At 41.1% G+C, this 72,089-nt stretch overlaps 2 protein-coding genes and 1 pseudogene across 2 annotated transcripts; 2 read left to right on the top strand and 1 right to left on the bottom strand.

The window, feature by feature from the left end:
• Positions 1-12,705: 12,705 nt before the first annotated feature.
• LOC114614443 lies at positions 12,706-13,070 on the top strand (annotated as a pseudogene).
• Positions 13,071-16,593: 3,523 nt separating this feature from the next.
• Rhobtb3 (Rho related BTB domain containing 3) lies at positions 16,594-64,543 on the top strand. Its single transcript, XM_028760085.1, has 12 exons — positions 16,594-16,622; positions 17,805-18,615; positions 22,356-22,542; positions 32,774-32,928; positions 37,075-37,186; positions 39,470-39,835; positions 47,825-47,937; positions 50,855-50,975; positions 58,533-58,706; positions 60,169-60,335; positions 61,040-61,136; positions 64,114-64,543. The coding sequence occupies exons 1-12, from the start codon at positions 16,594-16,596 to the stop codon at positions 64,227-64,229; spliced, it is 2,448 nt and encodes an 815-aa protein (XP_028615918.1). The 3' UTR covers positions 64,230-64,543.
• Positions 64,544-68,534: 3,991 nt separating this feature from the next.
• On the bottom strand, positions 68,535-69,302 carry LOC114614515 (40S ribosomal protein S8-like). The gene is made up of 2 exons (XM_028760136.1): positions 68,836-69,302; positions 68,535-68,694 (listed from the first exon to the last, which is right to left on the bottom strand). The coding sequence occupies exons 1-2, from the start codon at positions 69,300-69,302 to the stop codon at positions 68,535-68,537; spliced, it is 627 nt and encodes a 208-aa protein (XP_028615969.1).
• Positions 69,303-72,089: the final 2,787 nt, after the last annotated feature.

Raw genomic sequence — 72,089 nt, 5'->3', positions numbered from 1 at the left:
GCTTACACCTGTGATGCCGCAGTCTCTGTGAGTTCACATATGCATCAGTCCTGTAGTTTCTAGAGGGAAAATCTCTCCTTAAGATTCCCACCCCCAAGATCCACAGCACCTTCTAATAATCTGTATAGCACTAATATGACCCTGGGGCCAACCTTTTTCATATAGACATTCAGAGGACTTTCACACAACCTCCAGGAGGATTCATATTGAATTGACTGTAGGAGGAAAGGGGTGTAGGTAGCTACATGTAAGTTGGCTCCTTGGTGATCGAGAGGCATAGGGAAATCCTCAGCCGATGCTTCCTTCTTTTCTGCTGCACGGAATATGAAAGTGAATAAACAAATGTCAAAGTTCAAAGTTTGAGATGGGAAAAGGAGAAGTCTGTTGTACGTCTAAGAGCAAACACTTACCTTTGATTACCAGGTCAGTACCACATGCCACTGAAGTTAAGGACCATGCCATCAATGTATACAAATTATGATTTTTTTTTTTGCACTATGGTGCTTGAATGAGAATGGCCCCCATAGGCTCGTATGTTTGAATACATGGCCCCCAGTTTTGGATATGCTTGGGAAGGATTAGGAGGTGTGGCCTTGTTAGAGGAGGTATGTCCTGGAGGTGAGCTTTGAATTTTCAAAAGCTTAGGCCATTTCCTACCCCCTCCACTTATGTTTGTGGATCAGATATCAGCTCTCAGGTACTGTGCCAGTGCCATGCCTGCCTCCCTGCTGTCATGCTCTCTGCCATGATGATCATGGACTCTACCCCTCTGGAACTGTAACCAAACCCCCGGTAAACTTTTCTTTATAGGTTGTTTTGGTCATGGGGCCTTACCATAGCAACAGGAAGGTAACTAAGATACACAGTGATGCTTTATAATCCAGATGTGAAAAGTCAGATACCTGCATGGATCTGGGTTTAGATTAGGATGGGAAGGAGAGAAGGAAATAGAGAGACTGTGAGGAAGTGACAAATGATGCATAGCAAAGGAGATAAGAACAAAGGCTAATGAAGACGGGGAGAAAAGAAGGTCCAGAGTTCAGGCATCTTGTGAGAATGTGAGCCGGTAGTACGTGAATGATAAATGAAGTCTTAAATGTCCATACAGAGACTGGTTCTCCAGACTGTGCTTTTGATTTTGAGCAAGCAAGTTTATTAAGAAGATAGCAAGCAAGAGTCAAAGAATAAAGCAGCAACAGCAGAGCATCTGACCAGACACTGACATCATCCCTCCAAAGCTGTCTGGAGAAACTCTGAAAATAAAGCCATCAGCGGGAGTCTCTATTTGCATAGAGCTTCCTAGGCAGAATGGCTTCTCCTGAGGGAAACTTGCAATCAGCCCTTCCCACCATGTGTATTTTTATGTCATGGGATGGCAGTAGCTAAGTCTTTTGCTTTGGAAAAGAGCCTTCAAATCATTTACTTCCCAGCTGTGTTCAAGAACACGTGATTTTACTGAAATATAATTTAAAATCTCAATTCACTCCCCCCTGTTCTCAAGGAAATGGTATGTTCACTACTGTGCTATTTTTCAGCTCTGCTTTTCCCTTCTCACAGGCTAAAGGATGGAGCTCCTGCAGATGGTGACAATGTCTAAGGTCTGGTCATATATGGATAAAGAAGAGGGGTGGTGAAGGTCTCCAAAGATCAAGGAGCTAAGCTAAGATGTGGGAAGGGAATTGAAGTGGGCATGGAGATCACTGAGACTGTGGACACATTCTAGTTTGAGGAAGAGAGGCAGATGCTGGGCATTTAGGAAACACTGTATGCTGGGGGCGGGGTTGTTGATGACTAGTGTGAGTGACTGCTGAGGCGATGGCCAACTGAGAGCAACAGGAGAGAAGGGGGGAGTGTGTAGTAAATCAGAAGAACAGAAGAAAGGTCTGATTTCTCCATCTGGCCCAAATGAAATTCCAGAAGGTAGCCTGAAAAAGGTTGTCAACAGGCAAAAGCATGGCTGACCTGGATGATCGACATTGCAGAAGGGTAAGTTACATAGTATACTACTAACATGAGAAAATGGGGCATGCTAGGTTCCCTTGTCTACAGTTTTCACAAATTTGCGTTAGGAATACCTTGACAACTAAGTAACTGGTGACAGTTACTGGTGACAGTACAGGTGACCTATCTTCTCAGATTGCTGTAGAGGACGTTAAAATATTCTAAATGTTTATGCTACTCTTCAATACGAGAATCTAACAGCAGAGAAACACCTGGCATGCGATCATCTGTGTAACTATTTGGAGAGGTATGGGTTCCTTGAAAGACCCAGAGAGTGGGTTGTGACCATGACTACTGGAGGCCATCTTGCCTAATGCTGTCAGGCAGAGAGTTCATAGTCTCTGCAAAATGATTTAATCTGACATCAGAAGAGATAACTTCAGAAAATAGGTCAAGGCAAACATTGGCCTAAGGCCTAAGGCTCTGAGTAAAGTTTTTGTACAAGTCAGTGATGCTACAAATATAGTTAAGGTGTTATAATACACAACGTATTCTGAGTATCAAACTAACATATACGCTAGGCACTTAAGTGTGCTGAACTGAAGACAGAAATAAGGGAGGAGAAATGCTGGCTATATAGAACTTGTTAATCTCTCTGACTGTTACAACTGGAATTACAGTTCATACAGTGTCTTCTTCTGTTCTCCCCTCTGTCTCCTACTGTGATTAATCTGGGGCAAAGTCAAATTTAAATCAATTTGACTTTCTGCAATAAAAATCCTGGAGACTATGGAAGGGATCATTAGCAAAATATTGTTGTAATCAGAGATAATATAAAAGAACTGAGTAATCTATTAGAGCATCACAGTGATAAAATACAATGGCCCTGAGATGCCTTCTAAACCCAGAGTCCAGTGTGCAGGCAGTTACTCTAGACTAGTGCGTTCTCAACCTGTGGGTTATGACCTATTGGCCGTCACATATCAAATACTTTGCATATGAGAGTCATAACAGAAGAAAAATTACAGCTATGAAGTAGAAATGAAAATAATTTTACCGTTGGGGGTCACTACAATATGAGAAACTGTATCAAAGGATTGCCAGCAGTAGGAAGGTAGAGAACCACTACTCTAGACAATCTCTAGCTGTTGTGAGGAGAGGGGACAGAGTAAGGTTACAGCTAGTGAAGACTGAAATGCTTACTAACACAGCAGGAAGCAAAGTAAACTCACTTTAAGAAAACCTGCTTTATTTGCAACTTAATTATGCTGTATCACTCTCTCAGGGTTCTGTGTTTCTGCATACCTTATTGCTCAGTATAGACTTTTTTGCAACTCTAAAGTTAGGTAACATCTGTGAAAATATACTTTCTCCCAACATGACAAATAATCTGACAGCAATTACTGATGATTATTTTGATATAGTTCACCCACAAAAAATTAGCCCCTTATTAGCCAGTTCAATAAAAATATCATTTCTTGCTAGATTTCACCTGATGGAAAAGGGTTTCTGGATCCCCAGAATTCAACATATCTCCTTACAATTTGCCAGATTCCATAGTAGCAAACCAAAGTCCATGAAACAAAACACATAGCAAACACACCTTTAAATGCATCTGCCTGTGATCTAATGCTCATTTTATTCAGTTGTTTGAGAGAAGGTCTTAATATTTAACTCTGGTTGTCCTGTAACTACACTCTATGTAAATAAGAACGGCCTTAAACCCATAGAGGTGTACTTACATATGTCTACCTCATAATAAGATTAAAAGTGTTTACCATCTTTCCTGGAAAGATTTATTTGTTTATATTTCATGTGCATGAATGTTTGCCTACGTGTACGTATGTGCACCACTGGTGTGTCTGGTACTCACAGAGGCCAGGAGTTGTCAGATCCCCTGTATCCTTAAGCTTTGTGAACACCGATGCAGGTGCTGGGAACTAAACTTGGTTCCTCGCCAAGAGCAGCGGCGCTCTTGGCACCACTGACTCAGCGCTCCAGCTCCATTTTTATGTTGCGTAAGGATGTTTGTGACTCAAAGGCAAAAAAATTCAAGGAGACACAAAATATGTTTGTGCTTGCAGCATGATGCTTCTGCTGAGGCCTAGATTCAGAGGTGGAGTGTTGGAGAATTTACTCAGGGATCCAGTGTGGGATACTTCTAAGGAAAAGTTTGAAAATCTCTGCTTGCTAGTGGGATCAGAAACACTTTCCTTGGCTGTCCATACTGACCACTTCACAGAAAAAAGTCAGTTATCTTTCAAAAAAGATCAAAACATGGTCCTGAAAACCACAGAATGTCTTGAAAGAGAACCTCTAACAAGCCCTTCCTTAGCAGGAGCAGCAGAGGCCCTGTGGGACCTGTAGTGTTTCCTGTTGAGAAAGGATCTGGATCTAGCTACCTTAGGGAAAGAAAGTAGTTGTATATCTGGGGGAGAAAAAAAACCTATCCAAATACAGATGTTCTAATTTGATGAAAGAATAGCAATACAAGATAATACAAAATTTCAAGCTTAATGCTTAAAATTTGTATTTACTTACTCAGTTTTTTAAACTTTTATTTTTATTTTATGTGTGTGTTGCCTGTATATCCATGTCTATACCTGATGTGGATGCTGTGCCCAAGGAGACCAGAAGAGATAACCAGATCCTCTCACCCACCCCTCAAATTAGAGCCATAGACAGCTGTTGAGCACCATGAGGGTATTGGATATTGAACCTGAGTCATCTGAACAGCAACCAGTGTCCTTAACCATTGGGCCATCTCTCCAGCGTTGGGAACTGGTTTTAATGCTTTGTCTTAATTTGGCTCCCAAAAGCCATGTTTCCAGACCAGAGGGTCCCTGTCCCCAGCTGGCTTCGATTGGTATAAAGAATTGCTGTACAGCCAAAGGTTAGGCAGGGAGACAGATGTGGGACTTTTAGGTTGTGCAGACCTGGGACCCAGGGACAGAGGAAGAAGAGAATCACCAAGACGAGGAAGAAGAGAGCAGACTGAAAGCTGCGCTGTCTTGCAAGAATCAGGAAAAGTGGCCCTAGGGACCACTCCCCTGATCGGCTCTGGGGTAGCAGAGATGAAATACAGATTTTAAAAAATGTCAACTCAGGAATACTGGAGGGAAGTGTGTGCTAGATGTGGGGAGGTTTAGAAGTGCTGAACCATTGAGCTAGTCAAGGTATATCAAAATTAGCTGGCATGTGTGTCTTTCATCCGAGATTCAAGGGCTCTAAAAATTTTAAGGGAGCTTTAAGGAGGACAAAAGGCTAACATCATTAAGAACAAGCCAGAGGGGCCCATCACAGCAGTCACTAAGGCAGAGGGGCTCAACACAGGAGTCACTAAGGCACACTCCTAGCTTTTTGGTTTATTTTGTTTTTCTTTCATTTTCTTTTTCTTTTTGGATGCAGGCTCTCTTACAGCCTAGCTTGGCCTTAGTTCCCCTATGAATCCAGGCTGTCACTGAACCCTTATGGAGCCTAGCTAAAGCTTTGAAATGCCTCTGTCAACTTAATATTTAGTGGAATCAGCTAGGGTCTCAGAAAGAAAGCTGTAAAGAAGTTTCAATTGCTAGTCGCTGTAAAATACAGCTCTTAACGACAGGCAGGATTGTTGGCTCAGAAATAAAAAAATAAAACACAAATTGAGAAAACTAAGTCTCAGAAGTATTATATCAGGGCAGAGGGGTCAGGTGAATGAGAGAAAGAGATCAGCTCAAACCACTCCTGTAAAGTCTCCTAGCTTAGGTAATATCCTGGGGACCACCACTGTGGAGATCAGAGTTCCCTGAACAGCAAGTTTGAGGGAGAGTCCAGAATGGCCAGTGCTTAGAGAACATGTCCTTAAAAATGTCACAGTGGTTATTGTAGTTACTACGACAGCCAGAGGTAGTGAGGATGAAAATATCCATTTGTAGTGCATTCAAGTTCTCAAAGAAGGCTCAACAGCAATGTTTTATATCATTTAAAGATAACATCTCATGTTTCTGCACAGGTTCAAATTAAAAACTTCCCAAAATATTATGAATAAATGAACTGCATCATGGGGGAAGAGTTTTAAGCTTTTCAATGGCTGAATAAAAGAGCAGGCATTATAAAGGCCCCACTGCTATGTTTCTTTGAAGTTCAACACTTTGAAAAATACTGGGAATCCAAATTCAAAGGAACATAAGTTTTGTTATTTATTTAATATTTTTAACTAAAATAGAATAGTCTTTGAAAAACAACTAGCCACTGTGCCAGATGCAGATAGATAACAGATGTTCAGAAAGAAATGTGTAAGTTTGCTAGATTTTTTCTGAAGGAGTTGGGGACTGGATATCATGTGACAACTGTATTCTCTCAGGGCCTCCACAGACAATGCAGTTGAAAGTGTAAATCTTACCATTTGGAAGAAACCCACAATGCAGAAAGAAAGTGCTGCCCTAGGCCATTTCTGTTGACTCATCATGTGATCACTCCTGTAGGCTCACCATGTGATCAATATTGTAGGCTCACCATGTGATCACTCTTGTAGGCTCACCACGTGATCACTGCTGTAGGCTCACCATGTGATCACTCCTGTAGGCTCACCATGTGATCACTTCTGTAAGCTTACCGTGTGATCACTATTGTGGGATCACCATGTGATCACTGCTGTAGGCTCACCATGTGGTCACTGCTGTAGGTTCACCATGTTGTCACTATTATAGGCTTACACGTGATATTGAACATGTCAATGTTCATTATGCCTGACCAAGTGGTTTCAAGGCAGATGTCTGAATTTATTGTTCTAGTGAACTAGTGGCAAACTCTTACTGGATGATTAGGTGACTAATCTCTTGATTTTGTACATAAATTTACAAATGTTATCTCCCATTAGACTAGTTAAAACAATATGAACACATTTCTCCCCCACCAGGTGAAATTCTAGGCCAGACAGTCTGTAGTTTATCTATGTTAGCTTCCCCCTCTCTCTGTTCTTCCAATTTCTCAGCTTTTTTCACCTGAATAGCCAGCTCCAGCCCTCTGTTCAGCTTCTGGGAGGGTGTAGTTTCATTGTGTGTTCCTTTGTGACTGCCTCTAGAACATGAGCTAGCAGGTTCCAAGGGTCTTGACTGAACATTCTACAAGAATGGAATTTTAAACATTCATACATTACTGTCAGGACATTATAAAGATATATATGTCGAAAGAGAAAAGATTAAATAGATGAGATAATTGTAAATGATATTTTGAATAAAGCCTATTAATACAGGGATGTGGCTGTAGCCTAAGTGCTAGTGTGGTTAATTAGCACATATAAAACCCTGGGTTTGATCCCCAGTACCATACAAGCTGGGTATGGTGGTGCATACCTGTAATCTTAGCATTTGGGAGGTGGAGGAGAGTGAGGACTTCAAAGTCATCCTCTGCTATGTAGTGAGTTTGAGGGCAGCCTGGAGTATATGAGACCTTGTCTCAGAAATAGAAGTAGACAAAGGTGTACATACATATATATGCACACACACACACACACACACACACACACACACACACACACACACAAATTCATACAGAACATGTCCCTTTAAAATGTAATTCTTAATAAAGCCTTACAGGACGAACAACTGAATATGTCTGGGTGGTTTTTAGTTCTTGGTTTACACTGTGATACAGTAATGCTGACATCTGACTAGCCTTCAGTTTGCCTGAAGGTGCTCTGAGAACAGCTTTCACAGATGTGTGCTTCCAATGAGAGCTGCTTCTTTAGCTAGCTGTCTGAATATGACGTTTAGTTTTCCTTCTCATCACCTAATCTTGCCTGATGTTACTCATGTGTTCCAGCAGACTAATCAGAAGGGACCAGATACTTTTATTTTTATTATGTTAATGTATTTGCTTCGGGGGACACATGTCGCACGCTCGTGTGGAAGCAGAGGACAGCTTGAAGGGGCTGGTTCCCTTCTACCCTTGATGGGGTCCTTGGAATCAAACATTACGCTTACTGGCAAGCTCATTTATTAGCCTAGCCACCCCTCTGGACTGCATTGTAGTATTTTTCAAACAGGCCTTCCTTCGATGAGTGTCCACTAAAATTCCATTTGGAAATGTTTAAGGGAGTTAGAAAAATGCTATAAGGGATGAGATTTTTATGGAGTACTTATGCTGTTAGCAATCACAAACAATTTTTAAATGAAGGGAAGTTGGTCTGGAGAGATAACTAGTCAGTTAAGAACACTAGCCGCTCTTCTAGAGAAGCCAAGTTCAACTGCCAGCACTGACATGGTGGCTCACAAGTGTCTGTAAATTCATTACAAGAGATTCACATCCCATCCTCTTCTAGTCTCTGTGGACACCAGGCAGGCAAATGGTGCACAAACATACACATGGGCAAAGTGCCCATATATATAAGATAAAAATAAAGTAAAACAAGTTTCGTAGTAAAGGAAAGTGTCCCAGACACTCAGCTAGCATTGCATGTAAGGCCCCAGGCTCTGTGCCCATCACTCAAGTTGGAATTTCAGCTCCTTCATGCACTACCTGGCTGAGCTATTTAACTTCTCCGTGCCCTAATATTTTTTTTCCTGCAAATTAGACAGTAATAGATCCTACTCCGGGGTTTTGAAAATTTAAATAAATCATTATTTGTAAAGTTCACAATGTAGTTCCAGGTGTACAATATATAATTTCAGTATATACTTAAGTATATTTAAAGTATATATTTAGCTATATTTAAGAATCAGGGGAGAATTTTCATGCCTCATGCTCTAGGGGGTGGATAAAAGTCGTGTTTGAAATCAGCTGGGTACTACTTACCCAAGCTGGACTTACACAGCCTGTGTGATTTACCAGACTCACAAATATGTATTTAGAGAAAAAATAGTCCTGACAAGTTTGTTTACAGCAGGTGAAAGTTAGGAGGAACCTACATATCCCCCTGCACCCGCAGAGGTGACTGGTCACAAATATCTCAGTTGCTGCTCCTCAGCAGTGGGAGGGCTAAAGCCCAGCTCAGGCAGCGTGGCCGAGCTCAACGAGCAAAAGAAGAGTGTGTGCACTGTGAGCACACTTACATCACTGAAGAACCAAAAGGAAGGCAGCCAAATATGCAGAAGGATAAGGGAAAGTAAACAATCACTACAGCTTCAAGCTCTTTATTCTCTCAGTCACTGTGAAGGAGGGAGACATTGTGTGTGTGTGTGTGTGTGTGTGTGTGTGTGTGTGTGTGTGTGTGTGTGTGTGTGTGTGTATGTGTGTGTGTATGTGTGTGTTTGAATATGCAGCCCAGGATAAATCCTGATTATGCTCTCCTTTTGACCTAAAAGCTTTTAGATGTTTAATTTTTAAATTATGTGTTAAATTCTAACTGTTCTTGTATCTGTGTAGTGTTTCACAATGAAAAGATTATTTTTTCATTTTTTTCCTTCTATTGAAAACAGATTCTTCTCTCATATAGTATATCCTGGCTACAGCTTCCCCTCCCTCTACTCCTCCCAGTTCCTTCCCTAGCCCTCCTCCCCCACTTCAGAACCACTTCCTTTCTGTCTTTCATTAGAAAAAAACTGGCTTCTAAGAGATAACAAACAAATATGATAAAACAGAATATAACAAGATAAAGCAAGAACGACCACATGGAGGTAAGACAAGGCAACCCAACAGAAAGAAAAGAGCTCTAAAAGCAGGCATGCAAGCAAGAGACCCACTCATCTCAGTCAGGAGTCTCATAAATATACTAAGCTAATAGCTATAAAACACACAGAGGCCTGCTGCAGACTCATGGAGGCCCTGTGCATGCTGCCTCATCCTCTGTGAGTTCATAGGAGCCTTGCTTAGTTGATTCAGAGGGCCTTGTTCTGGTGTCCTCCACCCGCTCTGGCCCTTACACTCTTTCTGCCTTCTCCTCTGCTAGGTCCCTGAGCTCTGAGGGGAAACATTTGATGGAGACATCCCAATTGGAACTGTTGTTCCAAGTACTTTGATCCTCTATCGCCCCCCTCCATATGTGTGTGTGTGTGTGTGACTGGATAAGACACGGATCTAAAAGTATAGCAGAATATCATTAGGAGTCATTTTATTGAGATATATATATATATATATATATATATATATATATATATATATATATAGTGTTTGGTTTTACTCTAGACCTCTGGGCTATCTAGCCTCTGGTTCTTCGATACCCATGTGGTGTTGGGTATGGGCTCTATCTCATGGAGTGGTTCTTAAGTCAAATCAGAGACATTCATTGGTTACTCCCACAGCTTTGTGTCACTGTTGCTCTAGCTTATTTTGAAGAAAGAACAGATTGTAGGTCAAAGGTGTGTGCCTGGGTTGCTGTTTATGTTTCTCCTTTGGTAGACTGCACAGTATCTTCCCACACCAACGAGACTAGAACTTAGGAGTGAGCGAGGGCTCCGTACAGGCACCAGCTCGACTTCTCCATGTCCAGTGACTTGTGCACATATTGTGCTTGGCAATGGGGCTCACTGTCAGTTTGCAGAGAGCAACCCATTGTCTCAGCAACAGCCTGGGTTGTTTGAGGATTTTCATGAGATGCCCATGACCAACAACGGAATTGAATGCAACCCAGTCCTGCTACTGGAAGCCTCATTTGGTGACAAGAGATGGCCAGTTAACACTCAGTATGTCTCAAGGTTAGGAAACCTCATTGTGATCACCTTCATATATTTTAGGAACTTTCCCCTGCACTAGGTTTCCATATCATTCCTCGAACACCTCTCAATTTCAGCTGTCTCTCCCATATTCCTTCCTTCAACCCTATCTCTCCTCCCTCTGTCCCCAATACTCCTGTTCCTGTCTCTATCTGCTTTTTGTCCACTCATACAATGTATTCTATTTACTCCTCCCATGGAGATCCACGTGTCCTCCACCGCCTCAATCCCTTCCTCTAGATTTAACCTCTCTGGTTCTATGGACTATGTGTCCATAATCATTTATTTAATGGCTAATTTTCACATGTAACTCAAGATAATTTTTCCTAGTTCCATCCATTTGTCTGCAAATTTCATGATGTCATTTTTTTATTTAACAATTCAGTAATACTCCATTGTGTAAATGTGCCACATTTTGCTTATCCAGACTTCTGTTTAGGGACATCTATGTTGTCTCCAGTTTCTGACAATTAGAATAGAGCGTATATGAACATGGTTGAGGAAGTGTCCTTTTGGTAGGATGGATCATCCTTTGGGTATATGCTCACAAATGGTATAAATGGATCTTGAGGTAGATTGATTCCCAAATTGTTTGTTTGTTTGTTTGTTTTCACAAAAGTAACCAAACTGGTAACATCCTATCTGTTGCATGTCCTGACTTAAGCTGCTTTGCTAGAATAACTGCCTAAGAGGTCAGGTGTGGTGGCCCAGGATGTGGAGGGAGGAGGACTGTTAGGAGTCTGAGGCCAGACTAGGCTACAGAGTAAGGCCTATTTCATAAAACAAATAAACCAAAGCTCCCATGAATTCATCAATGTTTATACTTACAGAAACATGGAATAAAGCTTAGCTTTTATTTTTGAAAAGCCATTGTTGAAGAACATGAAAGAAAATATACTGTTTTTACTAGAGACTTCTTTTAAGAGAACACACACACACAAACTGTGTCTTGTTGAAATACAATCTAGTAAATACTACAGTGCAACAGAACCTACCAAACAATTCAAAGTAGAAAATATTAAAAACATAAACTTTCAGTTTAGCCTGCAACTTCCTACACTGTGTTCTAATACTTGTGACTCTGTGCTTAGCAAAACTTTCTGTGCATATTCTGAGGATCTTTGCTGACAAAAGAATGCAGGGTTGTTCCCCTCCCCCATCTCTATTCAATGTATTATTTCAGAGCGTTTTATCTTGGCAAGAAGAAGGCTATTTCCGCAGTGGTATGTTGCTTTCTGACATTCATCTTTCAGGAAGCTCGGATGGGCCTTCTGTAGCATGTTTTAACCCAAGACTCTCATCCAAGTTTAGTCTGGCATTTATACATGCTAGAAATAGTCTGGGATCTTGCCTTTTTGTTTGGAAATTAGTTTTTAAACAATTATTTCAATATGAACAATTCAGAATATCATTATTAATTGTAATACATACTTAGAATAAAGTTAATGTCAGCAAAAGTGAATTCTGAGACATCAGGATGGCTCAGTGGGTAAAGATGCTAGCTGCCAAGCCTCATGGACTGAGTTTGACCTCGTAAGACTTGCGTGATGGGGAAAAAGAATTAACTCCTGCAGCTGTTCTCTGACTTCCACGTGTGGGATGTGTGTGGATCCTGCTCCCCTCCCCCCAATAAATAAATGACTATAATTGTTTAAGTGGGTATAAATTCATACTTAAAACTATGTTCTTTAAGAACATTTGCTCTGGTAAGTTTTTTTTTTAGATCTTATTATTTATAAGGCTTTCAAAAATTTTTGTGACATTTGTTCTCTTTCTCTCTTCTTCCCTCCCTCCCTCCCTCCCTCCCTCCCTCCCTCCCCCCCTCTTTTTGTGTGTGGGTGTGTGTGCCTGTCCCTTTGTACATGAGGGGGATACATGACAATCCAATCAGTTACAATTTGTTTAAATTCATCCTTGTAAATGTCATATTTTTAAAAGTTACTAATAAAAAACTAGAAATAGATAAACTAAATGAAGTAAAAGAGAAATTAAGTAAAAGAGAATTAAGTAACAGAGAAATAACAACTAAAATGTGATTTTAATATAATTACAAAGAGTATCTTTAAGATGTCAGGAAACGGAGGCGCAGGGACCCTAGGGCACCTCCCGCACTCCTCTCTGGAGTATTGTACCCATGGCCACCTTCGAGGAGGTGAACAGGCTGGGCTTCGAGTTCGACAAGGCAGTGAAGGAGCATGAGGGCAAGACCATATTGCCTACTTCAGCGGTTCTAAGGATAGCGACGGGAAGGGCTGGTGTCCGGACTGCGTGCAGGCTGAGCCAGCCACTGGAGAGGGGCTGAAGCATGTCACTGAAGACTGTGTGTTCATCTCCTGCCAAGTAGGAGACAAACCTTACTGGAAAGACCCAAATAATGACTTCAGACAAAACCTGAAAATAACCGCAGTGCCTACAGTACTTAAATATGGAACACCTCAAAAACTTGTGGAGTCTGGGTGCCGTCAAGCCAACTTTGTGGAGATGATCTCTGAAGATTAAGATTTGATGACCTTGCTGCACTGTGGTGGCACATGCCTTTAGTCCAGCACTCGGGAGGCAGGGGCAGCTGGATTTCTTTGAGTTTGAGGCCAGCCTATTCCACAAACTGAGTTCCAGGACAGCCGGGGTTAAACAGCAAAACCGTGTCTGGAAAAACCAAACCAAAACAAAAAAGCCTGATGATTGCAACTTTGTATTGATCGCCTGGTTCGTTTAAAAGAAGCCACATAATTGCTTTGAATTGATGAGTAAATGATGTTAAAATCAGTGTATGTCTAAATAATAAAGCATTAAAATAAAAAAAAAATCAGGAAAGAGACCATCTGTGTGATTCTATTAGTCATGACAAGTAACGGTAACTACTGTAACAATTGGCCTCAAAATGTCTGGCTAAACTCAAGAAAGATCCAGTCCTCACTCATATCACAGTGCAATGCATGCTGTGAAGAGGCTCTGCTGCAAGTGCCAAGGTCTTCAAATGTGGCTTCAAGGTTGGCAGATGGAAGGATAAAAGAAAGTGCAGAAGGCATACCTTTTCTTATATATTTTCCTTATTTATGCATATGTGTATATGTGTGTGTGTTTTAAAAGTAAGTTTTCATTGTTTTGTATTTTAAAATATCCTACTTAATGTTCATACATATATAATAATGTTTGCATCAAATCTATTCCCTTTTTGTTTCCATGAATCTCCTCTCCCTTCCCAACTTCATGCTCCTCTCACTGCCCTCTCACTTTTTGTATGTGTGTGTTGCTGGAACGTGGGCAGCCTCTCAGGGCCGACATCCCTGAAGAAAACTGACTCTCCTTTAGCAGTCATCAATTGCCAATAGCTTCTCAGACACGGGTGGTGCTTCATGAGCCCCCTCCCATCCATGTTGGGATTTTCCCTAGCTTGCTCTTGTGTGAGTCTTGTGCATCCAATGCTAGCATATGAGTTCATGAGTGTAACTGTCCTGCTGTCACCTCTAGCAAATACTGTTTGCTACGGACATCTACTTCCTCTGGTTCTTACAATCTTTCTAACTCCTCTTCTATGATGATCCCTGAATTTGGGGTAAAGCAGTGTGATTCTGATGTACCGTTTAAAGACGAGCATTCTAAAGTCTCTTAGTCTCTGCATGGTGACTTGTTTTAAGTCTCTGTGTTATCATCTCTTATTAAAAAAAAAAGACGCTTCTCTGATGAGGGTTGATAGAAATACTGATCTATGGACATAAAGATGAGACGTAAGGGACGTTTTGCTACTATGTCCGTTTAGTAGAGCCACAGGACTATGTCCTCCTTTAGGGCCAAGGATCTAGTTGACCACTGGCTTTTTTAGGGCCAAGGATCTAGTTGACCACTGGCTTTTTTAGGGCCAAGGATCTAGTTACCACTGGCTTTTTTAGGGCCAAGGATCTAGTTAACCACTGGCTTATGGCCTTGTTAGTAGTACTAGGCATGAGTTCCATCTTGTACAGAGGACTTTCAATTAGTCAGAATGTAGTTGGTTATTCTCAAAACATTTCTGTCACTATTTTGGCAGCGAACATACTTTGCCAGGCCAGTTGTATTTGTAGCTCCCTGGGACCACATGAGAGTATGACTGTTGACCTTTTTTTCTCCCAGTAGTGTATACATAATGTTCTAGCAACAAAAAAGTTACCCTGTAGGAATGAAACTTCTGGGTCATGTCCCCTGACTCAAATGTACAGTGTCTTCAGAAATAGGGTCTTATCAAGTGTTGGAGAGTAACTAAGAGTAACGGCAATAGCCTATGATTCCTGTCTATTGGCAAGATCTATGGTACCCCACTGACCAACAACTCAAAAAGAGGTAGCCCATAGCTGACACTGGGGCTTTTATTTGATTGCCCATGGTGTCTAGGGGCGGTATTGCCCTCCCCCGCTTTATAAAGGCATACCTTTTCTTAACTGCTCAACAGGATTACATGACATTGGTGAGAAGGAATCACATGGTCAAACCTATATCTAAACAGTTTAGAAGAGTCAATTTTTCATCTTGGAAATGAAAATGGGTTTGATGAGCATCTAGCAGGCCATGACCCATTGAGAAGGATGTTACCAGAGTTTTTAGGGACAGAGCCTGGTGCTTGGTAGCCCTGACCCTATAGACTCAGAACCAGTCAGGTACTCAGACTCAGAACTAGGTCAGGTAAACAGACAGGAAGCACTGCAAAGCAGAGAATGGAGATTGATTCACTGTGATGACCCTAGGAAAATTAGTAAAGAGTTCCACTGACTCCCTGAGTGGACTTCAGGGTGACGTTTGGGTTTAACAGAAGGCAAAGGGTGTGCATCACTAAACAGTCCTGGTCAAAGTATGGCTTCCAGCCTGTCACCACTGTGTCATCTCAGTGTCTACTGAAAGCCTGACTCCCAGGTTGTCTGAACTTGTGAAATCTCTTCCTGGTGGCAAGTTCCTGTCACTTGGCTTTACCCTTTTCCTCCTCCCAGTGAGATTCCTGGGAGAAATGCTGAGCCAAAGTAAAGGTTCAAGTATCTCTTTAGAATGTTTCAGCCTTGCCAGGACTCGTACTTTGAGATGGGGGCTCAACCAGAGTGTTGCCTCACCTGACCTCACCACTGTTTTCTACCAACCTAGATACAGAAATCTACCTTCGCTTTGTTTTTTGCTTTTCCTAGGAACAGACAAGCAGTATGTTTGTTTCCATACCTTTACATATGAGTGCACGCGTAACCAGTTCTTCCTTACGGTCCAGCTTCTTCTTCCTCCAAGTCTAGCCAAACATTTACTCATCTTTTAGAACCCAAGATATTGTTTACTTCCTCTGGTGAACTTCTCCCTAATGTTATGCAGCACAGAACTAGATATTCACTGAACTTTTAATTCTTGTACTTTCTATGCATCTGTTATGTGGAGAATATGTACTAGTGGGCATTGATACACTTAGCTTCTCAAAAGTACAGTGTATCTTACAATCTTCCATATCGACCTGGCCAGGTTAAAAACACTCAAAACTGGAGGAAGAGAAGGATGCTCTCTCTCTTTCTGCTATGCCAGTTCCGTCTGATGTCTTTTTTGTATGTTCTTATGCTCTTTGCATTGTGGTTCAAGTCACATTAGCTATGTGCACTTTGCTGTACAACTGATTTCTATAGCTTTCTGATCTTCCAAAACTGAAACTCTGTAGCCAAAAATAACATGCCTTCCCTGCTTCAGCACCCGATACTCTGCCCTACTTCCTAGCTGTAAGAGGTTGGCTACTTTAGTAACTCAGAAGTTGAATGATGTAATACTCATCCTTCCATGTTGGCTTATTTCACATAGCACCACATCCTTAAGGATATCCATGGTATAAGATATGATGAATTCACCTTCATTTACAAAAGCCAATTCATAACTTATTAACCATCTATGGTCTCAGCTACTCTGGAAATTTGATATAGGAAGATTGCTTAGTAACTCTTAGGGTTCTAGACCAGCCTGGGCAATACAAGACAAAACATCTCAATAAAAAGTTCATGATATTTATGTAAGCTATGTTCTTTATCTAGCTATGCACTGTAGTGTCATTGTGTTTGACTGGTAGGTCATTGGAATGATGAGACCATATACTTTCTTTTAACCCAAGAGGAGCTGTGACTCTGCACATTTGAATCTTTCAGGATGATTATTTCCAAAAACCACAAGAAATTGTACTTGGGGACAAAGGAACATTTTTATTTATTTATTTATTTATTTATTTATTTATTTATTTATTTATTTGAGACTGGGTCTCACTATGTAACTCTGGCTGTCCTGGAGCTCACTATGTAGACTGGGTTTGTTTTGTTTTTGTTTTGTTTTGTCTTTACTAGCGACCTTCTGAATTAGTGACGAATGACTCTAATTACAGCTATTTGGGAAGCTGAGATGGGAAGACCCATCTTAAAGAACAAAAAGGACTAAGTAAAGTACATATAGAATGTCTTCTGTCCTGCCCTAACTATGGACAATAATACTGTCTCAGCTGAGCAATACTGGTTCCTAATAAACAGCTGGGCCATCCCCTAGCTTCTTGCTTACCTCAGTCTTCCCAGGACCTTTTAAACATCTATTTCTCAAAACAAGTCCACTTAAAAGAGAAAAAAAAAAACCAATTTCAAAGCAGAGCAAATAACCAAATGGATAAACGAGAACTGTTTTAACAGTGTGTGAGGTGCTTGTGAAAATTTTAATGTTTATGGAACAGTCCCAGAGTAACCTTTGGCCTGTCCTAGTATTAGCAGTCTCTCATGGTGTTTTATACTGGAGGTAGTCTGAGGCCCTTTAGGGGTATTCACAAGCTTTACTTCTGTGTGTCATCAAGAAAGAATCTAAAATATCCTTACATTAACATGATCCTTATTTTTCAGTGAGCTATTATTAAATAATGTTACTGGAATCTGTACTGAAAAAAAAATCCAAGTAAACTGCTACAACTTTCTTTTTTTAAAAAAATCACATTAAAAATCCCAACGCTTCAAATTCCGCAACCTTGGTTAAAGTAAGCCAAATATAGCTTGCAATAGTAAATGGCCTTTCCAAAGCGACACCCGCAAATTAATTGGTGCGTGAACAAAGAACCTTTTCTGCAGCTGCATGAATGTTGCCTTTTTTAATTCTTCACAAGTACGATTTTTAAAAACAGCCAAAGCGCGTGTTGCCAAATGACAAAGGGATTAATACACTTTCGGTGAAGGTCGGCGTGGGCAACTGACCGCGGGTCTGCAGGGGGCTGCCTCCTAGCTGGGCTTTCCCTCTGGTCCCGGGCGGGGGCCAGGCCGCCCCTCCCCCGCTCCCGGCTCGGGTTTCAGCCTTCCGAGTTGAGCAAACTTGCTGCAGGCGGATTGGCAGCGAGCAGCTCCCGGGCTCCAGCGTCGTCCCCGCGCCCACCGCTCCTTTGTGTCCCCCGCGGCCGCCGCCCGGGATCGGGGGGCCTCGGCGAGCAGCCAGCTCCCCCGCGCCCCGGACTCTCGGGACGACACGTGCGGGCCCCGGTCCTCGCGGAGCGGAGGCGGAGCCGGGGCGGAGGCGCAGCGACCAGGGATCCGCAGCGCTGCCCGCGCCCGGCCGGCCGCTCACTCCGGGCCCGCTCCGCTCTGCGTCGGCAGCGCCGCGGTGTAAGCGCCTGAGGGCCGCGGCCGGGGATGAGCTGACTGCAGTGAGAGCGTCGCCCCGGCCCCCGCCAGGCCGCCCGCCGCCGTCTCCTCGCCGCCCTGCCAGCCGCGATCATGTACGTACGCGTCGTCGTCCTGCCACGGTCCGGGTCCGGGACGTGCCACGCGCCCTGGCTGAGCCCACTCGCTCACCGCGCCCCTCTCGGCCCCGCAGGTCCATCCACATCGTGGCGCTGGGGAACGAGGGCGACACGTTCCACCAGGACAACCGGCCGTCGGGGCTCATCCGCACGTACCTGGGGAGAAGCCCGCTGGTGTCAGGGGACGAGAGTAGCTTGTTGCTGAACGCAGCCAGCACGGTCGCGCGCCCGGTGTTCACCGAGTACCAGGCCAGTGCGTTCGGGAACGTCAAGCTGGTGGTGCACGATTGCCCCGTCTGGGTAAGGTGCAGAGGCTGCGCGGTGCCCAGGCCAAGGGAGCTTGCTTTTTGGACCCCTCCTCCCCTCGTTTCCTATTTTCCTGATTGCCTAGAGAGAGTTTTTGTTTGTTTTTGTGTTTTTACATTTTTTGGCAAATGTCGTCCTTTGTTTCATTTTGGAGGTGGTGGGGCAGCCCAATCACGTTTGTAAGGTAAAAAGCCCCAGGGCAATGTAGAGCAGTTACTGTGTTTCAAGACTTGTCCTTTAGTAGACAGCAGAGAGTTTACTGTGCAAACCCCAAGGGACAGGGTCACGACGAAGTTTCACTGGCCAAGAGTCATGTTTTCATGTCCACCCTGTGGAGGATAGGGAGATGGGTTCTATAAATACTGCCCTTTCAGCTCAACATAGGCAAAAATACTCTTGACTGGGACAAGTCAGAAATAGTAGGGAGAAAAGGGAGAAAGGACTGGGTTTGAGAACTAAATTTAAATGGCTTATTTGTAGATTATTAACCTCTGAGAAAAATTAGCTTTTAATAATGGTAATGCTCATATATTAGCCTTTGGTTTTAGTGATTAATAAATCGGAAATGCCACTCACAGTTTTAATCCATCAGAAATGCCACTCACAGTATTAATCCATTGGAGATACCACTCACAGTATTAATCCATCGGAAATGCCACTCGCAGTACTTAGAACTTTAAAAAAATCTTCATGTTTATGATAGTTGAATAAAAGATATCTTTACTTGCCTCTCGACCAACTTGACTCTTGAGTGTTTGATAAAAGGTCAAAGGAGACAGCTCCCTGATTTACAAATATCTCCATAACACAGTAACACTATACTTCAAGTGTTTTTATTTCATTTTAAATCTGTGATTCCTTGCTGATATTGTTGTTATATATTTCTCAGCTAAAGATTACTATACATACATACATACATACATACATACATACATACATAATGTTTAAACTTTTGGGTCTTAAAAATATGTACATATTATGTGAGATTCTTACATTAAAAAGGCAGTTTTAAAAAACTATCAGACCTAAGGAGAACTAGCATACTTTTGAACAGAAATGTATAGAAAGTACAGAGACATTTTTCTTGAGCATATGTTCCTGTTATGGAAAGAAAACACGCTTTAACTGGAAACTCATATTAATGTGCTGAAATAAATTTAAAAAGGTGCTACTTGGCCTTCAGGTATGACAGTGGTGACAGTATCAAAAGAAGCCACTAGGGAGATTTGCAGGCTGTCTCTGTGAAGGCACAGTGACTTTGAGCCCTTTTATTATGAAAGATCTTATAGCCTAAAAGTATTACTTGTTCAGGATACTGTTGAATACATGTTTAGTGGATTGATGAGGTAAATAGAGAAAACATAAAATAAGATGAATTAGGATGTTAGGATTGCTTCTCTTCGGTTTAATTTGAGAATTAACCCTTTCCTGCCTGTGTTAATTTAGCAAACAGCCACCCACCCAATTTATAAAAATAAAAGAGATAAAACAAAATCTTCAAAATGGATGAAATAAGCTTTTTGGTCTTGACTCTTGTCACATCCTGACTGTTATGGTTTATTAAGGGAATTCTGATTGTGTGTGCTCACAGTCGGTGACAGCACATTTGTCACAAGTACAGCTTCCCAGTTAGAATGAGTCTTCAAGCACAGTGAATTACATAGACAGTTATTCACTCTGGGCTGCTGGTTCTTCCTCTTGAATGTAAGTAAATTCTGCCAAAAATATGAAGGTTGGTGATGCCTGTCAGCTGGGATTGAAATCCGTACTGAGTCAGAATCTCAAACAGCGCTGTGGACAACAAAAGCAGCAGCTTTCAGACCCCACACTCCCAGTCAGTGGCTTCTGGTAAATCCTTCACCCCCTCCCAGGCTTGTTCTCCCTATCTATCCTGGAGCTGTGCTGCAGGGTAAAGTTCCAAGTGTGGAGGCTCTAGGTGCCCCAAAAGTGATAACTGCTGTAATAAAGTGCATATTACAACTTTAGTGCAGTCGTATACTACTTACACTAAGCATGGGAGAGTTTCTCACGTCACTCAAGGTTTTCTGCCAGTGCAGGACCTACACACACTAATCAAACAGGATGAAGTTCTTGTAATCCTGTAGGAACTCAGTTTTTTTGTTTTTGTTTTCTTTAAGATGATTTTGACTCTTCCACTCTGGCTCCCAAGTTTGTTGTGTAACAACTCAGTGAAATCCTGGAACTGATTTACAAGGGGTGGAACACATATATTTCTAGAAACTAATGGAGCATTTTTTCTATGACACAGCCTAAAAAGGAAGGTGTTACTGCTGCCATGGATGGGATGGATCTGGGAGAGCATCCCTTTCTGAGTTACTTTCTGTACCTGGCTAGCCCTACTCTGGCTGCTTGCCATCTGTCTTGACACTTTTTAAATAAATCTGCTTCAAATTCATTAGATGAAGTTCATAGTTTAGATTCTCCTATCTCTCTCTTTTGCAGTCATATTATTACTTAATTTCATATTCCTAGATTTTTTTCCTCTTTGTAAAAAATATGGTCTAAAGCAATGAGGTTAGCAGGACATCCTGGCTCATGCCTGTAATCCCAGCACTTGGGAGGCAGAGGAAGGACAATTATGAGTTTGGGCCAGCCTGGGCTACATTAGACTGTCTCAAATAACCAAGAAATGAATGAATGAATAAATAAATAAAAATGAGTAAATCATGAGGTTTATTCATATTTTCTTGTGCAAGGCTTGAAGCTCTAGATTGTGTTACAACTAAGTGTTTATAGTTGTTTTAGCCTCAAGACCATAGAGTAAATTGCTAATACTTAAGCCCCCTTGCCCCATGGTTTCTTTTAAATGTCTCTTTTCCCCATATAATTCTCCAGTAACTCTGGGATTCCAAACTATTGGAATGTAAAAACTGATTTCTACCTTGCTCTTTAGGTGTTAAATGGCTGCTGGGTACTGGCCCAGTTTCTAGTTGTTTTGAATTCCAGGTCTCTGACTTTTTCTTCTGTTACTACTGTTATCCTTCAGCTTCCTTACTCTGTTACATATTCTGAATCTGACTATTTACAGGTATGCTTGGACCGAGGAATTCTGTGCGTTGTTGACTTGGGAGTTAGGTGTTCTCGTCTCCTTGGGCTCCGTGTGCTCATTTGTCCCCAGCCCTTTGCCCCTTGTGCCCTATATCCTGAAGCTTACTCAGTCCTTTGTTTTGACAGTGACCTTCCTATTTCCATTCTTTTGTGCTCCTCACATTCTTTTAAAGATAAAAATATGCCTTATCTGCTCTGTTGTTGATAACACATTCCTATTTAAAAATTCTGCTTTGCAACTCTGGTTCTCAATAGGCTTCCTAAGGAGGTGACCTGTGGAGATGGGACAGAACTTCACAGGCATTTCCATCGTAGGCTAAAAGCTCTGTCACGTAGATCTTGCTTGATTGGCTGATTTGAACACTCTTAACCCTGTTTTGGACTCACATATCAAAGTGTAAACATTCGTAGCCCAACAGTTTGCTCACCTCCAACCAGGCGTCACCTCCTAACAGTTCCACCAACTGGGAACCAAGCATTAAAGTCTACAGGCCATCCTTAATCAAACCACCGTGTCATTTACAAATACATCTTCATAACTTCTGAAAATCAGCATACATGGAACATTTACATTAATAGGTCGTAATTATAACTGATCTGACAGTGAGTTTGGGGATTGATTTGAAGATAAACAAACTAAATGTTGACTTTGCATTTTTGTTTAGGACATTTTTGACAGTGATTGGTACACCTCCCGAAACCTAATTGGGGGTGCCGACATCATTGTGATCAAGTACAGTGTAAATGACAAGTCTTCATTCCATGAAGTAAGGGATAATTATATTCCAGTGATTAAAAGAGCATCAAACTCAGTTCCAGTAATCATTGCGGCTGTTGGCATGAGACAAAATGGTAAGTCTGTATTTTTTTTGTAATGAGCATGCAGACACCATGTTTACAAAGCAGAGTTGATTAATGATTAATACAGTTCTGTTTTAAAGTGTAAGCAACTGTGGGTTCAGATGCCGGCTGTCATCTCATTGTTCTTTAGACATCAGACAAGAGAATCACAAACTTCCACTGTGCTTTCCGTACAAATCTTCCCTCAAGTTGCTGTCCTACTGTGCATCCATAATTGTGTTCTTTTGGCGTATGAAATGTATTATTAGGCTGGCTTTGAACCTTAGTAATATCTCGTTGACTATCTTAAGGTTCATTTGATGGGCTAGATTCCCCATGAAGAGATGTGTGCATATGAGCAGGATGGGTAGACAGATAACTGGGAGTGAGCGGAAGGCACTCACAGCTCGGCCTGAGGAATGGGCTGTTTATTACCACATGCTTGGAAGGTTCCTGTGACTCAGGCTGTCCCAGGTTTGTGCACAAGGCCATCAGATATCTCAATGTCAACTCAGGACTCATTTTGATTTGGTAGTATTTTCTAAGTTTTACTCAGTGGTATTTTCTTAGTAAAATGGTCTTTAAATTTTAATTTTAATTCTTTGTTTAAAAAAACTTTTAAAATCATGGTATAGCAAAGTGTCTTAGCTAGGTTTCTATTGCTGTGCTAAAACACCATTACAAAAGGAATTTGGGGCCTGTTGCAGGTAATTCCATTACTGAGAGAAATCAGGACAGGAACTCAAGCAGGGCAGAAACCAAGGCGGGAACTGACACAGAAGCCATGGACGAGTGCTGCGTGTTGGCTCCCCCTTCTTGACATGCTAAGGCTGCTTTCTTATAGAACCAGGACCATCAACCCAGGGGAGGTATCACCCACAAGGAGCTGGGTCCTCCTACATCAGTTGTCAGCCAAGATGTACCACAAGCTTGCCCACAGGCAAGTCTGGTGGGGCATTTTCTCAATTGAGGTTTCCACTTCCAAAATGACTCTAGCTGGTATCAAGTTGACATAAAACTAACCAGCACAGTTAAGAACCTACAGTTTGCTAACCCAAGAGTACAGCTTAATGTGTTTTACTTAAGCATAACACCCTCTGTAGGGTGCTGTTGCTTTCTGGCTTCTGATGGTCTTGCCTGTTCCTGAACATCACACAGAGTTGCACAGTAGGAGAGTGTACATATTGCTTCCTCTTTTAATTGTTGTATATTACACCGTTGTATAAGTGTGCCATAAACTAAGTCTGCACTGTCCTTTTGATACTTGGGTTGTTCCTTCCAGTAGATTGCTGGACCAGAGGCCAGGTATGTTTCACCCTTGTACTTACAGAGAAAACAAGCTTGACCTGCCCTTGACCTCGCATTCTCAGGACTTCTCCAATTTTTTTTTCCTTTCCTTTTCATGATTCTTGAAAGAGTTATCCTTAATTCTTGAGGCAGCTTCCCCGAAGGCATGAGTGCAGCCTCTTGGAGCGTTGTCTTCAGCTGTTGGATTTGCATTAAACTCTCCAGAGTGAGCATTAACTACTTGTTTGTCAAATTTGTTGCACTTTAGTAACAGTTCTCTCTTTGAAATTCTTCAAACTCTTCCTGCTCCACTATAGCCCGGTTTCCTGGTTCTTCTAACCTCTCCCCTCCCATCTGGCACTCTCCCTATCATCCTCTGTGCACCAGCAACGGGGAGAGCTTATTTAGAGCTTCATTGCTTGCTCTGTACCTTCATCATGGACATTCACATTGTGTCCCAGGCTTTCCTTGTACACATTTACGTACACATAATATCTTCATTCGCTGATTTGGCTGTAGCCTGTCCCCTCACCTATGTCCCCATGGATATGACCCTCTGCCTACTGAATTCCTTCTGCGTCTCTGTACACCTAAAATAAACCCTGCAAACTCATTTTTCTCTCACAAGACCAATGTCTAATAAGTTGAAAAACTTGTTTGATTTTGTATACTAAGTCAATCTCAAACTCACTTCATTGTTGTATTCCCACTGGGTTTCAATTCTTTGTTATTTAACCTTTTCAATTTTTTGTGTCAGTTTTTTAAAAATGTGTGTATGTGTATGCCTGCATGAGTTTATGTCCACCCTGTTCATGCAATCGTCTCTGAGGCCAGAAGAGGGTATTAGATCCTCTCACTCTGCAGTCACTGGTAGTTGTGGGCTGCCCAATGTGGGTGCTAGAAATCAAGCATGGGCCCCTCTGCAGGGGCACTGAATACTCTGAGCTGCTGAGCTATTTCTTCAGGCCCTCGTTTAACATTTCAAAGTGGTCTTTTTTTGGCAGGGGAGGGGAGGTGAGGCTTTTAAGGAGGTAAGCTGCATATATTTGGAGGTCCTCAAATTTATATAGTTTTTTAATACCCACAAATTCAAGTATATACAAATATAAAAATAAATATTTATTTATAATATGTAAAGAACAAAACAAATTTCAAATATGAAAAACTGTTAAATGCCACTAATGTCTAACACAGTCGTCTAACGTATGCCTCTGTTTAACCGCTTACCACTTCTTTTAATTTTTTTTCTTTTGTCTTTTGGGTTGTAAATTCTTCGATGATATATTCATATGCGTTACTTTGTGATATTTCCTGAAGATAGAAGAGAGTGATTATTAGTGTTTGTTCTAATTTCTTCACTCTCCACATCTTCCTGCCCCAGGCACCTGAGTTCATGTTGTGTTCCTATTTCAGCTCAGATCATGGTTTCTGATGCAGGTCTGCACTGTGTGGCTAGAACATCACTCCCCGTACCAGGACAGTTACCATACACTTAAGTTTCAGGAGGTGCTGCAGGCTATGAGGTTTTCTGAACCTAAAGTTAATTTACTTAGTAGCATCCAGAAAACACTGATGGCTCTTTCAGAGTGGCCTCATTCAATAGGACCTTAAAGAATGCAAAGAGACAGTGATTATAACCAAATACATATATTATTTTGCCCATTTTACAGCAGCATGTAACTGTGTGGGAGAATACATTGTTGAGTTTTCTCTCAGGCATTTCCATAGAAAGTACAGACAGCCTGAAGCATAAGCACCATGGTGGACTGGGTCTCGCCTCCTGCTTTTGCTTCCTTCTTTCTGAAGTAAACTCAGAAAAAATCCTGTCAGAATACAAGTCAGATGAGCACAGTCAGTGTTTTGAATTTTTTAGGAACTTCATTTTTTTACTTTTATTTTTTCAAATTTCAAACCTAAGAAAATTATCAAGAATAAAACATTGAATTGCAGAATTTATAACACACACTTGCACATTGCACACACACTGCATATACCATACACACATGCAATTTGTCTTCTAGATAATTTGACACTACATTGTAAACATGGGACTTTCTTTCACTCCTGATGTCTTCAGTGGTTATCATATAAGAACAAAGCTATTTACATCCTGTGCATAGTATGACCATCACTCAACAAATGTAAGATACTTTTTTTTTTTTTTTTTTTGGTTTTTTCGAGACAGGGTTTCTCTGTGTAGCCTGGGCTGTCCTGGAACTCACTCTGTAGACCAGGCTGGCCTCGAACTCAGAAATCCTCCTGCCTCTGCCTCCCAAGTGCTGGGATTAAAGGCGTGCGCCACCACCGCCCGGCTGTAAGATACTTTTATCTGCTAGACTATTATTTAAAATATTCACATTTACATTTTCTTGCTTATTCCAGTAGTGAGTTATAGCTGTTTTTTCCCAGTTCAAGATGTAAATACTATATTACATTTATTTATCCTCTCTCTAGTCTTTAATCCACAATTGATCCCCAATGTCTTTTTCTTCTTGGTGGGGACTTTATGACATGGCCATTTTACAAGAGATTTGGCCCATTCTTTTATATAAGCTGCAGAACACATACCTGCAGTAGTGTGATCTGTCTTCTCTCTTACTCTGTGGTTGGCTTTCCTCTAGAAGCAGCGTCTGCTTTTCTCTGCCCCTCAATTCTTTACATTTATCATGGTTTATAAGGACTGGTTTTTACAGTTCGATATCTTGTGATCTGTTACTCTATTGTCTTTCTAGGCTAGCTCCAATCAGTTTTCCTCATTTGCTGGAAGTCATCACAAGCTTAGACATTGCTCTAGCAGATCGGGTTCCTTTTAGTGGCGGATGGTGATCAGAAATGACCAGCTGGGTTCTGGGCTGCATTGTGAGTGTCACTGTGTTCAGGTTCTTGTAGTAAAGCTGGACATGAAATTGGTTTTTAAATCAGAGGTTCACATTAATACTTTTCTTCTTATCCAGCGTTTGTATTCATGCTAGTAACTTTGTATTGTAAACTCCTTGTTTGAAATACAAACTCCTTCATGATCTGGCTTCTGACTACTACTTCTTGAACATTGTAGGACACAATTCCCACTTTTGGTAATAGTCTCACTGGACTCCTTGAAGAACCTGACACTTCCTCTTTGAAGGTCTCTTACTTTCTGGCTGCAACTGCCGGCACCCCACCATTTTTTCCCTCTTTACAGGCCTTCAGTGGGCTGATATTGATAATTCTGGATCTTTCCCAACACTCGTAGCTTTCCTATTTTCTATTGCTGAATCTCTCTCCCTCTCCCTCACCTTTCTTTCTTTGTGGTAGCATCTCACCCTGTAGCCCAGGCTAGCCTTGAACTGGTAGTCTTCCTGCTTCTGCCTACCAAGCATTTTGAATACAGCATATCTTTATGTTGCTTTGTTCTTGGCCTCTTCTCTCTGACTTGTACATAAGTTTTTTTCTGCTACTTTTCTTTTTTAAAATTTTAATTTCAACATTTTTGTGTCTAAAATCTCTAAATAGTTCATTCACAGTTTCTTATTCTTGACTTAAAGACACCTTTAGATACTTAGAGATACTTAAAGATACAGTTTCTTAAAAGTACTGCGTTAATTATGGTTAATTATTCTCTTTGAAAGTTAAATGGGTTTCATTTAGGCATTGTAAGTCCGTTCAGTGAGTTTTGTTTCAGGATATAGCAGTTTTTCAGATGGTAGGGAAATTACTGTTTATTTAGTTATTGCACTTCATTTTCCAGGCTGGATTGATTCCTTTCTTCTTTCTCTGGGCAGCTGCTGTCTGTGGCTGGTGTGGACGTGGGTGTACACACAGGATCAGTGGGGCTAGCTGTTTCCTTTCACCGTGTGCTTTGGCCAACTGCCAGCCAGCTGCCTGTGGTCCGGCTGTTTCCTGCTTCCCATGTTTGAGCTGGGAACACTCTGGATGGTGCTCCAGTGTGTGAAAGCCACCTGTACTCTGGCTTCACACTCTGCTTTAGTCTCTAGCTGTCTGCTAGCATTTGCCAGGTGCTGCTTGTGCCTGGGCTGATGTCATCTCATTTAATTTTAATGTTGCTGTGTACTCAGTCCTCTTTCCCAACTCCTGCCCTTCCTTCCTCCTTCCCTTCCTCCTCTTCTTTAACAGCTCTCTTTTATTTAATCATGTGTGTGGTTTAGCAGGTAGGAGAGATAGCAACATCTTGAGACTTTAAAAGTGGAAATGTGGACTGGAGAGATGGCTCAGTGGTAAAGATCTCTTGCTGCTCTTCCAGGAGACCTGAGTTTTACTCCCAGAACAAATTCTTGGAACTCCAGGGAAGTCAGCATCCTTTTCTGGGTTCCACAGGTACCCACCCACATGTGGCAGATACACATAGAAATACATGTAAACATAAATAAAATTTATAAAAGTACGGGTTTTTTTGTTTTTGTTTTAAGTGAAAATTGGTTTCTTGTTCTGGCCCATACCTCTCCCCACACTGTCTATTCTGATTACAGCCAGTGCCCCTTGCACAGCCTCCTCTGTAACAGCTTAGTAGAGTCATCCTTACCTGTGGACCATTACTTTCTGTGTACCTTCCACGAGGTCCTTTCCTCTGTTCGGTAACTTTGTATACCTTTATTTTGTATTCTCTATGTTGCAAATGTTTGCAGACGCATCTGCCCTGGTCAGTTGGTCTTAAGTCCTTCAGCTTTGTATCCTTCTATCTTTGTTGGTAGTAGGTACTCATTAACATTTTGTTGTTTATAATCTAAATGAAAAAAGTCATTTTCATTAACATGGTGAAATGAGTTGACTAAAGCTGTGATTACATATTAACTGCAGAGCTAAGCCTGGCTGCTGACTCCCCACCACCTCATCACCCACCAAACGTGTCCTATGCAATTCTCTTGGAGATCTTGTTAGAGCTTATTTAGCAAAGCAGTTTTGTTTTTTTTGGGGTGTGTGTGTGTGTGTGTGTGTGTGCACGTGCAATAGTGCTTGCTATGTAGCTCAAGCATATCACAAATTTGCTATCCTCATATTTTAGTTTCTGAAAGGCAGAGATTGCAACCATGGTTGATTCTATTACATTTTTTTTTAAACAAACTTGGCAATGTGGCAGTTTTACATACTTGGCTCTGAATAAATTTTTAGATTTTTGCTTTTTTGAGATAGTGTCTCTTGAAGTCCAGACTAACCTTGAACTCATTATATAAACAAGAATGACATTGAATTTATAATCCGAGTGCCTGCATCTCACCACTCCTGGGATTGCAGGTGTATGCCACACACCCCAGCACAAATCTTTGGGTTTTAGTACACAGTGAAATGTCTTCGAAGGACAAATCTGTAGTGTTTCTAGGATGCATCCATAGTTTTAAATTTCAGTACATGAGCACCTTGCCTTTCAAGTTATCTTTCAAGCTCTGAAACTTTTATATATTATGTATTACTGTATATTTATCAAGAGAGTTTCTGAAACTTGCCAACAGTGGCACTCTATTCTCGATGCCATTGATGCATCGATGCATCTGAAAGAGATACTGCTCATTCAAATGCAGGACCTCACTGTTTTTAAAAAATGAAGACATCTTATGATAATATCTTTAAAATGTGTGTGTGTGTGTGTGTGTGTGTTCAGGGGTGGTGTGAAGACAGTGCTAATCATTCCCAGAGCTACTGTGGCCGTGAGATCTGCAGATCTCTGCAAGTTCAAGGCCATTCTGGTCTACAAAGTGCAACGGTTCTCAGTGTGTGGGTCATGACTTCTCTGGGGGTCAAGTGACCTTTTCATAATGTTGCATCCCAGATATCCTGCATATCATATATTTACATTACAGTTTATAACAGTAGCAAAATTACAGTTATGAAGTAGCAATAAAAATAATTTTATATCTGAGGGTCACCACAACATGAGGAACTGTATTAAACATTAAGTGTTATTTTGGGTCCTCTGGTTGTTATATGCTTAGTATGAATGTATTTAGTCCATCAATACTTTATTGACTCTCCTATAGCCAACTCAAGACAGACGTGCATAGAATGTTACACTACAGCTAGTGGATATGCGGAAACAGAGCGAGGGTTCAGAAGAGACCCTCAGAGCAACCAGTTGGGAAAAAAATTGTCTACAGCAGGTTTACAGAAAACCTTTGAAATCCAGAAAACATGTAACTAGCCAAGTGACAGCTGATTGTGTGACAGTTTTCCTTCTTGCTGAGTAGAAAGAACTGTCACTCCGCTGGCCTCAATCAAAAGTTATTTTTCCTCAGAGTTGGTTTGTTAACCATACTTGTCCATAGGGTTCATTCTCCTCTCGGAACACTGATGACTTTGCTTAATTTTATCCAGAAAGAATGCTAAGTAAGGTGATCTGCAAAGCCACCCCCTTCCAGCCATATAAGGAGACCTTTGTAAACATAAGAAGGCTTCTGTCTTCAGAAAAATCAAGGCACTGTTCACAAAGGCCTTGTAAAGAGAGAAGCCAATTGTTCTTTCTAACGAAAGCCCAAATGCTACATGAACAGCTTGCTACAAACTGAAGAAATCTTAGAAAAAGTATGCTCAGATTAGGATGTATGGCATAATTAAAGAGGCAGGGCTTAATAGTGTTTCTAATCACTATATTTTGAGAGCTGATTATCTCTGTCCAAACTTTTTAAATCTGTTTTTGGTTATACTATTTTTTTTTTTTTATATCAAGTGGAGCCAGTGATGCTTTTGTCTTTGTTTTTCAATCTCTGCTTTGAGAGACTAAGTCACCTGACTGATCTGAGGTGCAGTTTCCTCTCCTGTAAAATGAAGATAACAGTACATGGTTTCCTAACTCTATTTTTATTTTTCATTCTTTTTGACACAGGATCTCCCTAGGTAACTGTCCTGGAACTCACTATTGTAGACCAGGTTGATCTCTAATGCAGAGAGATCTGCCTGCCTCAGACTCCTGAGTGCTGGGATTAAAGGCGTGTACCACTACACCCTGGTTTCTGAGCTTCAGTGGGTAAAGGTGCTTGTTGCAAACACTGAGGACAGGCATTCAATTCCTGGAACCCACATCATGGAAAGAAAGAACTGACTCTAGAAAGTTATCTTTTGACCTCAGACTCTGTGACACACATCTCATACATACACATACAAGGTCCATCTGTGTACAGTAGCTGGGTAACATGGTTTTGTTTTGTTTTTGTTTTTATTTTTTCTGCCCAAGGGCATTGCTCAAATGCTCATGGTGCTTCCACACACTTCCTCAGTTGTGAGGCTTGTTAGCTGTGTGGTACACAGTATCTTTTCAGGCATGCATCTCCACAGGTGGGAGCTGCTTTGCCCAAGGTAATATCCTCTCCATGAATGTAGCTCTCATCTACTTACTGGGTAGATACAGGGGCTCAGTTGTCTTTCTTTAAGAAGCTAACCTCCAGAGAGACTGTGTGGTGTCAGGTACAGCTACCTTGTTGCAGAAGTCTTTTCTGAGCTCAAACACATTTCCCTCACTCCTGAGAAGAGTTGTTTCTGGGGTCTCTGTGCTTGCTAGTTTTTCTATCAACTTGACACAGCTGTATCTGAGAGGAGGGAACCTCTACTGAGAAAATGCCTCTATAACATCTGACTGTAGATAGTTCTCTACAGCAGTTTCTTAATTGATTGATTGGGAGGGTGCAGTACAGTCTCTGGTCTGGTAGTCCTGAGTTCTTTAAGAAAGCAGGCTGAACTAGCTATGGGGAGCAAGCCAGAAATCAGCACCCTTCCATGGCCTCTCCATCAGCTTCTGCCTCCAGGTTCCTGTCCCATTTGAGTTCCTGTCTCACTTCTTTGGCGGAGAAACTGTTCTATGGAAGTATGAGTGAAATAAACCTTTTCCTCTCCAGGCTGTTTTTGGTCATGGTGTTTCATCGCAGTAGTAATGACCCTAACTAGGACAGTGACTAAGCAGTGAACCACCCACACACCATTCCATATCTTAGATTGTGCTTTCCAGGGACACAAACTAGAAACAGCATTGCATTCTTGTAGCGACTGCCTCATTCTTTTGACCTAGCTGCTATTTGAATATAGTACATCTGATATTTATCCCTGAGATAAAGCTGACTGGTGAATATGGAGCTGATATGTATTTTGGTCTTAGGAAGAGTGTAAAGATGTGATTGGCCACACTTTTCCAGTTGTAAATTTGGCTGTTATTCACATACGAGTCCTGAGAAGTTCACTTTTTTTTTATTAAATACTAAAAATAATATAAATACTATAAATCTATAATTTTTATTTTGATTTAGTTTCATCTCTAAAGTAGAATGTTTTAGGGAGCTGGGGAGATGGCTCATCAGGTAAGAACACTAGCTGCTCTTCCAGAGGACCTGGATTCCTTTCCCAGCACCACATGGTGGCTCCTAACTATCTGTAATTCCAGTTCCAGGCAATTCAACATTGTCTTCTGGCCTTTGCTTGTACCTGACACTCATGCTGCACAGAAATAATGTAGGCAAAATACCCAAACATAAAATAAAAATAAATTTTCAGAGAATGTTGTAGAACTAAACAACTGCAGTAAGAATACACTTCATGTGAAATTTATGAGGGAGTGGCATGCAACTTTAAAATTAAGATCAAATTTAAAGTTCCATTAAAATAAAAGTGCAAGGTTTACTCAAACTTGGTCATATACTTAGTGGACAATTTATGACAAAAGAATTGCCAGTCCTCTGTTCTCATGGTTTGTGTGGCCGATCTATCAGTCGGATGGTTGAATTTGATCTAATGGTCCCATAATAAAATGTTGGGGAGCATCATTGCTATGCTTCCTGCCCACTCAGCAACTTCTAAATCCTCCTGTTTTCTAAAACACTATTTGTTCTTCTGTGTCAATGCCTCCTCACCGAGGACTTTCTCCTTGTTGACACTGATACTTTGAGTTTGGTGTATAGTGGTTGTATTCATTAACATTCACAGTGCCTCTTGTTTTTTTTCTGATTAATTTTAGAATTGTTTGTTTTTATGTTCCTTTCCTCAGAAGAGTTACCTTGTACATGCCCTTTGTGTACCTCAGACCGAGGGAGTTGTGTTACCACCACAGAAGGGATCCAACTCGCCAAAGAACTGGGCGCTACCTACCTGGAGCTCCACAGCCTTGACGATTTCTACATTGGAAAGTACTTTGGAGGAGTTGTAAGTGGCAAGCCCTGTGAGGTCATTTGTTGGTGTCAGCTGCCACTTTAGCTATTCTCTAAGGCATCAATTGGAGCTTCAGTTTTATAAGCATGCTTGTTCTAACCTTGAGAAACAATGAGTTAGTGGCATAGACTTAATCAGATGTTTTTATCATCTATTATGATTTTTGGAATCTTTTAGAATTGTTACTATATTGCTCTTTGTATATGTCAAAATCTCTTGTTATTATACAAACTTACACAAGTTTTAGTAATCTTGTGTGTGTGTGTGTGTATACATGTGTGTGTGTGTGTATGTTCATGCACACATATGGCTGAATGTGGGCATAGGTGTATATGTTCATACTTGCATGTGAAAGCCAGAGAATATCCTCAGGTACCATCAGACACAGCTCACTTTCATTAAAGACAGACTCTCACTGGCCTGGAACTTGCCAAGTGAGCCAAACTGGCTAGTCAGTGTCCCTCAGAGGTCCGCCTGTGTTTTCCACCCAGATCTGATCTTAGAAGCACGCTTAACTCCACTTGGCATTACTAGGGCATGGGGGAAGGATTGCTAATATATGTTGTGTAGAGGTTAGAGGTCAATCCTGAGTGTTGTTCTTCCTGTCTGCCTTTTTTTCTGAGACTAGGTCTCATTGACCTGGAGTTCACCAGTGGCAAAGCAGGCTGGCCTTTGAGTCCCAGGGATCTGCACATCTCTCAGGTCCTTGTACTTGCAAAGCAAGTACTTTACTGATGGAACCATCTCCCCATCCTGGTTTATAATATCTGATATACAGCTGAATGAGCCTTATAACCTGAACAAGTGGGCCCTAAGTGTTCTCTTTATTAGTTGAAAAAAAATTTTTTCTTTTATGCATGGTTCAGCAAGACTTCACAACCAATCTTGTTATAATTGAAAGGTACACTCAGTTCTAAATGCCTTCCCCTCAGGACTCAGGGAACTATGTACAAGAGGACACAGAAAGAGTGTACAAGCCACAGAGGATGGATGACACGAAGGAGACAGTGCTTTCTAAACACAGCAGGACTGACACATATGGACTCAGAGACAGTGGCAGGATACACAGGGCCTGCACAGGTCTAAGTCACATGCGTTCCCAGTGCTGAAAGGGGGAAGTGGGTAAGAGGCCTCATCCCTACACAAGCCATGTCCAATTGGCAACCACTTGCAAAGGAAAAAATTAGTTTTTCTCCAAGGGAGTCTCACTGAGTATACAAACCACCCTTAAGGTCCCATGCCCAGTGGTAGATGACCAACAAAGACAGAGCTGAGTGGCAGTTTTGTAGACTTTGATACATATTGCTTTGTTTGGACCCTCCCACCCCCAGTCTTTCTGGTCTTTTGATTGTATATTAGGGTTTCCAATTTAGTGTTTTTATGTGTTCAGTTTGTGTATGTGTGTGTTTCTTATGCCTTTTTGTTTGTTAGTTTGTTTGCCTGTTTGTTTTATAAAGAGAATGAAAGTGTGGAGTTGGATGGCTAGGGAGGATCTGAGGATCTGAGAGGACTCATGGGGAGGGGAACTGTGGTTAGAATATATTGTACAAAAAATTGTTTTCAATTAAAAAAAAAGCCACACACATAGGACTGTTTCTGTAGACAGCTTCTTGTTGGATGTGAAGGAGCCAGGCTTTGGTTCACCTGCAGTGCTGGTGTGTCTTGTGTTCATTTTAAGTCTCAACGTACAATTTCTATCCCATAGCTAATGCTAAGAATTATAAGGTTTTTGGAGAATATTTGCATCATTTAACAATTTACTGGTCTTAAACTATCAAGCTCTCTAAGAAGTAACCCTTCTCAGTAGACAAATCTGATAAGCAATGAAAGTCATACCCAAAACAACTCTACCTTAAGTGTGAGTGAGATCTTTGGACTTAACATATCTTGTGTTGAAACATTACAGTTACCACAGACGACATAGACTTTTCATTCTCTGGGAGTTCATTGACCTGGCTATACTTAACAGATACAAATGATACTGATTGTTGTTAAACATAAATAGCTACAATTCAGTCTATTTCTATTGTAGTGAGTTTGAAATATTTTTATTTGATCAAGGACTGCATTTCCATGAGATACTTAGGTAATTTATGTGGAGTGTGTGGGTATCCATTTTCTTAATGATTTTATTTGAGGGCTGTTTCATGGGTTGGATTTAGTTTCGTTTCTGTTAGGATAAGAGTCTCCTGAATGGCTATTACAGCTTCTGGAGCCTGAAATACTTAGGATCACTCCTTACCTCTCTTTCTTTTCCATGTTTCTCTTTCTTCCTAATGTTAAGTGGTATAGTTACAATAACATATGAGAAGGACTGAGATGTGGCCCAAGTGGGGAGAGAGACATGGAGACTTCCTTAATGTTAATACTTAGGAAGAATGTGCAACAAAATCAAGATGATATTGATGTGTATGTCTGTGTGTGTGCATGCACATGTGTGTGCATTCATACACCTGTATGTGCCATTGTTCATACATGTGGAGGTCAGAAGACAATCTTGGATTTTGGTCCATGCTTTCAGCCTTGTTTGAGATAGACTGCCTTGCTGTCACTACGGCATACACCACACCAGCTGGCCCAGGACCTTTTGAGGATAGTCTGTCTGCACTTCCCATCTCTTGGCAGGGATGCTGAGATTACAGACTCATTTTGCCACTTCTGGCTGCACAAGGGTTCTGGGTTTTTAGACTCACATCCTCACACTTAATCAGCCAGTATTTTACCTCTACTTGAGCCGTCTCCTGAGGTCTCTCACTAGATTCCTGAGTAGAAATTTGTAACTGAAATCTTGAGGTAAGAATACAAGTAGAGATGATAATACTGAAGTGAAGGAGCATTTAAAAACTTATATTTCAGTCAAGGATGAAGAGGTGAATGGCATTCCTTTCCATCCCGAGTAAGAGAATACCTGCTTGTGGGATTTAGAGCACCCCACCATCTCATTGTACCCCTTCCCATAGGGCACAAGTTAATGGATCCAAAAGGATGTGACCACCTGGAGCAAATAAGTCACTCTGTAAAACTGCCTGTTTTTTCACTTGTGGCTATTGCTATTTAGATTTTAAAATTACCTGAAATAAAACAAGATGAGATTCATTTCCTTGAGTGATAGATAGAGCTCACATTTCAGAGTGCTCTGTAGCTTTCCATTGGCGCATAGTTCTGTTAGACAGAGGCTATGACAGTCGCCCAGACACATGATTCAGATTACTGGGCCACTGATGAAAAGTCTGTTTCCTGGCCTGTATAGGCCCTCTCATGGGCCTGCCATGCCGATGAGGGGCTGCATGCTGGGACTCTTATACCTGAGAGGTGACCAAGGAGTAACTGTTTAAAGGGGATTCGGGACAGGAACAGCTGGAACTCGGGGTATCCCCGTGTGTTCAGAGAATTCCTTGGGCATGGGAGTGATAAGAGGGGAGGTGGTCTTAGGGTCCATGAGTTAGGGGTGACCATTCTACACTGCATGTATCCCTGAGGAGTTTGACAATGTACAGCTAAGTCTGGCTGAATATGCCTGTATGATGATAGGTTTGGGAGAACAGGAATATAGAATATCTTTTTGTGTCTCAAAGTTTCCTTTATTGATTAATATTTCAATATCTATCTTGTCGTGGAGATGACATCTATTTGTGCTTCTACAAAACCTAGACCTTGTGAGGTGTATCACAGGCCCGGAGCTAGGCTAGTGTATGTTGAGGAGAGTTTTGATTTGTAAAGGACAGTATGTTGAAGAGACACAAATGCAGTTAGTTGCCTAGCTGATGGGAGTACCTGTGGACAGATCTGACCATGTCTACTACTGCCTTGAATGTCACAGTATTTACTACACTGCCTCCCACTGAGGGAACTGCTGTAACCATGATGGGTTTTGATTATTCAAGAAAATAATTTTTTTCTGAAGTGAGTGTACCTTTGTTGGAACAAAGCAAATCAATCCTCTTAAACATATTTATTTTTAATACTGAAGGTTATTTTAGTATTATATAATTGTAATAAATTTTATATTAAATATAAAAATATGTAAAAATTATTTACATGTTTGCTAGTATTGGTGCTGATATTGAAACCATTTGCAGGTGTGGTTTGGAATACAAATAATCGTAGTGAACTTCTAATTCTGATTTGATTCATGTTTAGTTGGAGTATTTTATGATTCAAGCCTTAAATCAGAAGACGAGTGAAAAAATGAAGAAAAGGAAAATGACCAGCTCCTTCCATGGGATTCGACCTCCTCAGCTTGAACAACCAGGTGTGATGGTGTTAGAACACACTTCTTACAGGTGGTGTGATGGCGTTAGAACATACTTCTTACAGGTCACAGATCTTAGAGAAATTGCTTTTAAATTTGAGCATGCTCAGCAGGGCCCACCTGGGACAAGGGACAGGACCCTTTCAGCTGACACTAAAGCAGTTAAACCACACTTGTGAGAGATACTGATTCCATGTTTTAGCCTATAGATTTGTGGCATGTGGTAGAGAACTGTTGACATTGAAGACTTCTAAAGACCATACATAAATTCTAATTGGATGCTGTTCAGTAAGACATTTAAAAGGCAATCTTGGGACACTTGGTGAAATTTCAATATGAACTGAAAACTAGATGAAATTGTAGCATTATTGTTAATTTCTTACCCATTACAATTAATAAGTCAATGCTCAGATACAATGTTAAATTTTTCAGAGCCACAGTGGCCTAACACCTGCAGCTTATTTACTTTTAAAAAATGTGGCTGGTGTATGTCTCTGTGGTTGCTTATCTTTATGTCTAGAGATCAGGCTCCATGACAGTATTAGCAGGATGAAGTCAAGGGTGGATGTGTGCTCAGCTGTATCAATTGAGTGTAAATATAAAATAAAACTACGCTCATCATTATTAGAACATTTTGGATCAGTTTATCTTTTATATCCTTTCTAAAATAGGTACATTTTAATCATTGAATCATGACTATAGTTTATTGTAATAATATATCTATTTTATGAAGAAATGTAAAAGATGAGTTTGAAAGCCCCATCATATCTTAAGTATATATGTATTGAATAATCAGTGTGTATTTCATAAATTTGAGGTATCCCTATTTATCGAAAAGAAAAAAATGTAAAGTCGGTACTAGAAAAGTATTTGTTGAAAGAATATAAACATAAACTAAGGAAATGCAAATTAGAATTGAAGACTCATTTTTAGTTTTGAACAGTTCAGATAAGTAGAAGATCTGTTAGATGGTAGATTCTTGGGCCTTATAGTCTCTCAGGGTTGAAAAAGACCAGCTAGTGTAGACAGCTAGTTGTTCTGAGTGATCCAAAGGAGAGAACATGCTCATTCCTCAGAGGATTCAAGCATCCCACACCATTTGACACTGATAGAAACTTCCCCAGTGGTTGTTCATTTGGGGGACTGGGTAATATAGTGTACAGGGTCGCCAGCAGTGTCTGGGTAGCAGATACAGCCTGTGTGTTCACAAGGCTGTTTCATGTGTCTTTTAGTTTGGAGAACTGTGGGCCAAGCACTAAATAAAACCCAGGCCAGCATAAGTACCCCGAGGTGTCTCTGGGGCTGACTTGTTTAAAGAATTAGTACTGGCTTTCAGACTCTCAGCATTTCAGGTCCTGTGAAGGTCCTTGTCAGAGAAGGGAAGGTGATGTCGGGGTACAGTGCAGGGAGCCTGGCCCACAAAGCTGCTTATTCGTGTTACAGACCTAGCCTCCAGGCTTTGTTTAGAATAAAGGATTTCTGTTGCTGCTGGAATTAATTACACTTACTTAGATCATGGTGTGCCATCCTTTGGCACGTCCCTTCTCCCATGTCCCTCTACTCAGGTCTGCTAACAAGACATCTTACAGTTAGCTTCTGTGGGGAGGACATGACCTGTGGGTATTCTGAGCTGATGGAATACTCTTCTCCCTTTAGTAGGATCAAACTAGTTTTGGTAAATCTAAAGTTATGTTCTCCCTAGGAACCCACGGATCACAGTCAACACCCTGGCTGATGTGTGCTGACTGGAGGAAACTATTTGCTGTTTGGTGAAGTAGATTATTTTACTAGAAAGAAGGAAAAAAAAAAGGCTAGGATCAAACTTAAGTTGTTAAGGTGATTTCAGACAATAGAGCTGTGGCCCTTGTCATTGACCTATCACAGAAGGACAGCCTGTGTGAGAGTAGACTCTTCCGAACTTAGGTAAATTTTTAAAAATCAGGTAGAAGACTCCTACCCCAACACTAAAGCATTGCATGTGAGGGAGTATTTTGTTTTGAGATACAAATGTTATTTTATTGCGCTTATCATTAGGTTTTCATTTTCACTACAAAATATAAAATCATATCCTTGTGTGTTCTGTAAAATGTGCTTCAGTAATCTCTGATGAACTAGTTCATATATCCATAGGTTAAGCTGCACAAAATCAGTGGTTTGTAGGTAAAAAAAAAAAAGAGCAAGTATTGGTACTTTGTAGAATTTCACCTCAGTTTTAAAGAATACTTATTTCTAATTATTGAGGCTGTAAAATGAGTCATTATTTCAATTTTCCCTATGAAATAGAAAAGATGCCTGTGTTGAAAGCCGAAGCATCACACTATCACTCCGACTTGAATAACTTACTGCTCTGCTGCCAGTGTGTGGACGTGGTCTTTTACCACCCGGAAGTGACTGGTGTTGTGGAAGCCCACAAAATCGTTCTCTGCTCTGTAAGCCACGTTTTCATGCTCCTCTTCAATGTGAAGAGCCCTACCGACATTCAGGATTCCAGTATCATCCGAACCACCCAGGATCTCTTTGCCATAAACAGAGATGCTGTGCTTCCAGGTGCTAGCCAGGAATCCCCCAGCAACCCGCCGTTGCCCGTCATTGTGAAGGACGCCCTCTTCTGCTCATGTCTATCAGACATTCTGCGCTTCATTTATTCAGGTGTGCTTGGCCCCTTCTACCCTGTTAAAGCTGTCTAGATGAATGATACTCGTGGTCCATGAGAATCTTGGTTAATTTTTTGTTTATCTTATCCCCTGACATTGGAGGTGATACTTACACATAAAATATAACATTTGCTTTATACCTAGAAACATCCAAGTTATTTTTCTTCCTGACAAATTTATTTGCCTTAAGGAAAATAAAATGGCAAAATTACATAGCATATTATTTGCTCCTTCTGCCGTCTTCAAGTGTACAATTGAGTAATATTAGATGCATTTGTCTTCAGTATTAGACCCTAATGTCTTCAAGTTTCATCAGTGGCGTCATTTGTGTCATATTTTTAATGCTTTAGAAAGAATATGGAAGTTATTAGAAAATTAAAACCACAGAATACAACAATTCATTTCTGAGTATATACCTGAAATAACTAAAAGCAAGGTGTTAGGAGTTTTATAGCCAAGCAGTATTATATACCATAGTGAAAATGGTGAATGTGACCCAAATGTCATCAGTAGATTCATGATATGTGTATGGTGTTATATATGTTATATATGTGATATGTATGATATGTGTATGATATATGTATGCAGTCGAAAATTACTCACCTCTAAAAACTAAGATGTTCTTTTTTCTACTTGAGTTATGGATATACCATGTAATAAGTTAAAATTTCATTAGGGTTTTAAAAAGAACGTATAGTAGATTTTTTGTTTGAGATGTGAGGATAATGTTGTGGTGACTTAGTGAATCGTGCTTTGTAAAATTCACAAGTACCCATAGGACACAGCTTGGCAGGTTTATGTAGATTTCAGTGGCCATGTAGTCAGGCCCAAGTAGCTAGAGTCATCAAATATCTAGTTATTGACTTCTTTTCGTTTTACAGGTTTTAATGTTTAAACTTAGAATCTCACAGCTCAGACTTTGATACTAATTCTTAAAAAAGAAAAACGTTTGCAGTGTCATGTCTAGAGAACTATAAGGCTGTGTTTGATTTTTTTAATGATTTTACTGTTGAAATTCTATGAATTATTCAACAGGTTTCCCATAATATCATTTAATCCTGGAAGGCACAGGAGTATTTAAAGAATTTATGCTTTCTTTAGTATGGTAGCTGTAAAGCAGGTCCACATAACCAGAGACTAGACCTGCCTGGCATTCTCCAGCGGAAGGATGCTTTTTTGGCATTTTATTTTTTATTTTTTTTTTTAAGATTTATTTATTTTACTTATGAGTACACAGTAGCTGTCTTCAGACACACCAGAAGAGGGCATCAAATCTCATTACGGATGGTTGTAAGCCACCATGTGGTTGCTGGGATTTGAACTCAGGACCTCTGGAAGAGCAGTCAGTGCTCTTAACCACTGAGCCATCTTTCCAGCCCCTTTTTTGGCATTTTAAAGTCAATACAGCAATGGGGAAATGCAGGCCAGTGGACAAAGGAAAAAGAAAAGGTTCTCCCTATACCCTCACCCATGCCCCTAACAGTTACCTGGGACAACTTTCTGAATTCTCTCAGCTACTATTAGAAAGAGGTTTATTTACATATACAGATGCTGTGGCAAACATACAATCCTTATAACTGCTGTTTTCTGGGGAGTGTAGGTACTTTCCCAGGAGCACAGAGGGGGAAATGAGCTATCTTGGCCTGTGGGAACAGTTTTTGCCATATCAGAAGCTATGGTACTGTCCTCTGTGATCAGGCTGGGCTTTCGATAGACTGCGCATGTGTGGTGGGGGAGGGGCGCTTGAAATAGAGTGGGTAAGAAGAGAACTCAGTAAGAAAGCCACATCAGTCTAGCATGCAGATTCAAGGAATCTAACACTGTGACTTTTCAGCGTCAGACTGGTGCTTTTAAATCTTAGAGTGCGAGGTCACCTGGGGATCCTGTAAGTATGCCGCTTCTGACGGTGTGGCGGGTGTGGGTGCAATGTAGCTGTATTTCCTTGGGTTTCCAAGTGGGTTTATGCTCTCCGGACAACAGGTCTGCACCAGAGCCAGTGAATTAGGGCTTGGATTTCAGTTGAGAAGCTGGGCCTGGAAGCCTATTGTCAATTTAGGGCACAAAGGTAAACAGCAGCTGTTTGACTCAGAGCTAGTTGGAGCTCAGTTCTTGATGTCCTGTCATATGTCTGCCCAAAAAGGAAGCGTGGATCTTAGCAGATGAGTAGAAACTTGGGGAGCAAGGGAGTGGGGTGCCTGGGCAGAAAAGAGGCTGTGGGCTGAGGGGAAAATGAGCCCTCAGCCAGCTCAGAGCTTTTGTACATCTTCTGTACTTCCAGTCTCCTATGTCCCAGCCCCGCAGGAGATGGGGTAGGATTGACCTTGACCCGGGGCATGAGAAACCTGACGCAGGCTGAGACGCAGGAATAATTGGTTCTGAGGTTCCTATTAATCATTCTTTAATTATGTACAAATGATACATTCAAATGGAGCAGAGGTAAGCTTAAGTTCTGTTTTTAAAGATACTAAAGCTGTCATTACGTGTTTTTTTTAAGTATGTTTATTACAAGAAATAAAAAGAAAAACCACACAGATTCCCATTATCAAAACAAAATATCTGATTATTACAGTGTTTGTTTCCTCTGATAGATTCTCATTTGCTGATAGATTAGTACTTTAATTTTTTAACCAAATGAAACAAAATCTTAAGTCTACAATGTTCATACAATCTTCAGTGAGGACTTAAAGTGTTTCTGTGGGACATTTTCCAATCTCTGAACAGAACACAGGTTTCAAGGCCCTGTTGTACAGTGCTTTCTTCACAGTCCATAGGTCACGGGTATGGCAGGGAACTACAGAGGACAGGAGCCCGTGGCTGCTGTATCATCACGCCGGCTGCTCAGGAGAGACAGAACTCCATGGCACAACTTACTCAGGAATATTTGTCCTGAGAAAACAGGAGCTAAAATCCTACAATAAACAGATCTTCTGTCCCCCCAACCCCCCCCCAAAAAAAATCAACTAGACCACAAAAGGTACTTTTTGAATAAAAAGTTCTTTTCACATCTAGGAACTGGATTATGTGGATGATTTGGCTTGGTATTTAGAAGCCACCTCTTTCATAATCTGGTTGACATTTTATACTCACCTATAAGATTTGTTCTCCTCTTAAACGTTTTGAATATCTAGACACAGTCCGCAGGTGTCTGTTATATATGTTAACTTTCCACTGCTTAAGAGGAGTGTGGTGTGCTAGTGTTTAATAGCTAATGCCTGAGGGCGGGGCTAAGGGCACAGGGAGAGAGCTGCAGTTTCTGTGTTCAGGAAGCTATTCGGAACCAGCAACCACTTGTCACATTCTTATAGTACTTGGTAGTTTAAGGCTTGTGAATTCCTGAGTCACGTGATCTTTGGATGGTTAGAAACTGAGATATTTGTGAGAGTCAAGAATGTAGATTTGTGGTGGACCTGTCACAGATGACCCAGAATTCCACATCACTTACTGAAATGCAGAGTAGGTGAGCATATGGACCGAGCTATGGATTCGGTTTGCATGGTATTCGCTCTCATTTTTAGAATTTTTCTGCAGCATGCAGTTTTCTGCACACCAGAAAACAGCATAGCATACCTGAATGCACTCAGCTCTTCAACAGACTAAGTGACCTACTGAAGTGCTTGAGAAGGTATCCTTTAAAACTTCCTTAAAAAGAGTGCAAAGTGAGCAGCTATTACAGATCCTGCCATGTGACACTGTGTCCATTGATTTGAATGCTGTCTACCAGGAACTGTTCAGAGGGTGGTAAACATTTGCACTACAGAAAGAAGCCCTCGCCTCGGGATTATTGGTTTATTAGTTACAACATCAAAGATGATGATTAGCATTTCTACTTATGAAAACAGCGCACTTGCTAGTGCTGTTAGGAAGTTGTTCTACTTTCATTCTTGGTTATTGGCTCTTGGTGAGTTGTTTTTAAACACTAAGTGGCTCCTTTTATTTAGATTATTTGATGTTGGCTTGTTTTCAGATAGTCCTTTGAATGGAGGTATTATGTGGATGCTCTTTGACTATAACTTTACTTGTACTAGCTGGGTATCAGTTGATTTAACAATGGTAAAGGTCAATACACAGATTGTCTCTGTGTTCTCCTTCAGTTAGGATGAGTGTAGACAAATCAAAAGTACTTCTCCTGTAGACTGTACCACTAACTAGGTATCGACCATATCTGGGATTTTTAAAGTGAGAACATGGTCAACAGCATTAGGGAACCTGGGAGGCTTTAAAACATATTAGTGCCTGGAACCCTAGCTCCAGAAGGTCTAAGATAATTAGGATGAGGTTTCCTCTGATTTTACAAATTGTCTTTCTTCAAGTCAGTATAATGCACAGCTAGGATGGAGAAGCAATCTGTGCTTCATTGGTTTCTAAAGCATTTAATATATCTATCTGGCCTTCCCCTCCTGCCCCCCCATTAATGTATAAGGTTTATTGTACAGTGGTTAGGGAAATGGGAGAAAAATTAGGTACAAATTCAGTGGAAAATCTCACTGTAGTCATTTCAGGGTATTACAGATGGACATGGGGCTAACATGGCTTTCTGAGATGTTGGTGTCAAAATTGATATGCAGGAGTCTCCATGCTGGAGCCAGTTCCTCAGAAGAGTAAAAAAACTGTTCTGTGATGCTCAGAGGAGACAGTGTTTCCAGCTTGGTTTTGTGTGGTGGTCTTGCTGTCCAGTCTCTGGTGTATAATCCTCAGAGAATACTACCCAGCACTGGCAAAGGGCACTCAGTGAGCCTGTTGTCAGCAACCAGGAGACCAAGAGGCTTCAAGAGGGAAGATGTGTTCAAAAGCTCCAGGTTTAGCAAGGACAGAAATGGACCTTCGAAACACAAAGAAAGGCTCTTGGCATCCTCTTTCAGTAATAACAGTGAGCAGGGCATAGGTGTTGCAAAATCACTCTTGAATTCAGGGGTCTTTATATTTCTATACAGACCTTTGTCTATGTGCGTGGGAGGTTTTCTGGAAACATGACCCAAAGAATGTGTCAGATTGTGAAAAGATTATGTGTGCCCAGTTACAAATCACTGATATAAAAAGGGGAAAGAGTGAGCAGACAGTTCTTAGAGACTCTTCATCTATCTGGAGTGTGAAAAGGAAGGTGATCTAGCAGGGAAGTCAGAATAGAAGAGTTGTCACAAGTAGAACAGACAGTGGTGAGTTGGGGTCGAGGCGCCACCTGTGTGGGCGATGTCCCTGTCTTTATTCTTCCTAATGCCAAGATGTGGAGGACATGATTTTAGCTCAGATTTGGCCATGCTGTGAGTGTGTATATATGGAAATGACAAATGCTGCTGAAGCTGAGGTGGTGAGAAGGTGGGACCCATCCAGCAATGCTGAGAGCTGTAACTAAGAGTCTGGTCTGGAGAGCGCCAGCAGGCAAGAGCATTTGCACTGCCAGGTCCTGGTCTGGAGAGCGCCAGCAGGCAAGAGCATTTGCACTGCCCAGGTCCTGTCTCCAGTACCCATGTGGTAGCTAACAACTGATCTTCACTCCAGTTCCACAGGATCTAACACCCTTTTGTGGTTTCCTTAGCCACTGAACACATGCAGCACACTTACATACATGAAGACAAACATCTGACACATAAACATAAACCAATCTTTAAATAAAAAAAATAAAAAGCCAGTGCCAAGAGCCCCGGGATCAGGCCCTTTGGTTGACTTTGGTTCCCACTGGTAGAAGCTGTCTGCAGTGACCTGATCTCATTGGCTTAAAATGTGAATTATTATAATTCACATTGTATAATGTGAATTATTATAGGTGGTTCGGAGTTTAAGAGTAAGGAGCCATCTCGAGTGTTATGCCAAGTACCAATGGACTTGTGTTACTTTTAGAATTTACAATGATAGTCATTATACTTAGAAAAAAGTTTAAAGACACTTGTAGGGTATTTCAGGTATCTAAATCCTAGGCTAGAACAAAGAAGTAATTACAGGCAAGAATATAAATCTTAGGCTAGAACAAGGAAGTAGGCTTCAGACATGAAAATGACTTTGGACTAGGACAGGGAAGTAGGCTCAGATATTTTGGTCATTCTGATAAGCCCTTAGAAACAGTGATCATGGGAAGTTACTGCCTTGCTTGTTCTTTGACTATTTGTGTTTAGTGTCTTGCTAGTTTCCTTGGCTACTTGCATCTATTGTATTGCTAGTTCCTCAACCTAGAACTGACCTTAATACTTGCATGAAATTAAAATGGTATAAAAGCAAAAAGGAGGAGGAGGGATGGGATAAGGGGTTTATGGTGGGGGGAGAGATAACATCTGAAATGTAAATAAATAAAATATCCAATAAAAATTTAAAAAAATAAAAAACAAAAAATAAAATGAAAAAAAAAACAAAAATGAAAAAAATGTGAATTATTTTATACTTTGCTTAGTCCCCAGTCTCAATCATGAAAGCATCTGCAGAGTGATGGATACACCAGGAAATGTAGATTAGGAGCAGATAGCAAAGGGTCTTGGTTACCTGCCCCCAGGGGTAGAATGACTGCTTTAATGGCAGAGATAAAGCTGGAATGAGGGCCCCATTACAGTGTCTGTCTGCGGCAGGATGTTTCAGTTTTATTTTTCAAAGTTTGGACCTCCTGTAAGTTATGGGCTAGATGAGGGTAGTTCCTTATGTGGTGGTCTGAATAAGAATGCCCCCCATAGGCTCATATATTTGAATTCTTAGTCACCACAGGGTAGAACTGTTTCAAAGGATTAGAAGGATTAAGAGGATGGCCTTGTTGGAGGGTGTCCAGGACTTTGAAAAGCCCAGGCCCAGGCTCTCTTCCTTGCCCACCTGACTGCAGATCAGGCTGTAGCTCTCAGCCACTTCTCCAGTATCATATGTACTGCCATGTTCCTGCCATGATGATAATGGACTTAACCTCTGAAACTGTAAGCCAGCCCCAATTAGATGCTTTCTTTTATAGGCGCTTACTTGACAGCAATAGAACAGTAACTGAGACACCTTGGAACGCTATAAGCATAAATCATACTTTTTGAAAACTTAGCTTCAATAATAGGATGGATCCCAAGACAGAAGGTCATCAGGGAGCAGGAAGGCTGAGGAGAAGAGTGCTATAGGCCATGTGAGAGGAGCATTTTGGGTAAAGGCCACCTTTTGCTGATCATAAAATAGAATTGCAAGAAAGAAAAGAGTTCACAGAGTATGTGGTAATAGTGGAGGAGCCCAAGAAGAGTAGCTTTGAAGTTGACCAATATGGAGACTAAGTTCATGAAAAAAACAGGCACCCGATATTGACACAGTGGCTGGATCTCAGATGGAGTGTATCAGAGAACCATCTTACTGCCTTTCTCAGGTTAGCTTTGTAGATTTCAGGGCAGGTGTCCCATTCGGAGCCTGACAGTACACAAGGCCTTCTGAACTCATTGTTTTTGCTGTGTGGCTTTCCAGATCAGTGGTAAGTAAGCTTTGCTCTCCACTGGTAGTGATACTATCCAAAATCACATATGAAAGGCCATATCCACCTTTGTCCTGGGAGCAAACAGGCAAGCGGCCAGATCGCTTGTCACAGAAACTCATCCTGGCTGGGGCTGCTACGTCACCTGCCTCAGAAATGGCAGCTGTCAGGGAGGAAGACAATTTACGACAGTGGTTCTCAGCCTTCCTATTGCTGTGAGCCTTTAATACAGTTCTTCATGTTGTGGTGACCCCAACCGTAAGTTACTTTTGTTGCTACCTCCTAACTGTAATTTGCTATGGTTAGGAATCGTAATGTAAATACCTGTGCTTTCTGCTGCTCTTAGGTGACCCCTTTGAGAAAGGATAGTCCCCACAGAGTTTACCATCCAAAAGTTAAGAACCACTAGTTTAGGAGAAGGCAAACAAACTTGTTAAACACAGACTTCAAGAGACATGTTTGCTACAGAAATAAAAATACTGAAGAAGGGAATCATTGATAATCTAAAAAGGGACCCATCTTTTCATACTTTTTACTCACACAGGGAAATCTCATGTATCTAATTCCTTACAGGTGCTTTTCAGTGGGAAGAGCTGGAAGAAGATGTCAGAAGGAAGTTGAAAGATTCAGGGGATGTTTCTGATATAATCGAGAAAGTTAAATGTATTTTAAAAACACCAGGAAAGGTAAATTAATTTGACTCTTAATTATAGCTGGTATACTTTGATGATTATAACATTGAATCATTAGCAAAGTTAAATAATTCATAAATATAAATGTTTTTCCTATGTGTTTCTGTTTAAATGTTTAAAGTATTTAACACAGAAATGTATGTATTTCTTACTAAGACTTTAATTTATGTGGGGATTAAAATGTGTGAGTCATGTCTTTGAAATGTTCATTTGTGAATTCTGTCTTCAGAACACCCCATTGGAGCCCTAGGAACACAGAGACTAGCCTGCCTCTGCCTCTGCCTCCTGAGTGCTGGGATTAGAGGCGTGCTCCCCCCTCACCCCCCACCACCGCCCGACCCATGTTGAGATGGAATCATGCCTGATTCCTGCTCCTATAGCTGGACCTCTAGGAAAGATGCTTTTCCACACTACATTATTTAAATCCAGATAGCTTTGGGGAGTAGCCTTGTTCCTGTGTGAACTTCTCAAGGAGTTCCAAGCAATATAACTAACCAAATAGATGGCTGAGGAGTCTCTTGAGTACATATCAAAGTTAGAAACTGGGTTCAAAGTTATAAAAATACTGATGTTTTATGGCCATAAACTGCAGTGATTTAGATTGTACAGAATCTGTAAAGGTTTTAAACATACATTTGTTAAACTTTAAGACAACTGTATTGTACAATTTAGCCAGTTTATTCTTAATTCAGATTATGTTTTAAGCAAATTGGCTATAGTAGATTAAAAAGATAAGCTGTGTACAATGCTTAGGAAAATATAGATTTTCTTTAAATATAAGAAAAATATTCCTTTAGTTATTTTTTAGAGATGATTTAATTCTACAGCTACATTATCAACATTTTTTAGTTAATAGTTGAACAATGTAATAGTTTTTCATTCCCTGATTTTAAAAGCTGTTCTTACCTTCACTTGGTATGTGTGTATACACATGCACACAGAGGTGGAGTTGAGAGGAGTTGCTTCTTCCTTCCACCATGCGGGCTCTAGGGATTAAACTCAGACAGCAGTTGTTTGTTCACTGAGACATCCCTCTGCATGCCCCTTCCCCTTTGAGACAACTGCTCGTTATATAATCCAGGCTGACTTCAGTTCTCTTTGTAGCCCAGGCTAGCCTCAAACTTGTGACTTCCCTGTAGCTTCTCTGGTGCTTGTCTTACATATATGCAGCCATACCTGGCTTGTACTTTCATGAAGATTTTTAATTTTATTTGAGAAAAAAATTAATGGAGAAAAAAAATTAAGAGGTAAGATCTTTGGTTTCAGTAACACCACCATTCAGCAAGTATCCACAGGCTAGCCAGCCTTATAGGAATGATTAAAGGTTAGTAATATCTCTCTTTCAACCCTAACTCAACTAAGTAACCCTTTAAAAATGCACAAATAGTTGCATTATGTTTATTAAAATAGTCTGATGAGTTAATGTGTGAACCAGGAGAAAATACCCGCCATGTCACACATGCTTCATATGTTGTGGAAGAGTCACTGTGATCAAATTCATAACCTTTATCTACATGGGATATGCAGGGGCTGGTGTTCTGAACATATATCTTTTTCTTTCTCTGATATGGCAAGTGTTCCTTTGAGATACTGAGAGTTCTATCACCTCTGAGTGGAGAAGGGACTGTGATTCCGTGACCTTCTCATCCACCCTTCCATCCTTTCTGTTTACCAAGTGTGTCATAGGAGTATAACACAGCACTGAGTTGGCACTTGGGAACGTGGATTTAACTTCTGAGTGTGTAATCAATTATGGCTACAGCTTTGAGCAGTTCAGGTTTTCCTTTTAAAATGGAACAAAACAAGGCACTGCAGGCCTCACCAGCTCTCTGATTACTGGTGGGTTTGGCTGTCACTCTTCTATGTGTGCTAATCATTTGTCTTCTAACTGCTGGTCCCCCAGTGGGGGCTGTGGTGGAGGGTTGAGGCTGACAATGGAGGACTGGGACCTGTTACTTCTTTCCCTACTACCATGTTTGCTTGTGGGGTTCATACTAGAGTCGGTTTTCTTTTTTCTTGCCAAGAGGACAGTATCCTTTTCTTCCTTCATAAAAGATTGGAAACGTCCCTTCAAAGTAGATGAGCATAGGTAGACACTTCAGCATCACTTGTTCTGATTGCCACAGTCTGACATGTGACTTCTTAAGGACAGAGGTTCCGAATTTCCCAGCACGGGAGTTCCCATGAGGATGAGATTGTGAAATCCAGCCAAGGATCTGATGATGTCAGCAATAATTAGTAAAATAATTTCAATAAGAGCCATAACTAAGTGGTTCCAAATGAGGGATTATGGCCATACAATCTATGGATGCAGTCCTAATTTAGATAACTCTACTTGAAAATGTTAGGACTTGGCTTATTTCATTGTAAAGAAAAAACAGAGAAGATACAGAAGAAAAGGATGGAGGCAAGCTGGCCTCTGGTTTCTTGGATAGAGGTGGGTGTCTTCATAGACCTCAGGGACAAACAAGGTGCCAAAGCTGAGGCAGACCAAGGCACTTCGAGGAGGCCAGCAGCTGGGTGGGGACAGAATTTTCTGTAGGCCCAAATTGTATTCAAATTGAAATTGACTACTCAAGATTTTTTTTTTTTTAGTGTTCATTCTTTAGGAGAAGGCCTCGTTAAGCCGTCCAAGGACATGTGCGATAAGGAAACACATATTTACGCCCTGCTGCGTGAGGGATCCAGGATCCCAAGGTTCCCTGGCCACCACTTAGTGAGTGGCCTGGTGCTACTCAGAGACAGGCAGCAGATGAAGTGCTCCAGGGAATGTCCCCCTCAGAGATGTGATTAGAGGTGCCATCATGAAGCAATTGTGATTTCCTGTCTGTGGGGTTTTTGTTTGTTTGTTTGTTTGTTGTCAAAGCAAAATGAATAGCTTTCCTCTTTGTGCTGTGCTTTCTCTTGATAGATTAATTGCCTGAGGAATTGCAAGACCTACCAAGCCAGGAAGCCTTTGTGGTTTTATAATACGTCTCTCAAGTTTTTCCTTAATAAACCGATGCTTGCCGATGTTGTCTTTGAAATACAAGGTATGGTTCAGCTGTGACAGAAGTCACTCTGCATTTTTATTTCTTACTTGCTCCCCTCAGAGTTCTAGTTCAGCTCTAAATACATAAAGTAATACCAACTGATTCATAAGAAAATCACTTTATAAACTAAGAAAAGGAGTTTATATTTCCCCTCTGTCCATATCTCACCTCCTCATCTGGGATGGAGGATGATCTTTAATGTGTCACCTCTGTTTTCATTTCTGTGTTTCTTAAGGTCCTGTTTTTAATTCATCTGAAGCCAGCTCTCATTATCTCTTGCTTGGTTTATTTGATTTTTTAAAAAATTTAAAAAATTGTCTGACCTACATCAGGCATCCAGTTACTGCTGAATGTGTCCCTGGCAGCACTGTGAGAATTGCTATCACTAGAGCAACTGAAAATTTCCTCTTATCTCTGTGGGAAATAATGATGCCTAATTTTAATAAAGATGAGCTGTCTTGGAAGCCCATTGCTGATTACTTGCATGGATAATTCTGCCACATTATTAGATTAAATGCATAGTCTTAAAGATGAATTGTCTTCAATTACACAAGGATGGAAGGAGTTGTTTGCAAATAAATTAAGTAGAACTTTAGATGTGCCATTGTAAAGCGGGAGATGTAATTCTAATTTTGGGATGGAAGTGTGTGGCAGCTAGCATAGCATTTACTCTTCAGTACCTTTCCCCAGCAATATCTCCCTGCTTTTAACTTTGCTCCTATGTCAAGAAAACTAGTGACCTTTTTTACAAAGCTCTGTTAGCAGCACCATATGTAGTGTGAGCCTGGGACTCTGAAAGTGGGACAGTAAGAGAGACCTTGAGATATATTTAAAATGTGGCAGGGGAGACAAGAAGAAGCCATAGACTATAGCTCTCTCATTGGGTTAAAAGACCCACAGCTGACTAACCATTCACTGACAGTGGTACACTTAGATTTATTAACTGCCAAAATGAAAAGTCCTAAGCATCTGTCTGAAGCCAGCTTCATAACACTCATTTGTAGGTGGAGAAAGTATCCTTAGAGGCCCAGCCAGTGGCAGTCCCAGAACTAGCTCCTTGGGGAATACTGTTGATGAAGGCATTTTTCTGTAGACCAGAGAAACACCAGGATGGATGGCTTAGCAGTGTCTCATTCCAACAGAAAACACACATCCATTGTTATGAAGAAATTTAACCTATAAACTAGAAAGATTTCTATCTTTACCAAATTAGTCATCTCAAGTCTGTTTTCAAAGAATTTCTGTGTTCTGAAGGTAACTGATGGTGCTGGAGCTAGCACAGTACTCTTTGCCAAATGACTTCTCATGGGTCACTGAGTTCCTTTAACCACATCCATGATGTCGGCTGATTAGTCACATGCTGAACCGACTCTGAAAGATCCCCAAGAGTTCTGGGGCACACAACTTAGAGTAGGCTTCCCATGAGGAGTAAGTGTGCTGAGAGGGTGATCTGAAGTGTGTGTGGTAAGCATAAATGTGGTGAACATACATGTGCTCTTCCTAAATATAGGCTGAGAAGAATATTCTGAGGAATGTCTTCCAAGATCTGTGTGTTAAACAAGTTGGCATTTGTGGGTCTCCTGGATGGTGCTTGCCTAATAGTTGTATAGCGAAGGCTAGCCAGTTCCTTACCACTTGCACAGTATTGATACATCTAACATACAATACAGTCAGCCCAGAATTTTTTTTTTAAATTTTAAACAGAGTATCTGGCTATACTGGAGCTCACTGTGTAGACCAGCCTATCCTTGAACTCAAAGAACTCTGCCTTCCTCTGCCTCCCAAGTGCTGAAATTAAAGACATGTACCACTACACCTGGCCGTAGAATTTTTATTTATTTATTTATTTATTTATTTTTTATTTATTAAGATATGGTCAAGTTCTAGTTTTTTTGGCTGTCCCCCACAGAAAAGGAAAGCGGGATCATTGTCAGGATGGGAGGTTGCTGGTTGTGATATAATCAAGGAAATGGGAAGATGGGGCTCTTTAGGAAGGGGGAGGGAGGTAAATCCAGAAGCAGGAGGGAAAGGGTAGAAGAACAATAAGGATACCTGAAGAAGCCACAAGAAATCATAAATTAAGCATTTAACTAAAAGACCAGATACATGCAGTTCTGTGTATAAGTTTAAGACATATTTAGTCTTAAAATTAACCATTTAACTAAAAGACCAGGTACATGCAGTTCTGTGTACAAGTACACATATTTAGTCTTAAAATTAAGCATTTAACTAAAAGACCAGATACATGCAGTCCTGTGTATAAGTATGCATATTTAGTCTTAATACATATTTAGTCTTAATGAACTCTTTCATCTGAGCTGATGGTATTACCGAAAACAATTCTAATATCACACATGAGAAGTTTGCTTTCGAGTTGTTGGCCAGGGCTATTCAAGAGACTACCAAAACATCCAGCCTATTGCATCAAGGAAGCTTCCAACGGAGGGGAGCAGCCAGCAGTCTCACATAGCTCTGACACCTGTGAAGCATGTCACTGAACAGCGTGGCACAGTGACCCTGGCACAGTGACCCTGAGGGATGCATACCTTGGGGGGAGCCAACAGCTCTGTAATTGGATTTAAGATCAACAAGAAGGAAACTGTGCCTGGGACTGGAACCCTAGTTAACTACTCAGGACTGGTGACATCGTGGGGACATCATTGTTATTGGAGGAAAACCTCCAACCAGCGTAATTAAAGCAGCATAATGCCTAATAACAATTTATAAATATTTGTAGTTCTCACTCTTCCTCAAGGAAACTTCTCCAACAGATGGAGACCACTACAGAAAACCACAACCAATCAAGATGCAGAGTTGTGGAGCCCAGTCCCAACTTACAAATCTACAAAACATTCCTGCATGTAAGGCTGAAGGAACATTGTAGAAGAGGAAGCAGAACGATTGGAAAAGCCAAGGATCAGGGAGTTTACTGTGAGGTTGTGTCTCTTAGTAAGATCAGAAGCTGTAAATAAAGTCTCGACAACACGACTGCCCAGACTTGAGTTGAACGAGGATGACATCAATAGTTGTGTCAAAGTGGATAGAGAAAAGCCCGTAAGGCCTCATCCTTCACAAAGAACTGTCGGCAACTGAGGAAAGTGGGGAGCAGGAGAGTTGGTCTTTCCTAGGGAAGAACATACCAATTGGTTGTTCAGTGCCAGTAATTAGCCCTGAACATTATGTAGACTGAGCAGGTTAAAGTCAGGGATATATATGTATGTACATATATGAATTCAATAATAATTAGTGAAAAAAGAAGTCATAAATTTGGAGAGCACAGGGAGGTATATGGGATGGTTTGGAGGGAGAAAAAAAGAAATGTAATTATATTATAAACTCAAAGAGTGATTTGAGTTATGTTACACCATAACAAACAAATGAATTTCAAACCAAGCAAACAACAGAACAACTATCAAGGTGAGGCTTATGAGTTAGCCCAGTGGGTAGAGGTTTTGTCATCAACCATACAACCTGAGTTTGATCCCTGGAGAACATGTAGTAGATGCTGAAAGCCAATTCCCACAAGTTGTCTTTTGACCTCCACCTGACTGTTGGGGCACACAATAAATAAATAAATAAATAAATAAATAAATAAATAAATAAATAGCGTAACTTTTGCAAAGGTGAGTGGCTATCCATAGGACCAATGCCTGAAGCTATGTGCACATGCTGCACATGATCAGATAGGCAAGCCAAGTTCTGCACATGAGGGTGAGTGGAGCAGGCAGAAAGGGCCATGGAGTGGCAGAGCAGATGAAAAGCAAGAGATTAAAAAGGAAAGAATCTCTACTTTCCATGTGCTGCATATTTCTTCAAAAACCTTCTCAGCAGGTTATGGTGACATAATGCTTGGTGCCAATACCTCCTATGCTAATTATAAACAGGGTAATGTCTGCTATGCAAATGTGGGAGCCACAGCACAGCTCCGCACAAGTTTTTGTAGGTGGCTTTATGTGCTTGTGGTTCTCTCCTTTTGGCTTTGTTGTGAGATGCTTAATATCTTGTCCTTTCTTTGGTGCAGGTACCTTCCTTGTGCTGGGGTTTTCCTTCTAGGATACTCTGTAGGGCTGGATTGGTAGATACTGTTTGAATTTGGTTTTACCCTGGAATATTTTGTTTTCTCCATCTATGTCTGGGTTGTCATTTGTGTTCTCTTAGAGTCTGTATGACCTCTGACCAGCCTCTTCTGGCTTTCATAGCCTCTGTTCAGAAGTCTGGTGTAATTCTCATAGGTCTACCTTTGTATGTTACTTGGCCCTTTTCCCTTGAAGCTTCTAATACTCTTTCTTTGTTCTGTGTGTTTAGTGTTTTGATTATTATGTGACGAGAGGATTTTCTTTTCTGGTCCCATTTATTTGGTGTTCTATAGGCTTCTTGTACCTTTATGGCCATCTCTTTCTTTAGGTTGGAGAAGTTTTCTTCTATTATTTTGTTAAAAACATTTCGGGTCCTTTAAGCTGGGAGTCTTCATTCTCCTCTATTCCGATAATTCTTAGATTTTTTTCTTTTCATTGTATCGTGAATTTCTTGGATGCTTTGGGTTAGGAGTTTTTATGTTTTGATTTTGTTTGTCAGTTGTGTCAATCTCTTCTATGGTATCTTCTACACCTGAGATTCTCTCTTCTATCTCTTGTATTCTGTTGGTGATACTTACATCTGTAATTCCTGGCCTCTTTCCTAGGTTTTCCATTTCTAGGTTTTCCTCCATTTGTGTTGGTTTGGTCCCCAGAACCTATGATGACTATCTATAACTGTACTTTCAAAGGATCTTAAGCTGTCTGCTGGCTTCCATAGGTACACACACATCACACACGGGAAAAAACAACAGAAAACAGGTAACCGTACGTAGTTAGGTACATTTTCACAACATAAGTGTTTTGTTTTGTTTTTCGAGACAGGGTTTCCCTGTATAGCCCTGACTGTCCTGGAATTCACTCTGTAGACCAGGCTGGCCTCAAACTCAGAAATCTGCCTGCCTCTGCCTCCCAAGTGCTGGGATTAAAGGCATGTGCCACCTCTGGCTGGCCACAACATAAGTTTTAAAACAGCAAAGTAGTTAATTAAACGGTTGTGAAATAGAATTTCATATTACCTTCACTGAAAGTATAATGGTTTTTAAAACTAAATTCTAATCTTTAAATGGATCTGAAATCAGCCAGACATATCTTTATACACCACATCTACACCATGCTTGTAATTTCAGTGCTTGAGAGCAAGGACAGGCAGACTCTGGTGGCTTGCTGCTCTGGAACGCAAAACAGAGTTCCAGGTTCAGTGAGAGAGCCTGTTTCAAATAAATATATAGATAGATAAATAAATAAATAAATAAATAAATAAGAAATTGAATCCTGATGTCCACCTCTGGCACATACATGTGTGTATACACTGATGCATGCGTGTGTACACACACACACACACACTATACTCACAGGTACTGAAGCTGGTGTGACATTTTCAATATTGTCTTATAGCATTATCAACAGAAAGCTCTGTTAAAGCTTCAAGCCCTGCTTATTAAATCCGTCCGTCTACTATCCACTTGATATTTTTAGTCAGTCTTAATTCATCTGCTTAATTCAAATGATAGACCATCTAATTTGTTTAAGCTATGCTCCTATTTTTCAAATGATGCTCTATTTATCTTGAAGTAGTTTAAAACCTAAAATCGTAAGTCAAATTGCATTGCCAATCTGAATTCCTTGTTAGTTGGTATCTACAGATATACCCAGCATGCTTTAATGATGGAAGCTGGTCCTTTTGGTAAACGATACTGCTACACTGTGTTGTGGGGATGAAGGGAAGATGCAGTGGACAGATGTTGTTTGCTGGTGGGAACAGGATGCTCTCAAGCTGTCTCCTTGCTCCTGGGACTGTGGCTATGCGAAATCACAGTGATAACCTGTGGGTTCAGTTGGCAGAGCAGGATCAGTGGTTGATTAATGAGCCTGAGGAAATATTGGCTTTGGGAAATATCTGTGACTTTAGATGGACCTCTTTTCTTCCTAGGACAAGAAGTATTTTGCTTGGATTTAGAGAGGTTGAAGAACCAATAAATTGTAACTATTTTAAAAGAGAATATATACATATGATAAATGTTATGAAATCAGACAATATATGAGTAAATTATTGGGCAGAACATTGCGGTTTGGCTCATTGCATTTCTTTCTGGAAGGGGCAGCTTTGTGGTTCCCACTGGTTCTGGGGTCCTCCATAACTTGAATCCACACTCTGCCTTCCTTATCTTGTTATCTTCCATTGTAGTGCCTGGGAAGTATTAATGAATACCCAAAAACCAGACGGAGCCAATCCGATGCAAATCATAACAGAGTCTTTATTTGAGCTAGCTCAGGACCTTCAGCTCACACAGGAAGGTTCTGGTGGAGAGCAGCCCCAAATAGGTATCAGGGTAGGGCTTTATAGAAAGAAACAAGGGGGTCGAGGTAAGTGTTTCTAGCGAGGCAAGCATCTAATTGGGGAGCTACTGAGGCCTTTTAGCATAATAGCCTGGTGCTGGGAGTCAAACCATATACTTAATTTCTGCTCTTCCCTCTGCATTGGTGGTCATGAGGCAGGGGGCTGGCTTGTTGACAATTAACTTGGAAATGCTGGATTTGTTGTGGTTAGCCTAGAAATTGGAGCTAGGCTCTGGTTTTGTTGGAGGCTGGGAGGCTGGGGGTGGGGAGAGGGTGTAACTTGGAAACTAATGCCTGTTAGTTTACCTGAGCTCAAGTTCTCTAAAATATTTTAAAGTCTGAACTTAAAAGATTAGGTTTCTCACCATTTCCGTCACCATGATGGTGGGTGTTCTGATCTGTGGGACTGAAGGCTGTTATGTGGATTTGTGCTCTCCTTACATGGTCCGCATTATAACAACAGGAACCTCATGAGTTCATGTCATCACATCTAGTGCTGTTTTTGTGAAGTGAAACAATATCTGGAAAACTTAACACTTTCCCTAGAGAGTTAGTGTTGAGCTCAGGGACTCCTCATTTCACAGAAAAGACCCTGCTTGTGTACAGCAGTGGGAGGATGGTCATCACCTCTCCAGTGTCCCCAAGGTCAAGACTGAGCTCCTCCGCTTGGCTCTGGAGAGCTTCTTGGCCATTCTTCCTGTGAGGTAGGCTGTCTGGTTTGCTTTGCAGTTTTCCTTTTCTGGTGTGAGGAAGCCTGACCAAGGCAGTTCTGTGAGGTTGGTCACAAGGTAATGATCTGTTTTCCTGGGCGGTACATGAGCAGAGGTGGCAGTATTTCAAGCTAGTCAGGACAGCTAGATGCTGTTCTCAAAACACAAGGCAAGATTTGCCATTTCAGTTCTTTGGTCTTAAGGAAATCTAAACTAACAACTGTTTGTCTAGTTTGTAGATTGTTAGGTTCTAAGGCAAGGTTTAAACTCTTTCTGTTTCTCGGCTGTTGTAAGAAGCCTCTGGAGCAATGCCAGTTATCTCCCCAGTGTAGCTTCCACACAGCAGCCCAGCCTGTCATGGCACTCCAGTTAGAGCATGCTGGAAACTCTACAGCATTACAGTTCTTGATTTGTTTACCTCTTTCACTTTTCAGGAGCAACTGTGCCAGCCCACAGGGCCATCTTGGTGGCACGGTGTGAAGTGATGGCCGCCATGTTTAATGGTAATTATATGGAAGCCAAGAGTGTACTGATTCCAGTTTATGGTGTTTCCAAAGAGACGTTCTTGTCATTTTTAGAATACTTATACACAGACTCTTGTTCCCCAGGTACGCATTATCCATGATACAAGACAATATCTCATCATGCTTTCTTCTTACTAGTTTTGATAGATTGCTCTCTATCAAATCTGTTTTAAGGTCTATTGGAGTTGATACTGTGGCATCTGCTGAGCAGTCTGGAGTTGAGATAGGGAGAACATTGCATTCTTAGTTAGCAAAAATAGAAGAGCAGCGCTTAAGAGCTTTCTGTGCACTCACATGTCCTAGCTGACACTAACAGCAAGGTTACTCATTACTCTAGATACCTGGGAACAGTTATTTGGGGTACCTAGTGACTGCTCTAATTTTAGAGTTTAGGGCGCACTCCCTCTTTAATAATAAATAAAAAGGATAGACAATAATTTTATAGTCCTCACATCTGGTTGAGAGATTCTTCAGGACTTTTAATACTGTGAGAATCCTGTGATCTTTCTGGCTCTGAGAATGTAGGATATTTCAAGGCTGCTCTGACTTCCAAAGTCAGACTCCCATAAAATTGGCATAAGTGACAACATTCCCTGAGATGTCTAGAATCCCGGTAGGTTATAGGATTTATTTCTAAATTCACTAACCAAATGCTTTTATTGATCATCACACACTAGTAATGTTAATAATAGTTAATAATGTGTACAGCTACATGCTAGAACAGGTCTTGAGAGATTATCATAGCACAATCCTTTGAACAAGGTGCAGAAGCCCCTTAGACTGGTTTATCCCATTTGTCCACCAGATGGCGCCCTCCTCAAACACGGCTCAAATGAGAAAATTCCTTCTGTAGTCAATTGTCTCAGTCTTCCTTCCCACTTCTGTTTTGGAGTTGCTAATGCCAATATTTATAAGGATTGGCTTGTTATTTTTGCTTAGCGAAATGAAAATATTGGCTATTAGTGGAAATAAGTGTTATTATTTTCTCAATGGGAATTTGAATACTTAATAAAAAATTTGATCACTAATCAGAAAAAATGCTTAGGAAAGTAATAGCAACTATAGGGCAAACACTTTAAGAATTAAAAGGGTAGCCGGGTGGTGGTGGCGCACGCCTTTAATCCCAGCACTTGGGAGGCAGAGGCAAGCGGATTTCTGATTTAGAGGCCAGCCTGGTCTACAGAGTGAGTTCCAGGATAGCCAGAACTACACAGAGAAACCTTGTCTCGAAAAACAAGAAAAAAAAAACAAAAAACAAACAAAAAAAAGAATTAAAAGAGTATTTGGGGAAAATTAATCAAAATGAAAAGTCAGAGTTAAGTTAAATACTAGTGTTTATGTGTGTGCATATTCGAGCATTATTTAATCAATTAAAAGTGGAAATTGTTGGTCTATTTATATTAAGTATTGCCAAAATAACAATGTTGTTGGTGTCATAGTTACAATGGGATATAATAAATGTAAGAAGTAGAAGTACGCACCAGTGATGTGTGTTTTCTTTTTGTCTCTCAGAGCAATAGTCTAACCGTCCGTCTTCTTTCACTAGCTGGCATTTTCCAGGCCATGTGTCTCCTGATCTGTGCTGAGATGTACCAAGTCTCCAGACTACAGCACATCTGTGAGCTGTTCATCATCACACAGCTGCAGAGTATGCCGAGCAGGGAGCTGGCCTCCATGAACCTCGACATTGTGGACCTGCTCAAAAAGGCCAAGGTGCTTGGCACTGGGGTTGGGTGGGGGTGGGACTTTTTTTTATTTAAAATACACATATACTACTTTAATTCTTCTGTGTTTTAACAGCAATATCAAGTCTAGTATTCCTTTGAAAGTTTGACTGAACAAGGCTACAGTTTTTTGCACTGGTTTTTACGGAGAAGTAATTTTGAAACATTAGGTTAGAAGTTATGTCTACGTCATTTTTTTCAGTAGTGGCTCCTCAAGTGTGGCTGTGCTGTGAACATTGGTATAATAGGATGCAGAATTTTCTTCTTACATTACAAAAAAGAAAATGGCAGGATTTTTCTGTATATACCAACTGACATAGTTACCCAAACTCTTTTTTCCCTCATTCTTTCATTTATTAATTTCCTGAGTATCTTTCTGAGTTCAGTGGTATGGTGAACATTTGTTGAATTCTGTGTTAGGAATCTAGGAAAATTAAAAGTGTGAAGTTGGGCATCACTTCACTGGCTTCTGGCTCCTTCCATGCCCGGGACCTCGCTGTTAAGAATGGCACTCCTACTAATTGTAGGAACACATGCAGTTTGCACAAGTCACTGACAAGCTGTGGTTAGAGAGCCCTGAGCACGTGGGAGCTGAAGAGCACACAGCAGACCTGCGCCTCCGAGCGAGCGAGCGAGCGAGCGTGTGGTGAGCAGAACAGAAGTGGAATGCCTTTCCCTTTTCGTTTCTTGCAGTTTCACCACTCGGACTGCCTCTCCACCTGGCTGCTTCATTTCATAGCTACTAACTACCTCATATTCAGCCAAAAGCCCGAATTCCAAGACCTTTCAGGTACATTGCTGATTTCTTCATTGAAAAGAAAATGTTACAGCCTTCATTTCAGTTCGAGACATAATTAATAGAAACCAATTAATTAATTGGTTTACCATGAGAACATAAATGTAATGCTGCCCACTTCCTTTTAATTCCACTGTGTAACTGAGGGCACTTCAGCTTTAGTCGCCTGTGTTTTGTGAGCAGCGTAGCCTTGGTTACACAAGACATTTTCTAATGATTATTTTATAGTGCTTATTCATGTTTAATTTGTTTTCTGGTAGGAGAGTTAAGGTGACAGGTGTCCTCAGGTACCACTTAGCTGTGATAAATGAGACCTTATTCAGTCAGGAGCAAACTTTAAATAATATATGTTTGAACTTTTTCCTTTTCATAGAAATATAACTATTGTTTATAAGATGCCATCTTTAATACTTAGAGAATCTATATGTATATAACTACGTAGGAGCTTTGGAATAACAGTTTTCTTATTGATCACATATTATGGTACTTTATATGGAATTACTGGAGGTAATTGCAGGGTGATTTCTGAGGTAACGGATAAGGATGAAGATGAGGCAGCCAGGCATGGCAGGGTGAGCTCAGGATCTCTGCCTTGGAAACTGGAGGCAATAGGATCCAGAGAGTTCAAGACCAGTCTCAGCCTCGGAAGTAACGAAGGGTGAGATTTCCTGGAACTGCAAAGTAGGAAGGAAAACAAGGTGGGGTGTTTGTCAGAGTAGGGGATTCATGAAAAGGGCAGGAAAGAGTGCCAGTCAAGGACAGGGAACTCTATGGAGATGGCTGAAGGTTTGGGAAAGGCCATAGAGGGAATAAGGCTGAGCAGGGAAGTGGAGGGGAAGAGAATGAAAGGGCAGATCCAGAGCTCTGGGCTCCCCTCCACTTCAGAGAACCCATGTTGTCTGTGTCATGTCTTAGTGGTGACACACAAGACTGAAACCCTCCTTGGCCTCTTTTTGCTCTACATGCTCTCAATGAAACGTGGCATCGAAGATTCTTACCTTTGGTTTTTGATGGATATATTCAGTCAGTTAACAAAATTGTGTACCTATTATCAGCCTGTCCTTTAGCTTGGCACTCAGGTGTTAAAACAGTAGTGTAATACAATCAAAGGAAAGCCAAGGGTAGATAACATTCACTCTCTACATTTTACAAGAAAAAAAAAATTGGCTTATAAAGATAAGGTGCTCTGCGTGTACCAGGTACAAGGGGTGTGCTGAGGAGAAGAAGGCTGTTCTCTTAAGACATAACTGAACTTCATTCTGGCTCTAGAGCTGCTAGACAGCCCTCTGGATAACAGAGAATTATGAAATATGCTAATTCTTTAATTATGAACTGGCAACCTATGGGATCAGTGAAGTCTTCCAGGGTTTATTTTTTTTAATTACCATTTAAAATTTTGTTTTTATATAGTACTACCATTTAAAATCTCCAGCCTACCTTCCTGGTAGCTAGGCAGTCAGTGGCTTCCCACAAAGGGCATCTCTCTTCTTGGTGGCCTTCTGCCTGGCCCACTGGCCATCTGCTAGAAAAGGATCTCCTGCCATGGCCAACCTTCCAACCCAGCTAAGTAGCTCATCCCCTACTTAGATTTGTAAAACTAGATTTTTAAGAAGACACACAACAATACACAGGAAAAGCTGAGCCTTGCTGTTGGTGGATTTCTTTTTCTCACATTCGTTTAATTTAGCTAAGTGTTGGGTTGTGTTGTACAGAGTGATTGTTTGGTGCCTGTTTTTAACTGACCGCCAGAGGCCATCTGCTATCACTTTTTCTGTAGTTCTGATTCCCTCCCTCCCTCCTTCCCTCCCTCCCTCCCTCCCTCCCTCCCTCCCTCCCTCCCTCCTTCCCTCTCTTCTTCCCTCCCTCTCTCCCTGTTTCCCTCCCTCTCTCCCTTTTTCCCTTCATTGTTTTGTTTGTTGGTTGGTTTGTCTTTTGAGACAGGGTCTTTTTCTATAGCCCTGGCTGTCCTGGAATTCACTGTGTAGCCCAGGCTGGCCGAGATCCTTCTACCTCTACCCGAGGGACCACCTCACACACTTAGGAGTTCTGTCTTTAAAAGGCCTCCTCATGAAACTGGTTTCACTGAAGAAGCAGCTTGTTTACAGTCGTTTAGATCCTGTAATCAGGACCTTGCTAATCTACATGCTATAAAGTTAAACAGCAGGTGGAGAACTCAGACTGACTAAGCATAATAAAATGCACGTGTATACAGAAGGGAGGGATCCCCAGACCCTTAAATGTTTAAAGTGCTGGGTGTGTCAGAAGGCAGGATGAAGCTTGGGCCTTAACAGTGGAATTCATAAGTGTTCACTGATGAGCTTTGGTAGAAGCCCCTCCAGTCAATAGAGGCAACCTGTACAGGTTATGGGAAGCTAGAGAAGTCGAATCCAGTCACAGATTCATAGACTCTGATGGAGCCGAGCTTGAGCTGAGGACCTGGGCTGAAACCAGGTTCCTATGAAAGTGGTTCCTGAGTGTACAGCCTAAGAGGAGGCCGGAGGAGCAAGCCTGGAAGTTACAGTGTTGCTGACTGGAGCACAGGAAGTAGTACAGGTTACAGTGTGGCAGACTCTGGAGCACAGGAAGTAACACCAAGAATGAGTAGATTAGCTGGTGGCTGTGACTGGATGGGAACTAGAGTCAGGGAAACTATAGAGTGTGAATGGTAGAGTTATCCACAAAGAAAAAATGAACTTGTTATCTAGAGTAAAAGCAGAAGTTTTATTGAAAAAGAAAAGGACAGCAGTCAAATGCTACTTAGTGGAAGAGTATATGTCAGTGTAAATTGTGTAATAGCATAAATCCTGATGGCTTTTTACTGATACTCTATTAAGTGATTATGGAAGGCTATGGGAAGGACTTGGAATATAAGAGACTGAGCTCCTCTGTCATAAGGAAATTAATTGTGGCATTTTGTCTTGTCAAAAAATAAAGTATATGCAATTAACTTTTTTTTCTCTTAAAACTTTAGTGGAAGAACGAAGTTTTGTTGAAAAGCACAGATGGCCATCAAACATGTACTTGAAGCAACTGGCAGAATACAGGAAGTATATCCACTCCCGGAAATGTCGCTGTTTAGTCATGTGACTTGAGCTTTTGCATACATACACTTTTTTATTATTATAAAGAATGGGTACTTCTAGATTCCAGTAAAGTTGTTATGACTAAAATCAATATGTTTTGAAAAATCACCATATAGCTTCTTACAAGTTATCTTTTAGAGACTGTGGTGGTCTTAAAAGGGAACAAAAGCTACTACAGACTTAATTAATGCTTCACTTAGATATAAACTGTTGGACACTGGGTTCTCCTTTAAGTTAACAACATCTAGACCTCTCCTAGTTAAGAGATGTTTGATTTTTTTAAAAAACTCATCTAGGATAAATACAAAAATTTCATCATGTCTGAGTGATTCCTCTACTTAAATAAGGGGCATTTAAAAGCTAAGTGTAACCATGGGATTCAGAGGAGCACTAACCAGTGCAGCATGAAACTGTAGGAATAGAAATTTTCCCAAGACTTTGATAGTCATGTGTCATCTGGTTTCCGGTTCAGTAAGAGTACTTGAATCAATATGATGGCCCCATCTGGACCATCTACCCACATCTGCTTGTCAGTCAGTCTGCAAACCTAAGCAGGCTGGTAGTTATCTCTGTGTAACCTTCTGAAGTCTATGGACTTCCAAACTTAGAAGGGTCTGATATTTGGTTTAGTGCTCTGCTAGTACAGTTGTTAAACTCTTAAAAATGTTTGATGAAGGGCCTGTGTTTTCACTTTACACTGGCTCCCCAAAATTGTGTATATTTTCTAGCAAGAAAAAAAATGCTGAGATACTGTTTTCTTTTCCTTTTTTTGTTTTTTGTTTTTGTTTGCTTTGTTTTTTTAAGATGGGATTTCTCTGTGTAACATCCCTAGCTGTCCTGGAACTTGGCTTATAGACCAGACTGACCTCAAGTCCACAAAGATCTGCTGGGATTAAGGATGTGTGCCACCATGTCTGGCTTAAAATGCTTTTTTCTTGCTCAAACCTTCTCTCTATGGAAGCAGAAAAGTTGCTGATAGCCAGGAAAGAACACTGGCCTTTGGCCACGAGAGCAGAGTGGAGACTCCCATCTTTGGGGAAGCATATATGCCCAAGTGCCTCCACAAAGACCTTTTTTGAAAGTAAGAAATACTGAGATGATTTTTGTTGGTTTTGGAACACTACCCCAGTTCAGGCTGTACCCTAGAAAAGCAAATACTTTATTGATCAATATATAAAGTCAGGAAGTTGGTAAGAATGACTATGATGCACAGTTATAGTGATAATCACTGGAAAGGATGCCTTCTAAAGACTTGAGCATTAAAGCTTAAATATTCTTTATTTTAACTGTCTGTAAAGAATGGGATGCCATTGGCCTGAATTGAGTTCCTTTCAAGGACTGATAGACTATTTGGTATGAAGTTCAAAGCCATCTAGGAAGGTAAATGTAAATCACAGACATGCTAGATGTAGAGACAGTGGTGTCTGGGATAGAACGTAGAGTTGGTTTCTCTCATAGCATATATCTGCAGAAACGATTCTGCAAGATGCTCAAAGGCATGGAAGAAACATGTTATTTATTGTTAATATCATGATCATCCGAAGTTTAGTACTGGGGTATATTTTTCTAATTTCTAGTGATTTTTTTAGTATGTGTATTTTTTCTAACTTTTCAAAAGTTTGATTCAACAGTCTTATCTTGTAGTGTTAGGATTCCATACAGAGAGCCATGTTTTGTGTACCAACCAATACTATCACAATAAAGGGGAAGGAATTCTTGTAGTTAGAATCCCAAGAGAGCTCATTTTAATTATGCTGTATCGATGAAGATTACTGGAATGAATTTTATATTTCTTATTTTAATCACTTGAATGAATCAGCTATTGGCAAATCCCATTTGGTGGCTTAGCATTAGAAAGAACAGATACCTTAGATGATGCCTAGAAGTTCAGCCTTTCATACTCCAAATAATTATGTTCTCCCTCTGTACTGATGACACTTAAAATTCTAAAACTTTATGAAATTGAAGTGAAAAATAGGAGTTGTGAAACGAAGGATTTTCTTGGAAATATTATTTTAACATTTAGATGGATCATAACTAATTCTACTAGGGTGTTTCTCCTGAGTAGGAGTTGAGTTTGAAACTGGTAGACTTGTATGTTAAACATGGAGTGTGACTGGGACAGCCATGAGTCAGAGTATAAATGAATTCTTAAACATTTGAATATAGACTCCTCAGTATTGCTGAATTCACTCAGTGGGAAGTAATAGAAGATTCTAAATCTTTATGAGTGATCTTGGTTAAATTGCTGCTGGTTGTGAGGGTTGTTTCCCAGTCAAAGGTTCTTTCTAGACGGCTAGAGGCTCTGTTTCAATTTCTGCTTCAGACTGTTTACCAAGCATTTTACTTAGAAAGGATACTGCATAGTTGAACTAAGGCTCCTTCTAAACTGGGCTTGCATCCTGTTGTGCATTCTTTGTATGCTGCTGACTATATCCCTGTTCCTACTGCAGGGGACTAGATTTCTAATAGAGAACATTGGCATGGTAGCTGAAGCCCACTCCTGTGCAAACCATACTGGAGCTTCATATTGAGTAGTGGAAGACGTAGAAATCAGATGAATTTCCAAAATGGCCAAACTTTTCAACTATAACTTTACAAATGATACTACAATGATATAGCCAATTAGATTTAAAATGTCTTCAAAAATTACTTTATTTTATTTACAGCATCTGTTTATTGCAACTTTTAATCAGATTTTGCAAAGGGTATGTATGTATTTTAATATAGCCTGACCTGAATTTATATGTTTTTAGCTTTAGTATTTAACCTTTTATAACAAATAAACCATTTTTTAAAAAACAAGTTCAATGAAGTAATCTGTAGTTATATTTCATTCTGGATGTTGATTGCTGAAATGATTTTTGGGAATATTGAGTTTCTCAAGCACAATTATGTTTTATAGACAATTTCCTTTATATAGAAAACCCTGAGTATTGATAGTGTTGTAGATGCCTCGTACATGTAAGATGAGGTAAGGAGATTATGTTACTTTTTATATCTGTGTAGAGGATAAAATAGTCCCCCAGCATGGCAACTGCCTTTATCCAGAAAAGTAATTTTGATAGTTATTTACCATTGAAACTTGCAAATTTGAACGTTGGCTGGGTTCAAGAGTCTATGAACTGGCAAGCTGTTCTGTGTAGTTGAGGAATAAGAGTTTGGAGTTTCCTAGGCCTGAGGAACCCAGATAGGAAAAAGAAGAGCAGCCATAACATAAAGGGCACATTGTGTACAGTGTGGTAAAGCCCTAGTGCAGGTGAACTGCCTGTAAAGCTTGGTCAGTTTACCAAGGGCTCCACAGTAGCTCTGAAGCTAAAATCCTTACAGAAACCTGATCTAGGAATGCAACTCCCTCTTGTGACCTATGGAAGAACTAGGTATATACCTTACCATCTATACCTCTCAGAGCTAGTAAGGGCTTTGGTAAACCTGACTTCTCTCCCAGGGAGAAAATTTGTCCTGTCCTGATATCTTGGATTGTTCATTGAATTTATCTGTATACTTCTGTTGGACCTAAAGATCCAAAGCCAGGGAACACGCTCCTCCAGAAACACTCACGGACAGCAGATTCGATGCAATAACATAAGGTGTATTGATGATCAGATGATAACCAGTGCACTGGGGCTCCCTTACATGCAGGTAAGAGGAACCCCAAACTAAAGCTAAGGGCAGTTTATATACCATTTTCACAGAATCCACAAGGGCAGTTATACAATTACCTCTTAAACAATAACCAAAAAGGCTGACATCAACCGCCATTCCCAAGCCCGGTTTCTAAGTAACTCAGATTATCACATTCTCTTTATAACAGTGAGTGTTAGCTAAGAGGCTTCTGTTTGCCCAGGTGCATTATGTTGAGGGCTCATCTCCCTGATAAACTCTTATCTTGGGCCCTTCTTCCTGGAATATGTGTTTGAGTCTTTGAAATGTGCTCCTCCCGGGCTGTGCCTGGTGGGGTTGGGGGGAAACTCAAACTGAAGGATCTGTTAATTTTAAGTTCAAGCTGAGACCTGAAATTCTTACATTCTTTTTTTTTTTAAACTTTTTTGTTTGTTTTTTGAGAAAAGGTTTCTCTGTGTAGTCCTGGCTGTCCTAGAACTCACTCTGTAGACCAGGCTGGCCTCGAACTCAGAAATCCACCTGCCTCTAAATTCTTACATTCTTATACTTCATACCATATATTCTTTGTGTGCCTTGGGTTAGGTGGGTATTTCCTAATGCAGAATCTTGTATATCCAAGACAACTCATTTTTTTTAAACATATAGAACAGCAAACACCTTTATTACATGAGCTATGAAGGACGGCTTATTTGCCTCTCTGGGCTTTGATCTTCTGCAGATAGAACTCCAGCTTCTTGCCTTTGAGCACATAGCCATCTGCTGTGCCATACTGGCCTGGTCTTGAGGCAATACAGGTGAGAAGCTTGCCCTGCTGGAACTGTTCCTCCAGAAGACTGCTGATTTTGCCCCCCACCCCCCACCCCAGAGAGGGTTTCTCTGTGTAGCCCTGGCTGTCCTGGAACTCAGGCTGATCGCGAACTCAGAAATCCACCTGCCTCTGCCTCCCAAGTGCTGGGATTAAAGGCATGTGCCACCACTGCCCAGTGGCATTCTTTTTCCTTTTGTTGTATTTCTTCTGAATTTTCTTTGATCGTTTTTTGTTTAAAATCTCTTCCTCCTCGGGAGTCAGTTTGGCCCCCTTCTTGCGGCCCAGGGGCAGTGCATAGTGGGACTCATACCACTGCCTGTACGGTGTGCTGTCAATAAGCACAATGCAGTTCTTCACCAGGGTCTTGGTGCGGACAAGCTCATTATTGGATGCATTGTAGACAACATCAATGATCCTTGTTTTTCGAGTACAACACTCAGAGCCCCAGGAAAAGTCCTCCACATCCCATCTCAGAGCACGGTACTTCTTATTGCCCCCTCGAACTCGGACTGTGTGTATGCGGCGAGGGCCAATCTTAGTGCTGGCTGCAGGCCGTCCCAGCTCATACTTCCGCTTCTTGTGGTAGGGTTTTCTCTTACCCCCGGTCTTGCGGCACTTGTGCCAGTTGTCCCGAGAGATGCTCATTGCTGGAAAGAGAAGACAACCCAATCTAGACAGCATTTCTCTTGCTTTCTGTGAAGCTCTCAGAAAGAATCGGTTCCTTCTACATGTGTCTTTCCTTAGCAACTTGTCCAAACTTTTGTTATAGAACTTACGACATTTACAGCATTTCTAGATATTCGTCTGTCAGTGGTCTCTACTTGGCTACTCCTTGTAGACAGGACCCATGTTTTGATTTATCTCCCTAGCCTTCCGTCAGGCACAGGCCTTGCTTAATCTTGTATTATATACTTAGTGTATGTGCTGGCAATGTTGAGCCCAACTGCATCTGAAAAGGTCAGATTGCCCGGAATTAGAAATAATCACAAACTTAATCATGAGAAATGGAACTCACACTTGACTGCTGTCTGTGCTGTCAGGAGTAACTAATCTCCCTGTGGGCCTGGTGTTCAGGGGGAAGTTTTCTGTGAATGCAAAATGTAGAAAGGAAACATGATACATGAAGAGTGATTTGAGGGGCTATAGAGCATGTATAAATGACCTTCAAATAGCTCCGGCTGCTGGGCTCCACTGTAAGTGTAGCTGAAGATGGAATGAGAACTCTCCCTGTTATACATAGTACAGAACTGCTGTTCCAGCTGCATGCAAGTTTCCCCTGCCCAGGCAGCCTAGGTACTCAGAACTTAGTTACCTATGGCTCAGGTATGGTTCGGTGTTCAATCGTGGGGAGTCTGTAACATCCTTTTACTTGTTCAGAGCAAATAGCCCTCTTGTTGCCATTTTAAAAGACAGCACGTAGTTTTATATGCACCATCTGTTATATGCTTGCTTAAGGTTCCAGAGGTTGAGTTTGGCTCCTTACCTGTTCCTGGATAAGAACTGCCTTACTATGTGAGCCACACTAAATTGTTTCTCCTCCTAATATATATAGCTTCTAGGACTCCAGAGGGCTCGGGTTCCCTTGCTGCCATGGCGGCATGATGAAGCACACCAGCAGTACCATAGTCCACTCACTTGATTTTCCTTTGTGTGTGTATGTTCGCATTGTGATAGAGGTGGTTCATTTGCTTGGGTCAAAACTCAATATAAAATGTAAACTTTGGAAAGTGGTTGAAACAAAGGAAGAGGGCAGAGTGGGAAGAAGTGAGTCACAGGGGACATACCCTTGAAAAAGTCTACTGGGGCTGAGGTGCCTCCACTCTGATTGAGGCCTCTTTGAGGTAAGACAGCTTTTAACCCAGGCCTAAAGCAACAAAGCCAAGAGCCCCTGGACTGAAACCAAGAGCCAAAATATTAATCCTGGGTGCTTCGCAGTAATGCAAAGTTGACTAACATGGGGTTGATTTTCATGAACACAAGCAAGTGAATAGTGCACATTAGCAACCTCACAAAGATGCTCACACCTGCCAGAGTTAACTTGATACTTTTCACAGGGGGTGGGGGCTGGGAGTAGGTGGGTACCATCATTATTCTCATGAGGCCTTTGTAAGTGCAAAGCAGTAGAGTTGAGGAGACAGTGTGTTCCTGAGCCAAGGGAGAAGCACTGCTTGGAAAGCTAGGGCAACACAAGGAAGGACTTGAGAGCCCAAGGAAACAGCCCGCCAACACCCAGACATTATAATTTATGACTTCTAGGACTGTAAGATAAATAAGGTAACCACCATGGGTCTGTTCTACAGCAGACCAGACAGCCTGGTAAACATCTGGCTTAATCATTTACTCTGAGGTCTCAGTGTCACCTGCTTTCCCAGTGTTCTCACGGCAGCCATCAAATGTAACCCTTTGAGGGCTAATTAAAGCATGAACTGCTGGCCTTCAGTCTGTGTGGACAGTTTTGTCATCCAGGGTAGGTTTAAAGGTGCATTATGACACATTTCCAGGCTGATGTGAGTGGCTTGTGAGCCAGAATGTAAGAACCTAGGGAACAAACAACTCAAATTCTCAGCTCTGCAGCAGTGTTGGCAGCCTGTTCCCCCAGGTCTCCCCTCACCCCTCATTCTGCCCCAGCCTCAAAGACTCATCCTATCCTATCAGGGTATCTTTTTTTTTTCTTTTTTCTTGTTTTTCCAATTCTGCTTCACAGGCAATTGACCAAATGCCTGCCAAGATGTCCCAATAGTGTTGGCTCCTGGGCAGCGGTGCAGATACCCCGTCATTGTGTAGGTGGAGGCTGGAGTCAGACATTGGGTGGTAGTGGCCACACAGTCTCCTGCAGCCCTCTTGTCATACTGTTTATAGACCTTCTTATCTATTTCACTCTCATGGGATCTCGACATACTCTGAATGCTGGGTTTTTTACAGTTTTGCTCCAAATTTTCAACTAATGTAAAATTAAATTTGGAAAGTTATTTATTTTAGTGGATTGTGTGTGTATGTACATATGTGTGTGTGTTCCTAAATACATGAATATAGCCTGCTCACTCTGTATAATGTGATTTGTATGTAGATGAAAAAGTGAAATGAGTGGAGGAGGACACGGCCAATTCTAAGTGTGGGTGGATTTGTAGTGTGGATACAGGGGAGAAAACAAACAGAAGGAAGAGCCAGGCTGAACATGGCCAGCTGGCTAAACCAGGCCAGGAGAAGAGTGAGGGGGAGGGGAAGCAAGGGAGGAGCTGCTGAGGAGAGATAAGACAAGAGTCAACCTGGGGCCAAGAGGCCAACCGCCTGCTGGAGCCAGAATAGCTGAGTCACATCAGGGTGGGGTGAGAAGTGGAGCCCAGCCCCCGGGATGGAGGAGTTTAGGGTGGGGTGGTGGGGTGAGAAGTGCTGGGAGGGGCCACAGGTACTGAGTGAGACTGGTCCTGCCTT

This window comes from Grammomys surdaster, unplaced genomic scaffold, assembly GCF_004785775.1.
Source record: "Grammomys surdaster isolate TR1022 unplaced genomic scaffold, NIH_TR_1.0 126391, whole genome shotgun sequence".
Lineage (NCBI taxonomy): Eukaryota > Metazoa > Chordata > Mammalia > Rodentia > Muridae > Grammomys > Grammomys surdaster.
The sequence above is the reverse complement of the archived record's forward strand: the minus strand, read 5'-3'. Positions and strand labels throughout refer to the sequence as shown.

Bases quoted from the DNA above. Each gene is read 5' to 3' on its own strand.
- LOC114614515 (XM_028760136.1), bottom strand. From the start codon at position 69,302: ATGAGCATCTCTCGGGACAACTGGCACAAGTGCCGCAAGACCGGGGGT. The intron at 68,695-68,835 runs CACTGGGCAGTG...GGGGGTGGGGGG, and splicing joins AACAAAAGGAAAAAGAATGC to CAAAATCAGCAGTCTTCTGG.
- Rhobtb3 (XM_028760085.1), top strand. From the start codon at position 16,594: ATGCACTGTAGTGTCATTGTGTTTGACTG. The intron at 18,616-22,355 runs GTAAGGTGCAGA...ATTTTTGTTTAG, and splicing joins TGCACGATTGCCCCGTCTGG to GACATTTTTGACAGTGATTG. The intron at 39,836-47,824 runs GTGTGCTTGGCC...AATTCCTTACAG, and splicing joins TCTGCGCTTCATTTATTCAG to GTGCTTTTCAGTGGGAAGAG.